Here is a 71072-nt window from a genome sequence, read left to right on the forward strand (position 1 = left end):
TTACAATGCATAGAGTTAGAATCATACAAGGAAAAAGAATCTCTAGATTCTTCTAATTGAACCCTATTACCACTAGGTCAAGTAACCTAGAGTTTGGATTAAACACAAATAGAGATATCCTTAAACACTCCCCCTGTGTTGTCCAAAAGCGGTGCTTCTCTCGTTGCCTCGTTAAAAACCTTGCCGAGTAACAAAAACCCAGTGGGACAAAAATAACTTCGGTTGAAGGGGAAAAAGAGCACAACACACCCTTCACGATTCGAGACGAACATGTAGACATCTCCCCCTGATGTTTGTGCCTCCCCCTGATGACTACGATCATGGGAGTTCAAATAATTTCCGCAAGCCAATTCTTGCCACATGTTTCTCGAATGTGGATTTGGGCAATGACTTAGTAAACAAGTCTGCCGCATTGTCCTCAGATCTAACCTGGTTTACTTTGATCTTGAGGTACTTCTGTTGTTGCTGATTGTAGAAGAATTTAGGCGATATATGCTTGGTGTTGTCGCCTTTGATATAGCCTTGCTTCATTTGTTCAATGCAAGAAGCATTATCCTCATAAATGCTCGTTGGCTCATTTATGGTAGACTTCAAACCACAATTGCTTCGAACATCCGTAACTATGGATCGAAGCCATATACATTCACGAACTGCTTCGTGAAGAGCAATAATCTCTGCATGATTCGAAGAGGTAGCGACTAAGGTCTGCTTTGTAGACCTCCAAGATATCGCGGCCTTTCCCATGGTGAAAACATAACCAGTTTGGGAGCGACCTTTGTGTGGGTCAGAGAGATACCCAGCATCAACAAAACCTTCCAAAACACTTATATTGTTCTGGGTTAGGGAGAGGGAACGCAGTCCACCATCTGTAGCGTCCCTGGCACTTGATGGGTCCGAATCCATCATCTCTCTCTATAGGGATAGAACAAGCCCATATCAATCGTACCACTTAGGTATCGAAAGATATCTTTAACACCAGTCTAATGGCGTCGTGTTGGCGCAGAGCTATATCTAGCTAGCAAGTTCACTGCGAATGAGATATCCGGTCTTGTGCATTGTGCTAAGTACAACAATGCGCCTATTGCACTTAGATATGACACTTCTGCCTCTAGCACTTCTTCGTCGTCATCTTTTGGACGGAATGGATCCTTCTTTGGATCAAGACTACGGACGACCATTGGGGTGCTTGAAGGCTTAATCTTATCAGTGTTAAAACGCCTAAGCATCTTTTGGGTATAGGCTGATTGATGAATCATGATACCATCTCTACGGTGCTCGAGTTCTAAACCGAGGCAAAATCGTGTTTTCCCAAGATCTTTCATCTCAAACTCGGATTTCAAGTGTTCAGCGGTTTCCCTTAACTCTTTAAGGGTGCCAATTATGTTCATGTCATCAACATAAACCGCTACTACTGCAAATCCGGAACTTGTCCTTTTTATGAACACACATGAGCATAGTTCATTGTTGACATATCCCTTCCCAATCAAGTAGCCACTTAGACGGTTATACCACATCCGTCCGGATGGTTTCAATCCATATAGTAAGCGTTTCAATCTAATCGCAAACGCGCTCCGTGGTCTAGAGCCACTTGATTTTGGTAACTGAATTCCATCTGGAATCTTCATGTATATTTCCGTATCTAGATCCCCATATAGATACGCAGTAACCACATCCATAAGTTGCATGTTCAGTTTTTCGGCAACTACCAAACTGACAAGGTAGCAGAACGTAATGACGTCCATTACGGGAGAATAGGTCTCCTCGTAGTTGATTCCAGGGCGTTGTGAGAAGCCTTGTGCCACAAGGCGAGCTTTATATCTTACAATCTCGTTTTTCTCATTACGCTTTCTAACGAATACCCATTTGTGACCAACTGGTTTGGTGTTGGGCGGTATTGGTACAATTTTGCCAAATACCTTTCTTTTCACTAGAGAATCAAGTTCTGCCTGGATCACATCTTTCCATTTTGGCCAATCAGCTCTACGTTGGCATTCATCAATGGAGCGTGGTTCGATGTCATCGGTCTCAATAATCTCACTTGCCACTGAATACGCGAATACATCATCAATGATGATGGAGTTTCTTTCCCAAGTCCCATGTACACTAGTGTAATTTACAGAGATCTCTACGTTCTCATGGACAGGTTCTGACATTGAGGCGTCCCCCAATGATGTCTCTTGGACATAACCGTAATCTGGAACATTCTCATGGGAAGGATTTTGAGTATCGATGATCAAAGGATTTATCAGTGCCTCATTCGCTTTCTTTCTAGGGCGAGTATCCTTCGAACCAATTGTTCTACCGCGCTTCCTTGCGGGACCTGCGGCCATAGATGCCACATCATTGTCATGTTGGGCAATGGCGCCATCCCCTGATGTCACAGGAGTGGCGTGATGTCCAGTATTTGGGACATCGATCCTTGCAGGCACGTTTGCAGCAGGTATGTGTGATCTCGTCACTTTGGCAACATCAAAAAACGTATCAGGCAGAGTGTCTGCTACGTTCTGGAGCTCGATTATTCTTCACACTTCAAGTTCGGACTGTGCTGTACGAGGATCGAGATGAGACATAGTGGGGACAGACCACGACAATTCCTGTCATTCCTGTTGAACATCTGTGTTCTTATCTCCCCCTAACGATGGGAAGACTGTCTCATCAAAGTGACAATTCGCAAATCTAGCGGTAAAGAGATCGCCTGTCAAGGGTTCAAGATAGCGGACAATAGTTGGAGATTCAAAGCCAACATAGATGCCCATTCGTTGTAGACCCATCTTAGTACGCTGTGGTGGCGTAATAGGCACATAGATGGCACACCTAAAAATGCGTAAATGCGAGATATCAGGTTCGTATCCAGTCACTAGCTGTAACGCAGAGTAAGATTGGGTTGCAGTGGGTCGTAGACGAATGAGTGTTGCTGCATGCAATATTGCATATCCCCAAGCAGAAACAGGGAGATTGGTGCCCATAACCAATGTCCGCGCTATCATTCGTAGTCGTTTGATAGCGGCTTCTGCGAGACCATTTTGGGTATGAACATGGGGAACTGGATGCTCTACATCAATCCCCAGTGACATGCAATAGTCATCGAACGTTTTCGATGTAAACTCCCCAGCATTATCAAGTCGAATCGACTTAATAAGATGGTCAGGGTAGTGAGCCCGTAGACGGATAATCTGGGCGAGGAGTTTAGCATAAGCAGCATTTCGAGTGGACAATAGCGCGACATGTGACCAGCGTGTCGACGCATCAACCAATACCATAAAGTATTTAAAAGTTCCGCATGATGGTTGAATTGGTCCACAGATATCCCCTTGGATTCTCTGTAAGAACGGAATGAGTATTTTTGGATCCTTTGCGTAGGATGGTCTCGGTCCTAATTTTCCGAAGGAACAGGCTTTGCAAAATGAGCGAGGGGCCTTAGAAGCAACCAATGAGGATTTTGGTTGGGCCTGAGCGTCTGTAGCTGATTACACGCATTTTTATGCATGTAATTGTATCTAAAACACTAGAAATAAGCTAATCCTTGAGCCAATATAATGTAATTAATCTAATTTTATTTATTGTGTAGGAAATAAGCGGAATTGCGGAAATCAAGATAAAGTGATAGAAAATTGAGCAAATTGGAGTTTCCGAGAAAAAAGATGAAATAGTGGTTCCAGTCAACCATGATCAATGTCAGCGAGAGAAGTGAAACCCGACTACTTCCTTGATGGTTGGTGTGGAAATATATTGAGATCGTGGAGAAGAGTATACATATATATTTATATATGTGTATATATTTTGAGAGAGAGAATAAAGAAATAGAAAAAGAAAAAAAAAATGAAATAAAAGAGGAATGAATGCTGCAGCACGGTCTGGCAATTAAGCAAATGGTCCTTAATTATCCTTTCCCCCTCAAGCCAATTGTGTGAAGCCACCTCACCATTTTCTTTTATCCTTTCCTTTCTCTCAAGAAACACGAAGACCCCTTATCTTCTCTCTTGTGGGATATGAACAGCCACACACATTTTTTGACCCAGCCTATATATATAATCCCTTGACTCTAATACTTGAGACGAGACGAACAAAGGCCTCTTCCCCTTCTGCCGCAAAAACCACCAGAAACCCATCACTCTCTCTCTCACCCTACACCCAAAATCACCTCTCCACACCATTTCTTTCTCCTTACCAAGATTCATTCTCCTCCTCACCAAGATCCACTCCACCTCACCAAGATCCATTTTTCTCCTCACTAAGATTTAGATTCCTCCTCACCAAGATTTATTTTCCTCCTCACCAAGATCCACCATCACCTCACCAAAATTCCATCAAATCCTCATCAATTTCTCAAGGGATTTCAAGAGGCATCAAGATTTGAGATTGGGTATAGTGGGAAGCCATAAATCAAGGCTTGTCATAATTACTCCATAGCAATTTGTGACTTGTTCTTATTACTTTTCACTCTTCTTCACCTTTACCTCTTTAATTAATTGATGAATATTGTTGTTGATTTGTGGATGAGTTGTGAGTAGTCTATTTAGGAAGCTAGGGTTTGAGCCCTAGCATGGATTTAATGTAATAAATATGTTTTGATTTAATGGTTTTCAATTTCGTGTTTGGCATATGTTCTATTCTATAATATTTGGCTTAAATGCATGTTTAGGAACTTGATTAACTCTTGAATGTGTAGATGAGCATGTCTAGAACAAATTAGGGGACCTAATCACTTCTCTAATTTATAGCTAGGACACTTGTTTAGAACATGGTTAGCTACAATACCAATTTCGATTGCCGTATTGGCTAGCTTGGGAACCTTGATTCTAGGACTCTTCGCCTTTTGGTGCAACTAGAGGCCCTAACAAGGCTCTAGATTGTCCCAATTGAGTTTCTACGACCCTTGATCCCGAGTAGGAATACCCTTTAAGGAATCTAATGACCCATGAGCCTTGAAAATCCTTGGGTATGGTTCTTGATGCCATTATGAATTGAATGACCATTGTCAGAGCATATTTATGCATTAGATTTGGCTAGGAGGATACCCTAGTGACCTAATTTCCATTTCTTTATAAGTTTCTATCATCTTTATTTTTAGTTACAATTTTAATTTTCAATTGTCAATTTTATTTTTTGCAATCAAAATCAAATTTCACAAACTACTTTCATTGTCCATACCATTTGGTTGTGAGCTTCCGCATTTATTTGTGATTCTCTTGACCCATTTTAGGCTTGGTTGTTTCGAGTCGGGCATGTAAATAGCTTGGTGCTATTTTTCTAGGTTTTGTTTGTTAAATTGTTGGTGACTTAGTAATCGGCATAACCAAGGATTAAAGTTAGCTTTTCAATCCCCGTGGTACGATAATTTCGGGTTCAAATATTTCCCACTTCTTTGATGACCGTGCTCTTATTGCGCGTAAGTTGCATTTAAGCACTCAAATCAGTAGCGCTATTAGAAGCAAAGTGTGTGACTACGTCTCCCATTATGGCGTTAGAGCCATGGAAATTGGTTTGTGTGGCGTCATTCGCATGGTTGGCGCCACTTATGGCGTCATCACTAGGGACAGGGGCGGCCTTTCGGCAGCCCAAGACAGCAGCAGCGCCAGAAGCTGCAATTTTCGCGGTCTTGCTAAGTCCTGGAATCAATTTTTGATTCTTGCTTCTTCTCACTCTGAAAAAGGGATGCCCGTGTGAAGTCTTAAGTATACAGAGCATCATATCACAACCAGGATGTCCTAGTCGATCATGCCAAAGCCAATATGTGTCTGAATCCATGAGATCTTCTCTTATGACATTATTGGATTCAATTGGTCGAATTGTAGTGACATAAAGTCCACTAGATTGACACATAAGCTTCTCTAAGATCTGCTTCCGTCCGCAATCATTAGAGGTAATGCAAAGGAATTCTATTCCGTTCTCATTATGTATTTCCGCATGGAATCCGTTGGCTCTAATATCTTTAAAGCTTAATAAGGTTCGATTTGCCTTAGGAGCATAGAGAGCTTCAGTGACTTTAATCAAGGTGTCATTGGGCAAAAGGAATTGGGCCATTCCATGACCTTGAACTAAACTTGATGGCCCAGCCATCGTAGTCACAGATGAATATGTAGGCAACATCTCTAAGAATAATTTCCTATGTTGTAGAATGGTGTGCGTAGTCGCACTATCCGCAAGACATTGAAGTTCATCCATTCCTAAAAGAAAAGCTCGTAATTAAAAAAAGGAGTCATAAAGAAAAGAACTCAACTTTTATTAATAAGCCAAACGGAATTACATCATCGTTTCTCTTAACCAAAGAAAATCTAATCCAATAAACTAGTTAATGCAAAACAATGGTAGTCGCCTAACTTCTTTCGGTAATTCCAATGTAAATGTGACCAGTTAAGTAGAGAGATGTCGGTGGAGCAAAGGTCGCTTAAGTACCACTTATCTCAAAACCTTTCTAGACATCACTTTTACATTAAGTACGCCTACTTTGAAGAAAGACTAATATCATTGGCATCTACTACAAAAGTAATATGGCAATTGCCTACATCTCTTGGAAAATAAAAAGACTTAATCAAAATCGCCAGTTTCTGGGTCTTGATCCTTGTAGTCTTCCACCCTTAGATCGAGATCTCCATCTTGATCTTCTTGTTCCATGTAATTTGCCTCCCTTGCTTCACGATACATCTTGTATGCGTTGGCAACGTTCTGGGATGCAGTACACCTCCTTGCCCAATGTCCACTTGATCCACATCAAAGACAAACATCTTTATGGTCAGGCTCCCTTGATCGAGATGCTTTTGGTGCATGTGTTGGACGACTATTATTCTTGGTGGCGTCACCACCATAGCCGGAGGCTCCGCCTCTCTCTGTCTTCACATGTTGACCTCCACGATTCCGTGCACGCCTCTCTTGGCGATTTCCTTCCTCTTTAGGGCGAGAATATGGACCAGAGCGTCCAGAATTGTCCCTACTCTTAGGGTTTCGCTCCTTGCGTCCTCCCTTGGGGGTGCGACTATAGTTAGACTCCGGAATAGACTTAGTTCCCACGGGTTTAGCATTATAGTTCTTCACGAGTATGTTGTCGTGCTTTTCAGCTACGTTCATGGCGCCAATAAGCTCATGAAACCTCGTGATACGTCCTGCTTTCACATCAATCCGATAATTCTTTGAAATCATCAGGGCAGAGACGGGGAAGGTAGAGAGAGTCTTCTCGATCAACATCGTATCGGTTATGGTTTGGCCACAAAACTCCATTAAGGACTTGATACGAAGAGCTTCCGAGTTATAATCAAGCACAGACTTGAAATCACAGAAGCGGAGGCTATGCCATCGCACTTCTAAATCAGGAAGCAGGGAGTCACGAACATTGCCAAATCACTGCTCAAGTTCAACCCATAGCTTTCTTGGGTCTTCCTCATTGAGGTATTCACTTTGGAGCGCTTCATTCATGTGCCTTGTCATGAGAATGATGACTTTAGCTTGATTTGCTTCAAAAGCAGTAGCTTGCTCAATGGAGAGCACGTTCTGACTAGGCTCTTGGATGACTTCCAGAAGTCCATCAGCCTTAAGATGTTGGCGCACATCTCGGACCCACCTATGGTATCCCACGCCAGTTGTCTCTAGTGGAACAAAGTTCAACTTGTTCAGGTAACTCATCCTAAAAAACAATACAAGATTAGGGTTAGTTTCGGAGCAAAAAAGGCTACCACGAAAAACTATTAAATTTCTGAGCGTAGTCGCTTCCAAGAAATTAGGGATTTTTCTGAGCGTAGTCGTTTCCAAGAAAATCTGATTCCAAGAGGGGTTTTGGATTAGATCGAAACAATGATGTATGTGGTCGATCGTTTTCTTCTCAACAAACTCTAAGTTTGGAGGACTACTCTACAAGCTCCAAGCTTGGAGTGAGCACGAACCTCCACAGTTAGGCTTTTTTGGTTTCCCCTATAAAGAAGAAAGGGGGGGTAGAAGAAGGGATGTTGGAAGTCCCCGAGAAAAGAAGAAGAAATTAAAAAAAAACTTAAAAAACGGGAACTTTTAGAAAAAAAATTACCTTAAAAAGTGGCTGGAAAACTTGACCGAAAAGTTGGCCGGAAAAATGTCACCGGAAAAGTCGATGGAAAAGTGGCAGGAAAAGTGTTGACTGGCGTTGACTGACCGTTGACCGGGGGTGCTAACGTAGTGGCAGCTGCTGACATGGCAGTCCCGATGATGACGTGGCAGCTGACTGGACGCCTGCGTTTATGCTGACTTCACAGGGGATTCGGCGGCTTGGCGGCTCGGCTGATTCACTTGGGCTTCGCTGGGGCCTGCTGCACTTGGGCTCGACTGTGGGCTTCTGCAGTTGGGCTTGGGCTGCACAGTTTTCCTTTTTTTTTTTTTTTTTCTCTTTCTGCCGGTTCAGGTTAGGTTGACGCCGGTGGTCGGTTCGTTGAATTTTGGCCAGTTCCGTTGGTGAAATTTCAGATTCCGGATTCTGGGGACGAGGTGCAGCTACTGACAAAATTTGGCCTTGAAGAGTGGACGGGAAGATGGCGAACCGCACAGGAGATCTTTGGATTTTTCTTGGGAGGCCGGTTTGAAAACTTCCGATGGCCGGTTCAGGTTGATTCCGGCCGGTTTTGGGTCTAGTGCCGCCGGTTCTGGGTTCCTGGGATTGAGAGCTTCAAGGTGGGCGGCGGATGTTTATGGGGTTTGAAGGCTACGAATTTAGGGTTTCAGGGTTAGAATTTCGTGCTGATAACGTGTTTTAGGGAATCAGAAATTGAGAGAAATTTGTTGTGTATTCTCATTGATAATAGGGGCCTCTTTTACTCTTTATATAGAGGATTACAATGCATAGAGTTAGAATCATACAAGGAAAGAGAATCTCTAGATTCTTCTAATTGAACCCTATTACCACTAGGTCAAGTAACCTAGAGTTTGGATCACTACAACAAATTTGGGTATTAATGACCACCACATTGGTCACTGAAACTAACAAATTTGGTCACTAAATATGGTTAGTGACCAAATTTAGGTGGTCACTATAGGTCCCTCACTGATTCTATTTAGTGACCAACAAATGTAAGTTGGTCACTAATTCAAAATGTCTTTAGTGACCATGGTCTTATGGTCACAAATAATAATGGCATTAGTGACCTACAAATTCATCACTAAAGGTGTTACCAATGGTCACTGAATTGCAAAATTTGGTCATTAAAAACCATTCACTGACATGCTTTTAGTGACCATATTGCTAGATCATTGGTACTTTGGTAACTAAATTTTGGCAATTTTTCCTGGTTGTTAAAACAAACCTGATCATTTACTGCATCAATACAAATCAAAGTAGCCTTCAATACTCCAACACCACAAAACGAAATGTACTCAAATACCAGTTATCAATATTAAACTACTCAATTCCAATACAATATAAGACATGTATCTCTATCCTGACATACTAATTAAATTTGCAAATCCAAAATATACAAATGTCAATCCATCCTTAACAGCAATTTCAAAATAAATGGAAATACATACAAGTCTTTCTAGAAGTTCAATAAGGCGGCCTTCAATGATAGTTTGCAAGATGTACTTTTTTTAAGCTTAGACCAATCTGCAATATAACAAAACATATACAAGTTATAATCTTCATCCTAATGTAGGTAAGAGCTGCACCTAAGAAAGGCCTAGTATTCACTATATACACTAATTATATTTCCTTGATATAATATAATTGCAATAGCACAAATGAATCATGCATGCATACCATCAGTTTTGGGAGGATAACGGCACCATCAATTTAAGTAAAAGTATGTCGGTATGATTTTGTCTTGCCTTTAGTGCCTCCAACTCTTCATTTTGTGCAGCGGCTCTAGCCTTCACTGCCTCTAACTCTTCATTTTGCTGAGCTGCACCAGCTTTGACTATCTCTAACTCCTCATTGCTGAGCTCCAGTAGACTTCGCAGCCATCAACTCACTCTGCAAGTTGCATTGCTTGTGTTTCTGCTTGATCTGCCTCCCTCACTTGAGCATGATTTGCTGTATATGTAAAATGAATCAGATAAAAAGTAATCAGACATTATATGAACTTGCACACAAAAAACAGTGGGAAAAAAGGTATCATAATAACTATAGAAGACCATGGGTTAAGATCACTAATTCATAAATCTGAATAGGATAATAATTTTTTTGGTTAAGGAAATATGATACTTAAATTTAAAATCTTATATAGGGCAGGGAAATTAGTCACAGCTCTAGCAGCCTTATGTATAAGGGGGAAATACACAATGACATCTCCAAACAATAACTTAGCTCACAAACTTGAAAGACAAAATAAAATCTTCATCTAAGCCAAGGAGGATAAGCAAATTCAGATATGTCAAATGCTACTCCTATAAGCAAGGAGGATAAGCAAATTCAGTCAACTATTGTTTGGTTTTGACACATATAAGAAATACTGAAATTAATTAAGAAAATAGGAAGAGAACTTTTACCTGGTTAGAGGAACAAATCAACTTCATCACCTTGCCTGTAAAACTGCACAAAGAGAGATCCTTGATTAGTTTAACCCAATCATATCTACAATTGTTATATATATTTAAATCTATGAAGCCAATCTGGCATTCTTTTTGGAAAGAGTTTATTTACACCGTAGTGCCCAATAAGAAAAAGTAAGACATTAAAAACAAACAAGATGCTAGGACTAAGACTTTCTGGAAAAGAAATGTCAGACTAGACTACATCTGAGTGAAGAACGAAAAATATATCATGATTTTTCAAGAAAATGAAAAACTAAAGGATGTCCACATCTTCTACCTGAGAAATTACCCAATTTGATAACACTCTGATGTCTAAACCTGGGTAAATTGATAGAGGGCCTTTTAAGAACTAGAAACACCGGTCAAATGTTCACATCCTAACATGGTTTTAAACAATCAGAGTCTTTAGATAGTCCTACACACATAAAGAGAAATAAAAGACACTAAACATGATTATAAACTTTGAGGCTTAATCAGCATTAACATAATTGATCCAATCCTAAATTTTGTAATCTTCCATTTCTAATAAATTCAAATTTTAATGTCAAATAATGAGGGCAGTAAGTCTAACCAGTGGTTGTGGTCTAAATCTACAATGTATAAATCACTGATAAGGCTTGTAAGAAGTAAGTGAAACACTACCGTCTTCGCATTCATTTCCATCGGCATCCACCGCAGCCGCTTTTAAAATATCCATCGAATTCGCAACCAGATCATCAACACGAGATGTTGAGCATTCTCATGTGACTATTCTTGTCCTCCACTCGGCACATAAAGCTTCTTCCTCACCTGCACATCACCATCTTCACACAACACAAGAAACATTACCAACCCAGAACTAAACTCTCAACCCACATCAAGGCACCATATCAAGCTAAAGATAAAACCCATATTATGCTGTACAACTTCTATCACAAAGGGTCAGTTTTATAAAAAAACAAATATCCAAAGGAAAGATAGTACTTGTTATATTATGTAGTATTGATCTTCATCAATATATATGGTTCACTGCACAGCAACAAAACATTCTCAAGAGTCCAACCAATGCGATGTTCAGTTCAGAAATGAATGAGCTTATATTTAACATAACAATAAACCTCAGCAGTGTTGTGCCAATGCAAAGTAATCTAACCAACAATGATAAAAGAACATTATCATACTAAACAAGTGCGCACTAACCAAATATCATAGAAGCAAGCAAGCATATATGCTTACCTTCTCACGACTCTGAAAACACAGAAATTGGGACGAAGTCCCTGGACATATCGCAAAATCAACTTCTAAATTTCCTAAAATCCACAATATATAGAAGTGATAATACAAAAGAACACAAACATAGAAAGTCAAGTTATATGGGAAAAAAAAAATCGAACTACTGGCAACTTCTTACCAATCCAGAAATACGAAAAGCCAATCGTTTATTTGTCAATCCTTCTTCGTCTTCTCCAGCCAATCCTTGAACTAGATATATGAAAAGTAGCAACCTGATCAATAAAAATTAGAAATAAGGAAATCAAACCAAATCAAAACCCAAACATTCATAACCCTAAAATTAACTCTCAAGTACCAAATTGCTTCATGAAACCTCTCAATTCAAACCCCAAAGTCAATTTGATTGCCAAAAAAACAAAACCCATTGTCAATAGCTCAACCATGGAGTGGAATCAGTTTTCGACAAGCCTCGTGAAAGAAATACTTACAATAGGAGCAGTGGAGAAGGCAATAGGAGCAGAGGAGAAGATCTGAGTCGGAGTCAGAGTCGATGGGTACGAGTCGGAGAAGATTTGAGTCGGAGATCAAAAATCCTCACCGACCCGTCGGCGGAGACGGAGGCGAAAACCCTAGCTTCGCCCCACGCAATGTCGTAAACCTCCTTATCGTGAGCGATCAGCTACGTCTCGACGACTCCCTTCTCGATGTCCCAAATCGTACAGGTGGTGTCGAAGCTGGAGGTTCCGATTCGCCGAGGCTCGATCTCGTTCCAGTCGAATGACGTAAGCGGCGCACAGAACTCGCTGGTCTTGGAGTTGTTGAGGACGGAGATGGGCTCGAGGCGGTCAACGGAGGAGTCTTTGACCTCCCAGAGGCGGAGGTAGTCGCCGGAGGAGGCGAGGATGTCGTTGGACTTGTGGAGGGAGTCGGAGTGAGAGAAGAACAAGACCCAATCACATCTTTCATTCACAATTTGGGAATTGGAAGCGCGCCTATAACCTTTTGGAGACCGCGAAATTTTTCGACCATGAAAACTTGCCGCTTGAAAATTCACCAAGAAAAATGTAAAATAGTTGGTCACTAACTCCAAAACGACAACGTTCTGTCATTAAATTTGTAGTGGCCAAACATTAGCTGGTCACTATTAATTATAGATTTGGTCATTGAGATAAAAAAAAATTACGCGGGAGTTTAGAAAAAATTTCGCGCTGATATTTTAGTGACCAATGGGTGATGTTGGTCATTAATTCAATTCTATTAATGACCAATTATAGGTTGGTTACTATGATTTGGTCACTGATGTCCATATTTGTTGTAGTGGATTAAACACAAATAGAGATATCCTTAAACAGATAGAGATTTATTCAAAAAAAAAAAAAATAGAGATAGAGATATGCCTCGGTTGGTGATGTAGTTGAGGCTTCAAAGTCGATAGACAAACTAAAACGTTTTGGATCATAACGTTCAATCCTGCGAAAGAGATCCCAACTGCCTTCAAGAAACCTAGCTAGTGAGAGTGAAGTGATAAGTTGTATTGTTCATTTGTTCTTAAATTGAGATGTTCTTATTACAAGGATATGATATCAAGTGTTATGGCTAGCTAAGATTGATGGGAAGAACGTAAAATGGTTTTGGTAAAAAGAAAGCAGAGTCCTCCAAACCCGAGGTCAATGTTTTTAGGTCAAGATGCCATAGGACCCATGAGCACCAATAATTTCCCCAAGCTTTACCTTTTGTGGGGTCCATAGACTTGCCATAGGAGAAATTATTAGCTCTCTCACCTATCTGGTTGGTTCCAGTGAATTGAGTAGGAAAAGTTGCTGTAACTCTCAAGTCTTGATGGGTACATGTCGGTGGGAATTTTCTGAAATTAAAAGCAAATAATTCTTTGTCAAAAAAAAAAAGGGCAAATAATTCATGTGTAATTCTGTATAATTATAATATAAACACAGCCATGTCTTCAGCCGAATGCCAAAATGTGATTAACTAACGAAAAACCAGACATTCTCACAGGCAATGGTACGAACTATTTGACGATGAAAAATTAACTTTTTTATTTCGGGTCATAAAAAGAGTAGAAAGTAGAGCCTGGTCCCAAGTCCCAACTCCCAAATAAGTAGAGAAAATTTAGACACGCTCTCAGTCTCTCTTTTCTCCGTTCAAACTCTCTCTCTGTCTTCCATTTAATCGATTTTTTTTGGTATCAGGCTCTCGTGTTTGATCACAAGGCTTACAGATATTTGTTCACTATTGTCTCCTCTCCAAGCCTAGCTCTCTTGTGGATTTGTAATACCTGAAGCTAATGGAGTTCTTCGAGGTCAGAAACATAGATATTTCATAAGTTGTATCCTCCAATATTTGTTTATCTTTTTTGTTTGTTGGTTTTTACTCCTTTTTGTTCTTCTTCTCTGTTTTTGCATATTACAAAAAGATATCGGTGGCGATTATCGTGGTAATTGTGACATGGAGTTGCAAGGCCATTATTAAGTGGATATGGACTCTAGTGAAGCGTTGGTTCAGTTATATGGTCGGATGGTCGGAGGATAATCAAATATTGGTTGACATGGATGCCTCTGCATCTCTTTCTTCTTCATCAACGGATCGTCGGTGTAAGCATCATGTGTTTTTGAGTTTCAGGGGTCCTGACGCTCGCAAGGGTATCGCATTTGAAGTATACAATCGACTGCAGGGGAGGGGAATTAAAACATTCAAGGATGATCGAGATCTTGAAGTAGGGGATGCTATTTCTTCCACTCTAATAGCAGCAATTGAAGAATCAAGGTTTGCAATTGTTGTTCTCTCGCGAGACTACGCTTCTTCTACTTGGTGTTTGGAGGAACTTGCAAAGATCTGTGAGTGCATGAAAGACCAGAACAGAATTCTTCCACTTTTCTATAATGTGGAACCCTCTGATGTACGATTTCAGAAGAAGAGTTTCAAAGAAGCTTTTGATAAGCATGTAACCTCTGGGCGACACAGATCGGAGAAGGTGAAGCAATGGAGAGATGCTTTAAACAAAGTGGCCGGTTTCTCTGGCTGGAATATGCAGGATTATAAGTAAGCATCATGATGAGACTATCTATTTCATTTATCAAGCATAGCTTTTCGATTTATATTATCAATTTTCCGGAAGGGATGATTATTTGACTCTTGATTTTTCCTTCCTTGTAGTTCTGAGAGAGAACTTGTGGACGCAATTGTGTATTTTGTGTACAGTAAAATTGAGTCCACATTGTCCACCGGAGATTTTGAAGCATTTGAAGCAACAAAAAAAGCCATGGATGAGGTTATGGAGGGGCTACAAGATGACGAGGTCACCGCAACGGCGGTCTACGGAATGGGCGGCGTTGGCAAGACAACCATGGTGAAAGAAGTCGGTGCACAATTCAGAAAAAGTGGGGTGTTTCATCGTGTCATTATGGGTGTCGTTTCAAAAAATCCTGATTCCAAAAACCTTCAGGACACATTGGCAGAGCAGTTGGGCTTCAAATTGTGGCAGGAGACAGAAATTGGAAGAGCTGCTTGGTTGCATGAAGAGATAATGAGAAGAGAAAAACTCCTTATAATCTTGGACGATGTTTGGGAGAGAACAGACTTGTCAAAGATAGGGATTCCCAGCTACAAGGAGCTTCAAAAGTGCAAATCCAAAGTCATACTCACCACAAGGATATCGAATGTCTGTCATACCATGGAGTGCCAAAGAAAGATCACCCTCAATATCTTATCAGAACAAGATTCTTGGAAATTGTTTATGTCAAAAGCAAGACAGTCTTTTGAATCGACCGAATTCAAAGATATAGCAAGGAAGGTAGCTGGAGAATGTAAGGGTCTTCCAGTTGCATTGATAGCAGTTGCAAGGGCACTAGGAGATAAAGACCTAGCAGAATGGGAAAAAGCAGCTCAACGGCTACAGAAGTCACAACGTGCCAACCCTGACGATAAGGGAGATGTGTTCGAATGTATAAAATTAAGCTATGATCACTTGAAAGATGAGGACCACAAGTCATGCTTCTTGCTCTGTTGCCTATACCCAGAAGACCATGACATCCGACTAGGAAACTTATTCAAGTATGCAATCGGGACAGGATTGTTTCGACGAGATGCCGTTACAATCGAAGAAGCCAGAGGAATAGCAGATTCAGCGGTCAAGTACCTGAAAGCTTCAAGCTTGCTTTTGGATAGCGAGAAAAATGGATGTGTAAAGATGCATGATGTCATCCGGGATACAGCCCTGAATATTGCAAAATCTAAAGATGGGCACGAGTTTCTGGTAAAAGCTGGCTATGGATTAAAGCATTGGCCATGTGGATCACATCAAGGCTACTCTGCAATCTCACTAATGAGGAACGAAATTCACAAGCTGCCCGAAGAAGAGTTGGTATGTCCAAATCTCCAGATTTTATTACTAAAACATAACCATTATTTAACCGAGATCCCAGAAAAGTTTTTTGGTCAAAATCTGAATGAATTAAGGCTCTTGGATCTTAGCAGAACTAGAATTTCCTCTCTACCCAAATCATTCAGCCTCCTTACCAACCTCCAAGCTTTGTATTTAGATGTTTGCGAGAAATTAATTGACATTTCTATAGTGGGAAAACTGAAGAAGCTTGAAATTCTTAGTATGAGGGAATATCATGGGAGGGAATTGTCGAGAGAAATAGGACATTTGACCAATCTAAGGATTTTGGATGTCAATGGCTTTTGGGGTAGCGGTATGGTCACAATTCCATCTAAAGTGATATCAAAGTTGCATAAATTAGAAGAATTGTACATGGTGTACTGTGGATTTGATAACTGGGGGTGTGAAACTGAGGGACAAGGAGAAGAAACCAATATTGGGTTTGATGAGTTAGCTGGTTTATCAAATTTGAAAATATTGCAGGTTGGAATATCTGATGCAAAATACATCCCTAAAACTGTTGAGGCCAAACCAGATTGGGATTACTTCCATATAAGTATCATCGGCAGACACGCCTCCATTAAACACACAGGAAGAAACCATAATTCAAGATCTTTGTTTCTTAATGGAGCAACCATGAGTACCTTGCCTGATTGGTTTATCAACGCGGTGACAAAGAAAACAGAGAAGCTAGAGTACATGAGCTGCAAAGGGATGAGTGACATTCTTATGGAACATGACCATGGAAGGTTACATAAACTCAAGCATCTCAAAGTATGGGATTATTTTCTTGATTCCTCTGTGTGCTTGAAAGAGTTGATGAACACAACAAGACGAGTTCAAAAAGGACCAGTGTTTGAGAAGTTGGAAGAGTTGCATCTGATACATCTGATCCACCTTGAGGAGTTGTGTGTTGGCGAGTTACCACCTGGGTCTCTCTCGAATCTGAAGGAATTGCATATTTTTTTTTGTAATATCTTGAAGAATGTATCAAAATTGGTACAGAGACTACCAAATCTGGAGAAACTAGATTTAAATTGTTTGTATAATTTGGAATATGTCTTTGTATCGGAAGGGTTTGAGCCGAAAGAATCAAAAATGAGAGAGATATATTTGTCGGGTCCATGTTCAGTGAAGAGCATTTGTAGTGGTCCTGCCCCACGCGTAATGTTCGAGAGTCTTAAACTTTTGACCTTTTACCGTTGCGAGTTGCTGCAAAGTCTCTTCGCATCTGATGTAGCTAAGTGTCTTGATCAATTGGAAGACCTTTTTGTAGAGCAGTGCCCTTTGTTGGAAAGAGTAATTGAAGCAGCGAACAACAAGAAGACGGTTTTTCCAAAAATGAAGAACTTGGTTTTGAAGAATCTTCCTCTGTTGTATGGTGCAAGTGCTACTGTTGATATTGAGTGTCCTTCATTGGAACTCTTGACTGTGGTGGATTGCGCCCAGATTTCATTTTCAACCACTTCCTCTCTCTTCCACTCCTTCGAAAGCAGGAACCAGTTTTCATTTTCAACCTCTGCTTCTAACTACTTTGGCAGCACGACCCCAGTCCAACTCAATGATCCACAACTGTACCAATTTGTACATGACAGGTATGTCTCTGTGTGAAATATTTACCTAATTTGTCTTTTCTCCTATATTTTGTAGAGTAGCAATTGGGAATCGATGGTTTGATCATTTAATATCTGTGATTTATTTTTTATTCTTCCCAATCTCTTAATACAAATGAGTTCCGCACGACAGAACACCAAGCAAATTTAACACAGCCTTTTTATTTTCATTCTTATTTTTCTTTGTTATCATTCATAATGTGAACCAAAAAAAAAAAAAAACAGGTTAAAATTATACAGAAATACAGAATACTTCACATCGATGATGATTATTTTGTTTTCTTTATCTAGTAATGCAAATTACATACAATGTTATAGACACTCTCAGAATGTTGTTTTTATGTTAAAATTTATAATATTTAATATATATATATATATATATTTTTTTTTTTTCCAAGTAGATGCAGGAGTATATCTGGTTTCCAATCGTGAAGTCTCCCAGAGTAGACAGGAGTCATAGGACCATATAATGGTCCCGCTGACTTGCAATGGTCCCTCAGCTTCTGACTTCCAGAGCAGGCAGTAACCAAGTTCAACTCTATTTCTTTGTCCAGGTATGAATGTATGATGCTGTGTCATCAACTGAATTCTTTTCTTTTCTATTTTCTTTTCATTGAATGGAGATTTCTTGCGATGCCATAAAAACTAAATATGTTACTTTTCCTAAAAAAAAAATATGGTAATATATATGGAGTTCTCACTATTCATTTGCTTTCCCAATGTTCTGTGTATCAGTACAGCAAGCAAATTTTAACTGCAATTTTCTTTTTTGCTCTTATTCTTATTTTTCTTTGTTATCATTCGTCATTATCAATAAATTTTTTTTTTAATTTGATGATTAATTAATGGAAGATAATAAATGTGTGAAAACAAAAACAATATCACACAGAAAACTTTGTGTCCCTCAGGATTCTTTTCACTACTTACCGATACAAATTACTGATTTACTGGTATATGAAAATGTATAGTTTGAAATAAATTTGAATCAGGATTATTGCATATATCATGTATTTAATCATTTCAGTTAGTCTTGATTTATTTGAGAGATTGTGACTTATTTGGAGTCAGGGTTGTAAGTGGAAGTCTACCCTGCATACGAAGCAGAAATTTGTAACCTATGAAGTATGAATGGGTACTATTAGTACACATACATACAAAAAAAAAAAAAAAATTATCTCTGTAGAAAATAGTCTTTGTATGGCAAGTGTTATTCATCAATGTAATTGCAGGTAGCCATGGTAATGAAGAGAAATTGTGTTAGCATTTTGAAATTAGTCCTTCGAGTGATGATTCTATAGTTATCAATAAATGTGTTTACAACTAGCATGGGGATGATCGAAGAGAAGTAGTGTTAGCATTTTGAATTAAATTCTTAACAACTTATGTCATCTGCATCAAGATCCTTTTCCAAAGTTTGGAGTTTGGAGTTTGGAGTCATACTACCACAATGCACAGCTAATTGCCCATCCCCGTACACCAAATTAAGCTCTTTTTTTAATATTAATTATGTGGGAATGTGGGGTGCAGATTGATGAACTTACAGGGTGAATTCTCAGTCAATACACTAGAAGAGTTGGTGATTTTCACTTAAAAACAGAATATACAAAGATTTCTCATAGTCATTTTAACTCATTCAAGAGAAGCAGTCAGTTAATTGTAACTGCAAGAAGTAGTGTTTTGCTATTTAAAAGAAAGAATTTTCTCAAAGTAGTTTTCATTATGTTCAGGGTTGGTCATCTAGCTGAGGCTGCAAATCCAATTGATGCACAAGAAGCTTTGCTGGATCGTGACTTTCAAAACAGCCAAAGGGATTGTAACAGCCATTCTGGGAAACCTTGGAGAGTGAAGAGATACCAGTTGACATGCTCGATCAGGATGACATTTGATTCTTGCCACTGGTATTTGTAAATAAAATTGTTTATAAATTCAAGAATAATGTAATATATATCTATGCTGAAATTGTAGCAGCACCAGTCAAGTGATTTATGGTCTCATTATGCTCGTATTATGGTAGTTGTTCTACAGCTTTTCTGAGTTTCCATTCAAAGGCCAGACTAATGTACTTGAAGGTGTTTCTTATATCTTACCCAATAGCAGTACCGGTACTGATAAAAGTTCTATGTATTATCTTAGATGGTTTGGGTCTAGTGCTTCCCTATTAATACGCCTGCATTATTCATGCAAGTATCGCTCAAAATATGTTGTCTGTCTGTTTTATATTAGCTTAAGCTATCTTTCATTCTGTGACATGTGGTCCTCCAAAATACTTACTAAAATGTGATTACGTTCAACGATCAAGAACTTGGTAACAATATATAGTGTTCATTGGCAAAAACTTCCTCATAGCCTGTATCTACAGCTTATGATCGATTGGGTTTTTACTCATTATTGGCAGCGTTCATCTATTTTATTTTTCTGCTTTGATGCTTAGAAAGTTGAGGAAAATGATACATGTATAGGAAACTGTTGGTGTTGCATGTGTTTGTTTCCTAGCTGAATGCTTTCCTTTGCACTTTTGTTTATTCCAAAAGAGGAAAATTTGTTAAATTTAAACGTGACCACTATGGAAACTGTAGTAAGAACATCAAGTGTTAAAAGTTTCTGATACCATCTTCCGCGTTGAGCTGCAGGTTTGAATTTTTACTAGCATAGGTGATGTTATGCTATATTGCGATAAAATTATACTATAATCTAAAGCCGAATGTCCTTGACTGTTCATCCCTGTTCATTCAACTGTTCACAAATAATCTAAAGCCGAATGTCCTTGACTGTTCATCCCTGTTCATTCAACTGTTCACAAGGGTTCGAAATGACGGTATTGCCCTAGGTTTTTTCTGAATTACCATGCTGCCATTTCCCCACAATATATAAGCAAAATCCTAATGCTTTGTGTCTTCGGGAAGACTCTATCAAGATCGGCATTCACTGTTTCGCAACATCAATCCGAATTTGTCGCAGAAGAGGTATAGAGAGGGAGAGAGAGAGAGAGAGACTGTGAGAGGAAAGAAGAAGTGATCGATCTGGATTTATTGCAGAAGAGGTGTAGAGAGAGAGAGGTATCTGCGTCTGGAATAGTTGCAGGTCTAGATTTTTTTTATTATTGTTATCAATCGTTTTTTTTTTTTTTTTTATCTCTCATCGCTGTTGTTGGGTTCTGAATGATGATAGGCGTTTATCAATCTTGCTTTTTTGAATTCAATTTTCAAATCAGTGTTGTAATTCTTCAATTTTCTGCTTTATTTTCTTAGATATGATCTTTGGTTGATTGTACTTTCGATTGGGTGATTTCAAAACTTCGGCTTTCAATTGATATGGGTTTCGATTTTTTGGGTGTTTTCTTTGTGCTGGAGTAGTGATGGTTGTTTTGTTTTGATTCTGTAGGTTGTATGCAAAAGGCAATTTCAAGCTTATCCATCACAGTCAGTCTCAGCAAAAGCTTGGTAAATTTTGCACTTTTATATTATTCAGTTTTATCTTTGTACATCAATTACTCAATTTTTCGATTTGTATTATCCATATCTGTAATTGTGTTCTCAATCATAATACATACATGTTTTTGTTTTTCAACAGCTCCGAAGTTCAGGCTCTGTTACTAATCTGGTAAAACAAGGAATAGAACAAATTTTATTTCTAATGAAAGTTTGCTTCTCCTACTGTTCACTCGATTTTTATATACCATAACTTCTATTAAATCATTTGCTGTATAATCAATTCCAACAGCTTCGATTTATGCCTTTTTTCTTTCACAGTTTTAAATTTTAGATTAATTTCTATAAGTGGTGGAGTTTAATGCTTCTTTGTCAAGTGGTAGTGTTCTTTTTGGTATTTGGTCCAATCATTTGTTGATCGTTGGGTACTATTGAGACTGAGTTTTGACACTGCATAACAATCAACAAAACTTTGAGTTACTTCTCACTGAGTTTGAATTTTGATGAACAGTGTCTTGCTGAACCCTAAAGGCTCTCATGCGTGTTATTGGAACCTCATCTCAGGTTAGCCTCCTCAAAATTCATTTGGGGTTAACTGAAATTATGGGTATTTCAGTTTCATTTATTATTTGGAACTGAATATTATCTTCAAATTTTGCAGGTATGACAAATCAGCAACTTATTGATCACGGACACCAAATAAGGGATGAGACTGATCAAGCCATTGATAGAGCACAAAGGTTGGTTCATCTTCAATATCTGATTTCATCACTAGACAAACATTTGTTCCTGCTCTGAGGCGTTGTTATAATTTTAATTATTTTTTAAGTTGAACTTTTCTTTGTCTTTATAATTGGTTCTTCATCAGACTATCATCTGGGGACTATGACAATGCTTTTGGGGTTCTCTGCAGTATATGCAGGTTTGAGGGTTCTCTGCAATGTTGTTGCAATTGCATAACTTACTATTCTTGAGCTGAACATCACTCAAAATTTCCACTCATTCTCAATGTATATATATAGGTATCAGTTCCAACCAACTATGCCTCATTATTATGTTAATGAAAGCCTATGAGCATGTTACAATCAAAGAATCCACAGATCTTTTATTCTATGGTAAAGAGATCCAAACCTGTTTGTTGCATATAAGGTCTGTAGTTTTAGTGAGGATATGGTTATGTAAAGCTTAATCCATTTTATTTTTTGTTGGTTTTGGGATTAGGTTTGTTCATACTTAAGAAGATAAACAAACTGTAGTGAACTATTTCTAGATTATTTGTATATTTCCTTCTCTTTTTTATTTTACATTTGTTGCATCTTCTGCATGATCAAGTGAATTGGGATTTGTATGTACAGTCCATGGATCTGCAGATGAGTTTACTTCAGTTGAAGATGCATTTGAGTCTGCCAATGAATTAGATCAGTGCTAAACCCCCATTGTAGAAACTTGATACCAGCTTGGTTAAAATACCAGGTGTTAGCTGAATCTTTCTCTTTATGATTGAAATACCAGTTTTTGTAGTATCTAAAATTATAAATGTATTATGTTATGTACATCAAGATTTGAGGAAAAAAAAAAAAGATTTATACCCGCAGCATCGCGCGGGAGAATTTTCTAGTATTATACATACATCTAAAGCTGAAACACTGTTCCTCGCACTGTTGATTCAACTGTTCATTTAACAGTAAAATGGCGTTTTTGCCCTTAATTTCTGTTTACAAGCTGAAACACTGTTCCTAGCACTGTTGATTCAACTGTTCATTTAACAGTAAAATGGCGTTTTTGCCCTTAATTTCTGTTTACATTTACGATCCTGCCATGAGCCCTCAATAAACAGAAGGCCTAATCTGGAGTTTCTTCGGGAAGCCTCTATTGACATCCAGTTCTACTGTTTCGCAGCATCAAGCTCTTAGATAGAATTTTAGTTTCTTGGGGAATCTCTGTCGATATCCCTCTTGGCTGTTTTGCAGTATTAAACGCAGCCATCAAACTCTTCGATAGAAAGGTTGGGCTCAAAACAAATAGGAGAGGTTTGGTTTTCAAATCTCATCTCTTATATTTGATATAAAATTTGGGATTTTGATTCTTTGATTTGATGAAAGATTTCTGATTTTGGTCATAGGCCACCGGAGTAGAAAGGAGAAGAGGAGAAATCCAAGATTTTGGTTGACTTTGAGAGGGAGGGAGGTTTGGGTTTTTTTTGGAAGAAGTGCATGCCAAGATTTTGATCGAGTTTAGGAGAGAGCTTTCAGCAAAAGAAGAGGTGTGTGTTTGGTTGGTTTTTCAGTTGTATGAAATAAAAATTGAGTTTCTTTCCTAGCTAAAATTGAGTTTTTTTTTTTTTTTTTGGGTAAAGAAGCTGTGTCGGTTTTGGAGGAGGAGAAGATATGCTGCCAAACAGTTAGAATCAAGACAAAACGAAGGTTTGTGATGGTTCCAGACTTGCCAAACAGTGTTCAAAAGGGATTTACTCAAGGATTACAATTTTACCCTGAATCCTTGACTATATAAGCAAGATCTTCACTCCTTTTTCGTTTCCAGGATCCTCTATCAATATCAGCACTTCTGTTCGCCGACGTCAGAAACATCCATCGACATCAATACCTATCACGGCCTGGTAAGATTCTTAATTCCATACAATCAGGACAACATAAATAAAGATTACTCTTTTTGTTAAATACCTATAATGATTTAGTTCATTGATTTGTATTTGTATTTTTGTTATTTGAACAGCTCCCAAATTGAAATTCCACTGATAGTCTGAGAGAGGAAGATTTGACTAAAATCAAATAGAAAAGGTTTCATCTGTGAACATACTTCTTTTTTTTTTTTTTTTTTCTTTCTTTAGCTATCCTTTGATTTTAATGAAATTTACTCTTACTGATACGGCGAAGCACAAGAGAATGGCTTTGAGTCTGAGTTTATTTGAGGGTCTTTACTTACAGAGGTTGCTCTCTAGGTTAGTCAAGTAATTAAATCTATGTTTTAGTTGAATTTGTGATTTTCTTTCTGAGTTCGAATAAATTTCCTTTCTAACATTCAATCATTTTCAGAGACAAAAGTTTTTCTTTTCTTTGTTTCTGGTATCTCTAAATGAATACTTTCTAATATTTTGCATGAACTTGCATATACGATTATTTGAAGAAAAAAATAAGAAGAACAAAAAGAACAAGATGACAAAGTATGTTGTAGTAGGTGATTTAAGTCTTTGTTTTGATTCTATTATTTTTATTAATTTGATAGTTTGATTTGTTATTATATGGTCCGATTCATAATTTGGGACTTTGTTTACTAATAAATCTTTCATTCAATTTGGTTTTCTCTTATTAGATTTTTGATTTTCTGTTTTTTTTTATCTTATTAGTTAGTTGATTTTCTGTATTTCATGGGAGCCAAATAGAAAATGCATCAAAAATCCATGACTAATAAGTATAGAAATTGATTACTGTTCTTGCGGTTTTCACAATTGGCAATAGTATCATTTTTTTATATAATCTGGTTTTTCAATAGTTCTAACTAAAATAACTGTACAGATATTTCTAATACATAACTTACTTTATATATGCTCTTAAATGTTTGCAATCAAAAACAGCATCTTACATTGTTTAGTTTTTATTGTGTGTATTGATTTATTTCTTGCTGAGTTCTTTGGTTTGGCATGTGGAAATTTTCCTTTGGTTTCTGATTAGATTAACCTTTGTGTTTTATGCAGTAGAAGGGACTGTGGTGTTCTGATTTCTGCTTTTGATGGATTTGGCGAGAGTGAGGGTCGCAGGTTTGGCCATTTTGTTGTACTTTTTTTTTGTTAGCTTAGTTTTTAGTCGTTGTTGTGTCCTCATGAATTGCATGCAGTTTCTTAGCTTAAAGTCTAGACGGGCTTGAAGTTGAACAAGACAATATAACCAAAAATATCCATGTTGTTTATTGTAATATTCAGAAAAATGTAAACAACACTTACTGCATAACCACACATTGCTTTATTGGATACAGAGTATTTTCAAAAGATTTCTTCTGCTTTAAGTACTCAACAAATAATTGAAGAATGTAATTTTCTTTTCTGCACCTTCAAAAATACTCTGTTAATCTATTGATGAAAGTATTTGCTCTTGATTAATCAACAGAAGTTCACTATTGTGTGTGAGAGTTTTTCTGGGTGTATCCCATCTGCTGTTAATCTATTGAATTGTTTGGAAAGAACCTTTCTTATTGGAAAATCTGTTTTGGGATTGTAGTAGATTGTGATTAGCTCCAACTTGCAGGGATAAAGTGTGAAAGAGATGATCTTTTGTTATGTTTCCCATTTGTGTTATTTGTATTCTTGCTTAGATTACGACCATTAGGTGTCATGAGTTCTTTCTGCCATTTCTTTATCTCAGTAATATGTAGCTGTAAATCAGAGAGAATCGTTTTTTTTAAAAGCTTTACATGTTGCTGACGGGCAAGAACAATACTTAATGTAGCTGTAAATCAGAGAGAACCGTTTTTTTTAAAAGCCTTCCATGTTGCTGACGAGCAAGAACAATACTTAATAAGTCAGTAACTGGGAGTGTAGTTGCAGATGGGTGTGCAAGTCACCTTCTAAAGAGTAAGAATTCTGCTAATTATGTAGTGCAAGGTTTCGTTTATATAGGTAGGGCCGTAGGGGGTGGCACCTTTAACTTGATTGTGCCGTTACTATGTTCTACTTTATTTCAACATTACAACATTTGTTGACTTTTGATCTGATTACCAACATCATCTTTTGCAGGAAATTGAAGCAAATGAGAAGCATTGATATCAACTCCAACTTGAGGAGGCTATTAGTAACATAGGTGCATTTTCTCCCCCAGTATTTGGTTGATGTTACTAGGCATTTCTTTTCCTTTTCGTACTCATCAATTGTTCTATAGCTGGACCAGAACTTTCTGTTTTTGTCAAACTATCAGTCTATTACGTATAAATTTCATGAAAAAAGAACCAAACCCTTCCGCAGCAACGCGCGGACACTTTTTCTAGTATATTTACTATATACTAAAGCGCCTGCACTATTCATTTTACTGTTCATCTTGGGGGTGGGAAATGACGCTTTTGCCCTCTGTTTTTCCTCAACTTACGTCTCTGCCATTGTCCTACTAATATTTGTCGCCAATTGTTCGGGAAGCCTCTATTACACCGACTTCAACCTTCGGCTGCATCTCTTTCTTCGGGAAGCCTCTGTTTACACTGACCTCTACTGTTACACCCAAATACCCAAATCGTTGATCCCAATAGTGCCACCATCTCCTACAGCCGTATAAGCGAGATTGAGAGAGTTCAGTTCGTTGCTTTTGATCTGTTGATTTGGAATTCCTTTCTTTGTTTCTGCTCATTATCTCCTCTAATTTCAGGTACCCAATACAATTTCTTTAGGAATTCACTCTTTGTGGTCCTATATTATCAGTTTTGAACAAGCAAATTCATGTCTGGGTTTGTTTTGGATTGTTGATCAGCTTATTCAGTGGATTGTTTTTTCAATCGGTGGGTTTGATTTGTTCATGCTTCAATTGCTCTGATTTGTTCATGTGATTTGTTCATATTCCAGTTTATTGCTTTTATAATTCATGTTTTGTCGTCTTTCACCGGTTATGGATTTGTTGCGTGGCTTCTAGAGAACTGATTGTGGAAGAGAGAGAGAGAGAGAGAGAGAGCGAGAGAGAGAGGAAGAAGACCTGCGTTTTGGAGGAAGACCTCCATCCATCTGGGTTTGTTTTGAGATCGATCTCAATTATTTAGGGATTGCTGATAGGTTTTCCATTCGATCGAGAGCGCCTGGTACTCTTTCTTCAATCTTTGATCCTCCAAAATTTTAATTTGTTTTAGAATAGAAATCAATCTCTATTTGATGTTTGCTTTGATGTTTGATTCTGGGTTCAATTATTTGGGATCGATCCTTCTTTTCTTTTGGGTTCAATTGATGTGATCGCTTTCCTTAAAAAGATTGTGGGAATTGATCCTGGGCAATTGCGCAAATAACATGGCAGAGCTAATAGTTTTGTTGGTTTGACAGTTATCATGCTCTGAACCATTTTTAGCAGAGGATTCTGAGTAAGTGGGAGATATTCTAGCTAAAAATGGGTGGCAAAGCGGAAAAAAAATAAAATCGTGAAAAATTGTTGTTTAGTTTGTTCCCCATTAAATCATGGCATAGAAATATTGAATTATTTTGTGTTCGTGATTGATCTGGTTACTATTGTATTCAGCTAATTTTAACTATAAAGTTTTATCAGAGTGTTTGTTTATTGACTTTATGGTATCTACAACTTCAACTGTTGTTATTTTATGTTTGCAGATTTTGGAACCAGTTTGCAGTCAGATTCCTTGAATCTTTTGGATCCAGGTATAGGTTCTTTGAAAACTATGAACCATCTATGAATTCCTTTGTTTTATTTACATTTCTGCATTTGGAATTTATCCATGATCAATATTTTGTAACTGCTTATTATTAATTTGACATTCACACACTAAAAGATAGCTAGCTTATATCGTTGACGCTGCAATTGCTTAATGATGTATGAGCTACAATAGATCAATCAATTTTATCTACTTCGATTAATACTGTTTGTATAGGTGCTGTTTGTGAAATATTTTCATCCCAATCTTGCATATGTGGTTGGTGAATGAAAGTTTGCAGATACACTGATGATATATAGTGAATTATACCTGATGAATGATCATTTTAAAATTTAGTGATGGCTTCAAGCATCGCAAAAACAAAAGGCAAAAGATATTTTCAAGTTGACCATACGGAAGATCATAATAATCAAGAAATGGGTCGTCGCATCAAATGCGTCGAATTCTTATTCTATTCACCAACAAGGTAATGTTCTTCTTGCTTTACTCAATTCTGTAATGAGATGGGGTTTTTTGTTGTGGTTGGTTTTGAATGGATATGGGTTTTGATGTTTTAGGGGTATATAATTGTGCTGCAGTTCACGTCTTTGTTTCTTTGCTATGCAGAAACAGGTAGATCTGGAACTGGTAATAGTCTTCTGTTTGAAATTGAATTCTCTCCACTGATTTTGCTGGTTTTCTGTTAAGGGAAAGAGATACGTTGAGTCTGCAACTCTGATCGTGACTCTTTGATAGCCCGCCAGCTTTGTCTTCGTCGATACTGTGAAGGTGAAATTTCAATTTCGGTATCATATAAATCTAGCATCTTCTACTTTCAGTGTATGTTTGGAATGAATTGAAATTTGTGTTGAATTGAAATCGGAGTATACGTTTGATGTGTTATATATTTTGGATTTTGTTGAGTTTGGTCAGTTTAAATAAGCCCAATTTAATTCCCTTTTTGTGACTTCATCAGGAACATGATTCATAGACAGATAATTATCGTTAGAGTTTTGTGTAGGTTTGAGGGTTCTCTTATATTGTTCAGCTTTGGATAAATTAAGTGCATTTGAAATTTATTGCATATTTTTACTGTTAGATTAAAGGGTTTTTTAGTTATGGTTTCTATTGTTTATTACTTGCATTTATGTTTTTTATTTTCTTATTTTTTATTTAATTTTGATTCATTTATAGACACATCTTTTTGTGATTGTGGATGTTGGTCATTATGTTGCCCGATTCTTATCGGCATTTCTATTTGTTTTGTTGTAGTTTTCAGAACTGGAAGGGATACTTAATCTGTTTTCAACGTGCTAGCAACAGTGGCTCGGTTTTACTAGTAGTTGATCATTTGGCAGTAAACAGGTCTTTTTCAGCTTTCTCTCATTTGTGATTGCCTTCTTATTCTCTGAGAAGCCTTCACAAGTACAGACTTCCTTCTGCTTATATTCTTATGCAAATGGAAGCTTAATGTTGAAAGCACCTTAACTGCCTGAGTTTATGATATTTGGATTGTTGCCTTTTGCTTTCTTTGTGAGTATTCTACATTTAGGCTTGAAAACAAAACGATGAAATTGAAATGTGTTATTGGTTTAATTGTATGTGTGATTATGATCTGTTTCTCTAATGCATTAATTAATTTGTTATCTTCATTTTAGTGATTAGTTCTGCACCTACTTGGGATTTAATTGGAGAAACAGAGCAGGGACTGTGTTATAGTCACTGAGTTCGCGAAGCCCCTGATTGCCTACTGCATGTAAGATTAGCCCAATTTAATTATTTTAGTTCAATTTTGTGATTGTTTACTTCTGCACAGATCAAACTTTTGGAGAAAGGATAATCTGTGTGATTGAATTGTGATGCTAACAATGAAAACTGATTAGACATGACTAAAAATGGGTGAAGGTCATATTTTCAAGCTTTCCTTGGCTTTTCAGTTCAGAATAATATTCTTCTGCTTTGACTGTGATCAGCCATTACTATTTTGTTTTTTTTTTCAAAACTTCATTTGCTTTTGTGTTGTGATTAGTTACTTTGAAGGAGATGTGTTTCTACAGATTTATTAATGTAATATTTGACTATTAACAAATTAGATAATGGTGATTAATGAAAAGAAGTCAGTTTCTAATGTTAATGTTATTAAGGGTTTCTCGCATAATGGTGATTGATGACAAAAATTGAATTCGTTCTTACCCTCTGATTTCTTCATGCATTGTTTGAATTCGCATAACTATTAGATGTAGGAGGAATGTGTTTGACACGAAAATCCGGTAAGGGGTGCAAACTGTCTCTTTTGAGCGTGTGATTGCGCAGGCGTGCCAGCACCGCGGGGTGCAGTCGTCGGGGTAGTCCCTTGACCTGACTTCTTCTTCAAGCGTTGTGGACAAGGAGAGCACCAACCTCGCCACAGGGTTCTTCTCTAGCCTTTCGGGAAAGGACTTTTGCCTTACGGATAAGGACTTTGGGTGTGGTCTCTTCGCGTTCACCATGTCGATACTTAGTATTGTAGACTAAGCAGAGCAATCACTGGGAAGTTGTGAGAAAGCACAGGGTTTGCTTCAGCGTGACTTTAGCTTTGCTGGTAGTATCGGTGGCAGTAGCACTGGCAGTCGGCTCGCGAGGAGACTAGGACTGGAAGCGCGGTCCCGAGGTTTCAACAAGGTTGAAGGTTTGCTCCGAGGAGGCTTTGTAATCGCTGGGATTAGTTGATTGAGAGAGAGGTCCTTAGCTTTGCCGCTTAACCCTGTATTTATACACCTAAGGTTTCGACTGCTCCTTGCTTAGAAGGATTATTAATTGAAGTTTCCTATTCAATCTTTGCTACTCGATCCCAATAAGGTTTCGTTTTCCTTATGGACTACGGAATGGGCGAAGCTATATCCCAAACCCGAGTAGGCTTATTTTTGGGCAGCAGGTATCGGCCCGCTGGCTCAAACCCACCCAAGGATCTTGCCAAAAAATGCTTTTGGGCTCAAACATTGCCCCCAGGCCCCGAAATCAGGCCCGTGAAGATGTAACTGATTGAAGGGGACAAAAACGACGCATCGGTCGCTTGAAACGATGTCATTAATGAAGGTCGCGTCCCTTCGTTTGCAAAACGCCTTTCTGTCGTATCGTTTCCTTCACAAAATTCCTTACTTAAACCCACGACCGCAAGACCTGTCACATCAGAAACCCTTCCAGTCTCTTAAACCCAGAAAAACCCATTTCTTCCGATATCTCCTTCGCAGAAATCTAGAAACGGCTCCCCCGAAGAAAATAGTCATCGATCAAGAGGAAGAGTTAAACAAAAAAGTCGCCCATACTTGGGGGACCAACATCGGTGCCCGCATTCATCTCCAAACATCTATCCATCGACCCCTGCTCCTTCGATTCTCCGACCACCAAACCGGACTGGGGCCAACCCCACAAGATGCTATTCCAGCCGATGCTATCGCTCTCTACGGCCTACCCGTCCGGCGGCCTATTCCAGTCCTTCGAAGGACTCCTGGAGATTTCAGTAGCTGGGTCGCCCAAAACCATCGAGCCAAAATAGGGCATTGGCCGTCCTCCATTAGTTCAGCGGAGACCTCTTGGTATCGCGAAACGCGGGCGCGGGATCTGGCTTGCTGGAATGCAGCAGGTATCACACACACCATCGATCTATGTTTCCATCTTCCACGCGGTGGCAATCGTTCGCTGCTCGCTGCCTTTCTTTGTTTCTGGAACACCGCCACCAACACTTATGACTTTAGATTCGGTCAAATGAGTATCACCTTGCTGGATATTCTTGCCATCACTGGCTTGCCCATCGATGGCGAGCCCTATTTGCATGGTCAATTTGATTCTGTGAACTTCACCTCGACCATGACCCAACACGGTCGCAGCGCCCATAGTGGGTCCTACCCACGATGGTTGGCGTATTACAGCAGGGAGCACAATGCGACCGGTGGAATCGCTTTTCTGGAGTACTGGCTTTGCAAATTTATCTTCTGCACCTCCTCCTGCAAGCCTACTGGTACTTGGACTCTTCTGGCGACGGCCCTCTACAACGGCTGCAACGTCGGGCTCGGGCAACCGGTACTAGGAGCCCTCTACCGCATGTTATATCAAGCCACGATGCATCCATTTGAGACTAGCATGTCTGGCCCCTTTTGGGTCTTGGACTTCTGGATCCAAACTTACTTTCCATTCTTCCGTCGTGATGACATCCCGCTACTTCCGCCGGCCGACCAACTCCTGGGTCAGTGGTTCAGTCGCGAGGGAAGGTACTCATCCCCTCCTTACACAGAGTGTTTTTCTTACCTGTACCTCCTGGATGAGATGCCATACTGCGATATAATTTTGGATAGAAGATTCCCACCTTTACTTGAATATGGCTTCCTTCCCGGCGATCCTCGCTACAGTGATCGCATGCGCTTGGTCTTTCGCCGCGCGATCTCCTGCTCAGATATCAGGATCGCTGCTGAAGAACTTAGTTATGAGCTTTACGCTCCTAACCATTTCACTCGCCAATTCGGCCTCGTCCAATTGGTGCTATTTCCTCTGTACGATGCTTGGAACTACAACACTTCTTGGCATAGATTCGGGCCCCCTACCGGGCCTGTACCAGCACAAAGCATGCTCGCACTGGTTGATCTTCCTGACTGGGCTCAGGTTATTGACGCCGTGGACAGGACTGAGGAAGGATATGAAGCATGGTGGGAAGAGGTCTCCGTTAATTGCTGGACTCAGCGGGATGATGAACTCTTTGCGGCCATCTTCGGAGAACTGCAAAACCCTTATCCTGCCGATGTTGAAATGCTCGCTCGCTTTTCTGAGGACGCTACACGATTCCAGCCTCTTCCGGCAACACAACCGGCGCGAGCCCCTCGCCCAGCCCAGGGTGGTATCGTAATCCGCGAACCCCCTCTGGAGGTAAGTATCTTAGTTCTATCTTATGTATCTTTCTTCATTACTTTCTTTTCACTCACCCTTCATTGGATAAGGGAAGCGCGCCACGTTCTGGCAGCCGCACAATCCGCGCTTCCCCGGCCGTTGACCAGCCTGGAAAGCAGAAAGCGGTGATCGCGGAGCCTGAAGTTGAAGATTCCTCCTCTGACGATGATAATCCGCAGACCGTAAGAACCCTCTATTCTTAGGATCATGCCCTCTCCATGAGCTAAGTCTAACCCTTCGATTCTGGCAGGTTGCCGCTGCTTTGGCTCGCAAGCGCAGCCGGTCGGACCCTGGCACTGACCCATGGGAAGAGGATGAACCAATCGCTAATCGACTGGTAAGAGATGGGAAACCCACGTTAGAATTTACTCATCCTCTGTTTCAATTCCTATAACTGTCTTTGCTCGCAGGTTCGTCGTCGGTCCTCTGGACAAACTGGGGAAGGCTCTTTGGTTACTGGTGAGGGGACATCTGCCTCGCAGGCCCAAGCACCCACGGATTCGAGTAATCTTCCACCTCCTGCCAGCGCCGTGAGCGTCGCGCAATTGGCCTCAATTCCAGTGCAGGTCATAGACGACAGTTCGCCCGAATTGGAAGAAGGAATAGCCCCTTTAGACGCGCCGCCTGAGGAACCGATCGCCGCACAACCCTTAACGCAAATAGTGCTTAATCCCTTTCCTGATGAAGCAGCTCAAGAGCCTGCACCGATAGCAATCCTGCACGAGCCTTCGGCTGCAGAGGTACACTCTCCCCTGAGCATAATGCCTTAGTCCTTATTTTATTCTCTGTGCACTCTAATAATTCTTCCTTAACCACAGAGTCCTAATCCTGTCGGGGAAACAGCTATTGATGTGGAGGTACCTGTCGCTGATCCAGCAGACCCAATCGGTGAAGATATGGTGATCCAGGAGCCTGCTCCCCATGTTCCTGAAGTGGGAGAAGGAGCGAATGCCGAACCAGAGCCAGAAGCGGTCCCTGTTATAGAGCCTCAAGAGGCCCACGCTGCTGCTGCTCCTTTACCTGAGCCTCCTTCCAGATTGGAAAGGCTTGTTCGCGTACTCGAAGTAGCCCCTCCCGGAGTTATAGATGAAGCGAAGGATGGGCTACAGCGACTTCTGAGCCCTGACATCCTACTGCCGGGCGCGTCCACCAGAGCTCAGGAGTACTTGATGGTTCTTCGCCGCGAGCGAACAATCACTGGGGCCGAGTTCACCGAGATATATAAGCTGTTACAAAACCTTCCTGAGCGGATCAATGAAAGAACGACCTCGACCGCACAAGCTAGGCAAGCTCAGGCCCACTATCGGGGCCTTGCACAACAGACAGAGACATCTCGCGACTTCTTGGGCGATAGAGCTATCCTCGTCAGAGATTTGTGGATCACACAGAATCATCTTCGGACCCAAATCCAAGAACTTCAAGCCCAATTGACTGCGGTGACGGCCCGGCTTGAGCATGAGGAACCTCTGCTAGAACAACCCCTAGCGGCTTTCGAAGCGATGTCTCAAAACTTAGCTCAGGCTCGCGAAGCAGCCCGATAAGCGGAGCGAGCTACTGCCGACGCTAGTTTTCGTCTGGATGAACACTTCGCTTGACCCATGCGGGCCGAAAACTTTAGGCCTCCTATGTTTAGGCCATTTTTGTTTTGTATGAACAATATTATAATTAATATTTAATATTTGGCCCACTTTGCTTGGCCCAAATATTACTTTAAATTCTCGTAGTTTATCGCCTCTTTATTAACATCGAAACTGTTGAAAAGATAATCCCAAATTGGGCGGTTACCTTCTTGAAAACTGCCCTGCTTCCCACGCGTTTTCAATTTCCCTCATTTCCGAGATTCTAGCATTCAATTCCATTGATACTCTCATTGATGGCGTTGAAAGTACTTCAACTGCCCATCACGCGGTTGAAATCATTGCGACTGGGACTATAAATACCTGTACTTAGGGAGAATAGGAAACCAAGTAATCATGTCTTTTCCAGAGATAACCTCGCAAGCCTTGCTGCTCTTCCTTCAATTTCTAAAATCTTCTTCCCGAGCTCTCACCCTTAGCCACAAATCCATAGGCTTCATGGCTTAATCTCAAAACCTGGGTAGGCCTCATGGCCTAATCTCAGGTCCAATGGCATGTCTTTGGTTTCTGGGACTCTAGACGAACTTGCCAGTCTCAGTTAAACCGAAGAACACGCCACGCTCCTAAAGCGGCAGAACCAGATTTTGAGGGGTTCGTCCCCTTCGATTGTCCGCATGGAGCAGGGGGCGGAGAGGTGGAAGGTCACTTTGAGGTCGACTGTTCTTCTTCCACGGTCTACCTCAGGGGGCCCGACTACGAGGCTTCTGTTTTTCCCTTAGAGGTAGATGTGGTTGTGAGTCGCGCTCGCTTTGGATACCAACTCCATCCCGGAGGATATTCAACTAGAAGGGTTGGGATGGATTATTTCCTTCCCTCTTCCTCCGGTACCGACGATAGCAGAGGCGACTCAGATCGGAGGAAGATCTGGGTGAAGAGAGGAAGAGTGCCAGCGGTACTGCCCAAATCCTTCTTACTGCAACCAGATCCAGCCACTTTTAAACTTCATGTTTCTCGCGATCTTCAAAGCCACATTTGGCCTTATAATTGCAAGTGTAACTGTATTGATCTGTTTTGTTGTATGCCTTTGTCGCAAAGCCACTTTATGAATGAAATTTCCTCTGAGCAAAAATTTGCAAAGAAATTTCCTTTGAGCAAAAATTTGCAAAAATATTTCCAAGCAAGCAACAAATTGCAAGAGATTGTTAACCTGATTAATAAAACCTCCTGTATAGGCCCTCATGCATTTTCTTAACACAATTTGTCAAGGATAGACAAGTATGAATATAGACTTAAAATCTAGATACATTAACAAAGCCTCATGTATAGGCTAATACGTACATATGGCCTCAACTAAGGCCTGAATAGATACAGAGTTTCCCCCCAATGTTCGTCGGTGGAGCGAATACACAAGTCGAAGGCCACAAGAAAAAGGCCTGAATAGTAGAGAGAGTTGATGCCACAAGAAAAAGGCCTGAATAGTGGATCCTCGAACTCCCAAACACTAGGATAGTATTTCTTCAAGAATCGCCCATTGATGGGGTTGCGATGGATCTCACCATTGATGTCTTTGAGGTGAAAGGCCCCGCGCTCCAAGATGCGATGAACGACAAAGGGTCCCTCCCATCACTGAGTCCACTTACCGCGGCCGGTTAACTTCTCACCAAGGGGTAAAACGGCCTTCCAAACGAGTTGGCCCTCTTTGTAACTACGGCCACGTGTCCTCTTATCATAGGCGCGGGCGATACGCTGTTTCTCCATCACCAAATTGTCCAAAGCCGCTAAGTGCTGCTCACTTAAATCTTCGTGTTCTTGCCACATCGCTTGAACGTAATCTTCACTGATCAAATGATGCTGCTCTTGTACGCGTAGGGAATGAACATTGATTTCCAAGGGTAGCACAGCGTCATGACCAAACATTAGAGCATATGGTGTCGTAGCGGTGGGATTCCGCTTGGACGTACGATAAGCCCAGAGTGTCTCATACAAAGTATCGTGCCACTGTCGGGGGTTTTCCACCAGCATCTTCTTTAACAGGGTGATAATAATCTTGTTGCTGGCTTCTGCCTAACCATTGGACTGAGCATAATATGGAGTGCTGTGGACGAATTGGATGCCGAAGTCGTTGACAAGCTGTTCGACGGGACCTCCCATGAACGCTACCCCCCGGTCTGAAACGAGCATCTCGGGGATCCCAAACCTGCAGAGAATGTTACGAAAGATGAACTGGTGAATGGTGGCGCCGGAGGCCTCCTTCAAAGGTTCTGCTTCGACCCACTTGGTGAAGAAGTCAGTGGCCACGATGATGAACTTATGTTGGAAAGAAGAGTGGGGATGAATCATCCCAATCAAGTCCAATGCCCAACCACGCGCAGGCCAGGGCTTAATTATAGGTTGCATGGGAATGTTGGGGATATGCTGGACCGGACCATGCGATTGACAGTCTTCACATCCCTTGGCGAAGGCAATGTAATCCTTTAAAATGCTGGGCCAATAATAGCCGTGTCTCCTAATGAGCCATCGCATCTTAGGTCCCGCCTAATGAGCTCCACATATCCCTGTGTGCACTTCACGCATTAGTCGTTTTGCTTCGTGGCCATAGAGACAACGAAAATCTATGCCATCTTCCCCACGTCGTCGCAGCTCATCACCCCTAAGGAAGTAATTTAAAGCGAGAAAGCGAATCTTCCTGTCGGCTGTGAGGTCTGGTCGCTTGAGGTAATCGATCAGCGGGATGCGCCAATCCACATCAATAGGTTCTAGCACCGCAACCATTGGATCATCAGGAGGATCGGGCCGGACGAGCCATGAAGGTAGCGTGCGGCGTTCAACTTTCAGAATGCGCTCGCGAACCCCATATTTCAATGTAATGCCTGTAGCCAACTGGGCGAGTTCATTGGCCGCGAAGTTGCGCTCGCGACGGATGTACTCCAAGCCCACGTCATCAAACTGATCCAACAACTCAATAGCTCGATTCAAATAGGGGACGAGCATGCAGCTTGCACATCTGTATTTTTCTTGAAGCTGATTTATCACAAGTAGGGAATCGCCGCGGACCTGAACATCTCTTACGCCTAGTTCCAGTAAGACTTCTAGGCCAATAATTAAGGCCTCGTATTCAGCTTGGTTGTTTGTACACTCAAACTCCAACTGGAAAGAGTAAGAGAAACGATCGCCTGCTGGGTTATACAAGACAATCCCTGCTCCTGCTAATGTTTCAGTTCTTGAACCGTCAAAAAACAACACCCAGGGCTGTAAGGAGACCGTGGCTTGATACCACATAGTGTACTCTGGAATGTGAGCCAAATCTGGTCGGGTGGCAGTTAGGGTCGCTATCTCTAACTCTCGCACTGTCGGAATATCCAAGGTAGGGTGATGTGCCAGAAAGTCTGCGATGGCCTGTCCTTTCACTGCTTTCTGGGGAACGTATTGTAGCGAGAACTCGGACAAGGCTAATACCCATTTGCCAATGCGGCCTCTCAGGATAGGTCGCGATAGCATGTACTTGACAGGTCGGTCTGAGCGATGATGCAAGTAGTAAAAGATAACATGTAGTGCCGCAACTTGCATGCGGAGAAGTACAATGTAAGACATAGCTTTTCCATTGGGGTATACCGGGTCTCGCAGTCTATAAGTGTCCTGCTGAGGTAGAACATAATGTGCTCAACGCCTTCCTAGTCATCCTGGGCAAGCAGGCTGCCAATGGAAGCCTCCGCTGCCGAGATATATAACTTCAATGGGAATCCAGTCCTCAGAGGAACCAGCACTGGCGGACTCGCGAGGTAGGCCTTGATCCTGTCAAAAGCCTTTTGATGTTTAGGCTCCCATACGAACTCAGCCTGACCTTGCAGCTTCAGCAATGGAGAGAAGGGCTGGACTTTGCCTGCAGAGTTAGAGATAAAATGTCTCAGAAAGTGGATCTTACCCAACAAACGCTGTAAGTCCTTTTTTGTTCGCGGGGGAGACGCGTTGATGACTGCGTTCGCCTTATCTTCAGGGACCTCAATCCCTCTCTGATGAACAATGAATCCCAGAAAATCACCCGCTTGAACCCCAAACACGCATTTAGCGGAATTCATCTTGAGCCTGTGTTGCCGCATGCGCTCGAATACCTTTCTGAGATCAGTGATGTGGTCACCTTTCTTCTGAGACTTTACCACTACGTCATCGATGTAAACCTCTAAAATCTTCCCCAATATGTCGTGGAAGATCAGGTTCATGGCTCTCTAATATGTTGCTCCGGCATTTTTCAGTCCAAAAGGCATAACAACATATTCAAAAACACCCTTGAATCCAGGACAGTGGAACGCGGTTTTATGTCTATCTTCCTCGGTGACTGGAATCTGGTGATACCCTGCGGTGCCGTCCATGAAGGACAACAATTGATGTCCTGCAACAGCGTCTACTAACATATCCGCGACCGGCATGGGGTAGACGTCTTTAGGTGTAGCGACATTAAGGTCTCTGTAGTCAATGCAGACCCTCATCTTGTCATTCTTCTTGCAAACAGGCACTATATTAGATAACCACTTATTGTACTTGGCTACTCTGATAATGCCTGTCTTATGCATTTTTTCAACCTCCTCTTTGACGAGGACTTGGGTTCCTGAGTTCATCCTTCGCGGCTCTTGTTTCACAGGCCTCTTGTCAGGGAGAGTTGGCAGTTGATGACAAACCAAGTCCGGTGACAGGCCCGGCATGTCTTCATACTTCTCCGCAAAGCAATCCTTAAACTCCAGTAACAAATCAGTGAGCCTCTGCTTCTGGCTAGGCTCTAGGTAAGCACTGATAGCCACTTCCATAGGTTCATCAGCTGTTCCAAGATTGATCTTTTCAGTAGGGTCTCTGACTTTAGGAGGTGTATCATCCAATGCTGCCGGGGCAAGCTGAATATCGACCTCCTCCTCCTGTTCTTGATCATAGAGCTCTTCGTGGACGACCTCTAAGGTCGCGATCCGCTCGTAGGCCTCTTTTTCCACTAAGTATGACGATAACCTTTCATATAGCGAGTGGAAGGCCTCTAATCCTTCCTCTGGAAGGTTGTAATCCATTAATCGTTTAAGGGTTTGGGCACAGCGTGGCCAGGCCTTTCTAAGCCTTCTTTTGCTAGCGTGAGCCCCCACTGTGCCAATTCAGAGGCCGTCACCCCTGTGGGGCGGCCCTTGTCATCGATGCCACTGACCTGTAATGGAGTGATAGGCTCCAAATAGTACCTGGCATCTACATAATTCGCGGAAACGGGGAATGGACGAGGATCTGCTTTAATCACCTCCGCCTTCTCTGTCTTCCTGTTCCACATAACGAGCTCTTGATGAAGAGTCGACGGAACACAATAACTCCTATGGATCCAGTCTCGGCCCAGGATAGCACTGTAGGCCGCATAGCAATCGGTCACAAAGAAAGCATAAACCCCCTCAGCAGGGCCAACCTTGATGCGCAAGAAAAGCAATCCCAAGGTCTTTGTCACAGTCCCTGCGAAGTTCTTGAGCGTAAGGGATGTGGACTGGATCTTCTCCTTCTTGATCCCGAGCAAGTGCATGGTCCTGGTAGTGACAACATTAACAGCCGCTCCTGTATCAACCATGATCTTGCTAACTTTGGTGCCGCTCACTTTTGCTGTAATATACAGAGGTCTCATGTGTTGGACCATAGCAGGTGTTGGTCTGGTGAAGCTCATAAAGAACTCTTTGCTGTTAGCATCCTCGGTTTCAAGAGACACAGCTTCTTCCAACGCTGTCGTGACTGCCGACGTGATCTGCAATGGCTGCGAACTACTTTCTTCAGTATCAACGCAGTCCTGCGCTGCGACCGGCAGGGCATACCCCGCGGGGAGTACGTAAACCATATTGCAAGAAACGTCAGTCGTCTCCATCTCCTCCATGTCATCTTCCAAGTTAAGCTTAGGTTCCTCGACTGGGATATCGGCTTCGAACTGCTTAGCCAAACAATCTACCAGCGATCCCTCTGTGAGGCCCTTTACCTCGCATCGTTCAAGCTCTTGTACCACGGAAGCTGGCTTAGGGGTTTCCGGTTTCATGCGTTCATCTGAGGCAGCGACAACTATACTCTGGAATTTCTTGGGTGTCCACTGTAAAGTGTCAGTAATCCTGTCCTTGCCCCCCAGTCTCTCGAAGACTGAAGTTTTGGCCTCTGGCTCCTCGCGAAATAACCTTCGCCTGACATGTGGTCGCCGAGTCGACGAGCTCTCCCTTCGCGCAATTGGAGGTGTCCGTTCCTCAGTAATCCTGCAAAAAACACTGGGCTTAGACGCCCCTGTTACTTGTTTCTGAAGGCTGCGGGGAGCCACTAATGGCTTTGCGGCCAACGCCTCCATTTGCTTCTGATACTGCTCAGGTGACTTGACCAGCTGTGAAGGTTTAATCAGGCCCTGGTCCAGAGCCTCCAGAGCAGGCTTAGATTCCCCAAACCTGCGCTGCAACTTCCTCTTTTTAGAGGTGCTTATTTCCACAGCCTTTCCCTTTTCTCTGGTATACCACTTACCTTCCTTGATAGTAGCGGTTGGCGCCGGTGGGATATAAGGCATGGTCAGCACGTCCTTGCCCTTGTTAGTGATCTTCTCTTCATGCTTCTGATCAACCGCCGCCGCTCTCAACTTCCTGAACAAATTGGAATCCTTTGGGGATGGTGGTGACTCCATTTTCTCTCTTTCTCTCGGGCTAGAAGGCTGATAGTGCCGCGATAACGAAGCCCATTTGATGGGTGGTAGAGAGCCATAGCGAAATGTTTGCTCGACTTCTTCATGCCGTATTTGGATGCCGCACTCCTCTTTGCATCGCGAACATAGCACCACGGGTGTGGCTTTTCCAACTGGCTTAGCTGCCTGCTTAATAGGGTTTTCATCCCCGACTGCCCTTCCTTCTTGCCCCTTTGCACCCAGATCCAAGGTTGGCTTCTTCTGGTTCTGCTTGGTCCAGTTCACATCGACCATATTGATCTCGGTGTCGGGGAAGGGGTTCGAGTCTACGAGCGTTGCCGCCGTTACTGGGGTTTCCACCTACAAGCTGCCATTATTAAGCCATACCTGAATCTAGTCTTTGAGCTTCACACAGTCTGCGGTATTATGATTTCACAGGTTGTGGAATTTGCAATACTTCTTCCCTTTCAGCTGTTCTGGTCGAGGAAAAGGTCCAAAATCAGTTTTCACCATCTTTGCAGCGATCATTTCGTCGAGAATCTCATGGGCCTTGTTGGCATCATATGTATATGTCGCGAACTCAGGTTTGGTGAAGGCCACCGATTTGAGCTTAACAGGGTCCTTGGAAATTTTCAGCTGTTTCAAGGATGGATTTTTTTCCCGGTCAGCTCGTAGGCAGCTATATCATTCTCTTCTTCCTCGTCGTCATCCTGGACCACCTCTTCATTGTTATGATGGTAGTAAGGGTCATAGGTAGCCGGCTGGTAACTCAAAGCTGCTACGGTACGATGTTTTCCAGGCACATATGTTCCCCTGGAAGCATTCTTCCTTGCATCTGTTTCTCTAAGGAGATGCTCGAAGCTGCCTACTTCTGTGATGAGTTCTCCCATCGACTTAATCATGCTGCCATGCTGCTTCTTTCGTTGACGTGGTTCCAAACCCTTGACCGCCAACTTGACTAACTCTTTCTCGGGCAGGATGATATTTAGCTTGGCTTTCTGGATTTGAAAGCGCTGAAGGTAGGCCACCGCGGATTCTGTGGACTGCTGGGCCATCTGGGTGAGAGAAGCCAAATCTACTTCGAGCTCGATCGTTCCGAAAGTTTCTCAGAAAAGCAGCTCCATTGCAGGCCAATCCGCCACTGTTCCTGGTCGAAGCTTAGAAAACCATCTGAAAGCAGCTCCTAAAAGAGAAGTACCAAAGATCCTGCATTTGAGGATATCATCATTCTGGTACTGGCCACATTGTACCCTAAACCTGGCCAGATGTGTTGCTGCATCCTCAGTGTCTTCCCCTGAAGAAGTAGAAAATATGATATTCTTATAACCTCTGGGAAAAGGTGCGAGCATGATATGTGGTGGAAAAGGTCCCTCATAGACCCCATCCGGCTGGGCCCTAGGGTTGGCTAGACTGATCATCTCCTCCACCTCATCACGTCTTACATATTCTGGCCCTAGAGGAGGAGGTGGTGTCGCCACAATCTGGCGAGCAGCTTGCACAGGTATTGCCTGGTTCACAGTTGCCGGCCCCTCTCCGACGTGTACAACGCGGGTAGTAGCCTGTTGCTGAAGAGTCATCGCCGGTGTAATCTCTTCCTTTGACAAGGCTGTTATCTTGATCGGGGTGCCGGCATGGTCGATCCTGTAATAACTTCCTGGCAGTTCCTGATACACAATTTCTGCCCCATCGCTGTCGTATTGAACAAACGTAGCGGAATTGGATGAAGTTCCCGCAACTTTTGAGGCCTGATGCTTCTGTCTGGTGACCTGTCCGCTTGACGAGGCAGTCTTTTCCTTGCTACCGCCAATAACCAACGCTTGCTCTTTGCTTTTCAGCAGTGTAGTAGCAACAGGAGCTGAGGGAGAAACAGCATTGCTACTAGTCCTCTCACGCTGATTTGGCGGCACGTACTTGCTTGTACCGGATGGTTGGCCAAGAGAGGCAAGGATAGCGTTAGGATCCCCTAAAGCTTTGTTCAACACTTCCCTCACTTGGTTCAATTCTACTCTCTGCATGGCTACCTCGGTTGCCAAGTTAGCACCATCCTTGCGAAGACTTGCCATGTCTGATGCGGTCTGCTTGGTTTGGCTCGTGATCGCCTCCATGATTTCTTTTGACACTGATTCTGCTCGCTAACAATACTCGCGGCATGGGCTCTTACTGCACTTTCTGATTGTGCGATCTGCTGTCTGGTATCCTCTGCATGTAGGGTAATGCGTTGATCAAGTTCGAGTATGAGCTTATCTGTTTTTGCAGTCTCTCTTTCGAAATCAGCCGCTATCTTCTTGCGATGATTTTCAATATTCTCCATGATGATTGCGAACCTTACCTCGAAGGTCGCTCCTTCTGGAATAGGCTTCGGAACGAAAGCCTCTCTTTCTCCACTCACCACGGTAGTAGTGACAGTGGTAGGGATGACAAGCTCGCTGGTCTGAGTGTTGACACTCGGACCCTCAGTAACGGTCGGGTGATTCTCTTCTCGTCCAGTTGACATGTTGGGCGACTAGGACTGATGAGAGAATCGTTGCGTCACTTGTTCTTCAGAAAGATCACGACAGACCGCGTGAGAATGCGGTCTGTAACTGGAGGTCTTATGTTTTGAGCAGTTAGCGTAAACCTTTTGGTAAGGGTTTTCGCTAGACTTCCCAATGGCTGCGTTCACGAAAAGACACTACTGCAGGTCCCACTGGGCGTGCCAAAATGTTTGGCACGAAAATCCGGTAGGGGTGCAAACTGTCTCTTTTGAGCGTGTGATTGCGCAGGGGTGCCAGCACCGCGGGGTGCAGTCGTCGGGGTAGTCCCTTGACCTGACTTCTTCTTTAAGCGTTGTGGACGAGGAGAGCACCAACCTCGCCACAGGGTTCTTCTCTAGCTTTTCGGGAAAGGACTTTTGCCTTACGGATAAGGACTTTGGGTGTGGTCTCTTCGCGTTCACTGTGTCGATACTTAGTATTGTAGACTAAGCAGAGCAATCACTGGGAACTTGTGAGAAAGCACAGGGTTTGCTAAAGCGTGACTTTAGCTTTTCTGGTAGTATCGGTGGTAGTAGCACTGGCAGTCGGCTCGCGGGAAGACTAGGACTGGAAGCGCGGTCGCCGGGTTTCAACAAGGTTGAAGGTTTGCTCTGGGGAGGCTTTGTAATCACTCGGATTAGTTGATTGAGAGAGAGGTCCTTATCTTTGCCGCTTGACCCTGTATTTATACACCTAGGGTTTCGACTGCTCCTTACCTTAGAAGGATTATTAATTGAAGTTTCCTATTCAATCTCTGCTACTCGATCCCAATAAGGTTTCGTTTTCCTTATGGACTACGGAATGGGCGAAGCTATATCCCAAACCCGAGTAGGCTTATTTTTGGGTCGCAGGTATCGGCCCGCTGGCTCAAACCCACCAAAGGATTTTGCCAAAAAACACTTTTGGGCTCAAACAGAATGTGTGAAGAAGAAACAGAGAAGAAATATTGGATTCCTGAACGGAGTTGTAATCCTTAACAATAATGTGTAGCTTGAGATTGTAATTCTGCATAAGTAAGAATTGTTTTTGTTTATTTTTGTCGGTCAAGATGTATATCAAGGCGTTAGACATGCGTTTAAATAGTATGTAACTCTTTGCAGTAAGCATTTCTGCTTCAGAGAAAGTTGGATCTGAACAAGAAGATTTGTGAACTGATATAAGAACTTTTTTTTTTTTTTTGAAAAATGAAGGCAGTAGCCAATATATTGATCAAAAGCCAAAATGACCCTTACATACCCTTCCGCTGCCATCTAGACAGACAAGAAGATGTGTTAATACCCACAGTGGTACATAGAACTAGGTCACTCATTTGACATTGAATACAATGTAGACATAGCGGGATCCCCCTTTGGTACTACGCCGAAGGCGCTAGAAGAACTAAATAAAATAGAAGGATCCGGCCCTCCCAACCTAACTCTGAAATAGTGAATCTAGTTGCCTAGAGACCTCAATTGATCTACAACCAGAGACACTGAGACTTAAGTCGACAAGACCAAAACCAAATGCTAAAACTAGATGCACAAAGGTGCCTAGACTGTCCTTGAAAATAGGGAATTATTGAAAACAAAAGTAAAGTAAACTAAATAACAAGGCAGGGCCCAAAAAGGAACCCCAACCCAAGCTTTAGCCCAAAAAAGGCTCACAACCAGTGCCCAAGCCCAGAAGGTCAAACCAGAAGGTGGGTCATACCCAGCCCTCCCGGCCCAGGTCATAGACTGCCTCACCGCGCCTCCACCTCCACCTCTCAACCTGCAATGGCGTCGGACCAATAACGCAACCCATCGCCACCCGACCAACGATGAGTGACTGCAATCCCGATCCCATACCAAACTGCCTCTGCCTGAAGATCTGAACCCAACATCTGATCACCGTCGTTAGCCAACCAACCAACATTCATAATCCAACGAACACAGCCCGTCGATCGCCGATCACCACCTGAAGTCAATCTGCCCCGGCGAGGTCTCATGCCCACTCCGATCCCATCCCACCGCCACGACACATCCACTACCTTCAACCGGGAGAGAGGCGGTAGAACACCCACCGATCTCATCCTCCAAGCCTGAAGCACGCCTCCTAACTAAACTACCCGTCTGGCCATACCCAACGTTCACCAGCTAGGCCAAAGGCCGTCGCCAATGCTGGAGAGTAGTCGAACAGGTACCTGCGCAGCCAACGGTGTTCTAGAGAGAGAGAGAGGTTTCTCACCCTAGATAGATTTTTAGATAGTTGTGACAAAAACCAAACATCAATAAGAACTTAGAGCTACTTCTTGTGGGTTTACAAATGAGAAACTTGAAATTGATTTCGATCCTCGTGATAAACATACAAAAGCTCATTACAGGCTAGGCCCAATCACATGGTTCGAGTCATTAGGAAGCCGACCGATCCAATACATTCCCGCTAGCTCAACTCATTTCCGCGCATGGAGATCACCGCTTCTTGATGACGCCTTGTCATGTCTGCGACCCAAAAGTCAGGACTTGCCTGCTTATCAAGGCCCCTTGTGTTCCCCGACCGCTGATGCTTCTCCGTTTTGTTTTAAACAGGATTTGAAACTTTGATTAAACCTGCTTCCTCTTGCTTGTTAGGTTCTTACTAATTTAGAAGAGTTGAACAATATATGGTTGTTCTTCAATTTCTTCAATGGAGGGTGGGTACATGGGATTCAGCTTGGGGATAAATTTGATTTCATTAGTTGATCACAGGTAGGGTTAACAAAGTGCCGAAAGTGAAATTACTTCTCATAAGTATTAATATATGTGGTTGATTATGTAATTCAATAATGTCTTTCTAATTCAATAATGCGAATATCTAGGGTGTACCAAAACAACCGGGTGGCGTTGAATGTGGTTATTATGTGATGCGGTACATGAAAGATATTATAAATAATGACACTCTTTCTTTTCCAACCAAGGTATATGCATATATTTTAGTTTGACAAGCTACCTGTATGTTTGATTTACAAAATAAAATGATTATCACTTATGTTGTGCTATACATTTCTAGTGGGCAGTGTACTTACATAGGCATTTGCAGGCATAATTAGCTTAATGAGCCATGCCCATGCTACCGCCAACGGTATCAACTCCCGCCAAAGGAGCAACCTACTGGAACACAGCCAAGCAGGCTACCGCCTAAGCCACGCGCCGTGCCAAAACAGCATCAAAAGCTCCACAAGCTGGGGACTGAAGCATATCAGTCCCACATCGAAAATGTGGAGAAGCTCAACTCCCTCCTCACCTATAAAAGGTTCTATCATCTCTCCTCATTAATTACACATTCAATACTTACCTACTGTTACTTTGTTAGCCTAAATACATTAGGCATCGAAGAAGAGAAGACCGCCCAATGTGGTCTCCCTCTGTATTTCACTTGACATGTAGCGGAAGCTTTGAGAACATCACAAGTAGCAATCCGCCCATCGGATCAGCGTTAAACAAGATTTAGCTACCACTAAGTCTTAAGCATTAACATTGGCGCCGTCTGTGGGAACCCTTGAACAAAGGCCATCCCACCACATCCACCATGACTAACGGTAGCGGGGCAAACGTTGGGAAACAGGCCGATCAATCCACCAACCCCCATCCCACCAACCCAGAGACCAGCGTTAACCCAGCGGTTAACGTTAACCGTGCACTATTCAGCACACCGGTCAACCCCTGCGAGGAACCCCAGGTTACTCCCTAGGTCCCGCCAACCCAAACTACAGCAGAGGCTCAGCCGAGAGGTAGCCGCCCACCGGTGCAGGACCTCGCTGCTATGTATGAACTAACACTGGTGGACCTTCACAAAGCAAATAGAGAGCTCGAGTAGGAGCGCAGAGAAAAGGCCGAGCCCAAAAGCAGGTGGCCACGCTGATGTCAAAATTTAACGAGCTGAAGAAGGCGCTGGAGGCATACGCCAACTCAACGCAAAGCGAACAATCGCGGAGCACCAAACGCAGTTAACCCAACACCAGCGGACTGGCACTAGGACCAATCATACTGATGCAGGTACCGCTGAACCCACCTGAGCTACTGGGAATGGGACCACCTCCTCCGCCCCGACTAATGTTGGAGCAGGAGGCGGAGTCATAACCGCACAGCAACCGCTCGACAATCAGGGCTAGAACCAAGGGTAATATACCTGTCTCCAGGCGGGAGCTGGTTCAGCGGAACATCCAGGCGGGACCCAATGGAGACACAACCGCCCTAATTCTAGAGCGAATGCAACAACTAGAGCAAAGGCTAATCCGGGCAGAGGCAGGCGCCCCAGCGCCAATACCAAATCCACTCTTTGTGTCCAGGCCAGAACCATTCACCGCCAAGATCATGCATGCCATTCGCCCGACGCACGCAAAGACACCAAAGATGTCACATTACCGCGGCATGACTGATCCCTTTGTCCATACGGACACCTTCAAAAAAGTCACCAATAACAAAGGGTTCGATGACGCCACCCTCTGCCACTTGTTCAGCGAAACGCTAGATAGTGAGGCGATGAGTTGGTTTTTTGAGTGCCCGCCGGGATCAATTGACTCATTCCAAGCCCTATCAAATGCTTTCCTCTCTCGGTTCATCCTATTGGCTGCCGGACACCACAATACAACTCAGCTATTCAACCTCAGGTAGGGAACAGAGGAAACATTAAAGGCGTTTGTCACCAGGTGGCGAGCGGCAACGTCCCAGTGTCGTGATCTTGATAAGACAATGGCGCTGGCATCTTTCAAGCAGGGACTCCTTAAGGGGCCATTTCTCTATCACCTCAATTACAATCATCCAAATGCCGCTTATGACCATGTGATGAGCGAGGCTGTCATCCATGCACAGGCGGAATTCATCACATATGGAGAAACCCCCCCCCCCCCCCACCACCACTAACACCTGTAAAGTCCACCCAACCCTCCGCCAGCCATCAGGAAACCGCTAACAAAACCTCTGCTGTACCGCCAACTGATAAGAGAGAGTGGCAACCAGGCAACCACTAGAGCAAGCGGTAGAAGGACGAAATGTTGATGCGCGAACATCGTTAGTTCTTGTCGGATAAAGTTCTAATCTATTCAAGGGCACTTTCTTTTGCTGACTTAGCTTCTTCTAGAGCAATTCTCAGCTTCTTCTCTACCTCTTTTACAACACTTTTGGTAGTTTCAGCTTCCTTTTTCATTTCCTCCGCTTTAATCTTCATCTCTTCTGCATCCCGTCGAGCATTTTCAATTTCCAACGACTACTGGTTTAGTGTTGCTATCATTTCATTGGAAGCACCTCTGGCTTTAGATTCTTCGACTAGGCATGCTTTAAGCTCAATCTTAGTCTTCTGCAGTTTGACATGTAAGTTCCCAGCAATAGATTCTGTTTCTGCTTCCTTTTCTTTGAGCTCAACATGCTCTTTCTTCACATTCTCAATTTCCACCTTAAGTGCTTCAACTAAACTTTTGAGGCTGTTTTCTTCTTCACCTACTTTATGTAGTGATTCCTCAGCATCATCCAGCTCCGAAGTGACCGTTCTTACAGAATCTAAATCTGAAGCCTTTTCATTCTCCATTTGCTTTTGCAGAGCTCCAATTTCATTTAATGTATCAGCAAGTTGTGCTTCAAGATTTCTGGAAATTTTTTGATCAAACTGTTTTTGTAGAGAGAGCAATTTTTTTTGCAGACTCTTCTGCCGTAGCCTTATATGCTATGACAGCAAATCCATCAAGAAAATGGGCCCAGAAATACTCCCTAACTCGCCGCTTTAATAATGAAAACTCCTGCACTCATAGAATTCAATTCCAAAAACACTAAAATAAGAAAGTGCCTAAATTATCAAAAACTCAGATTTCTTACTACTCACAACAACAGTGAATCAGACTTATAATGCAATCAGTCAGTGCCATCAAAATAAAGCCCAAAAAGGTAAAAACTTGAAAAGTGAATCAGAACCAAGAAAAGAAGGGTAACAATTTCTTACCGAGAAACCCTAATCAAAGACACAAAATTTACACACACCGCAAACCCTAGAAATCACCAAAAACTCGAAACCGAAGCTCCAGCCCAAAAAGAAGAGTGATCATCTTCACCGATCCTCTTGTTCTCACAAACTGACACAGACCCTTAGAAACTCTCGACCCGAAAACCAAAACCCACCGATCAAAGCCCTGAATCACCAAGAAAGACCCGAGCTTTCTCAGCACAGATTGCGTTTTGGTGCAAAAATTCAAAAGAGAAAGAACAGAAAAGAAGCAATATTCTTTGAGGGCTATGGAATTAGAAATGGGTCTTTGCTTGGACAATAGAAGCGGTTAGAGAAAGTCTACAGTGTTTTAGAGAAAGAGAGAGAGAGAGAGAGGTTTGAAAATTCGAAAGCTGGTTGGAGACAAATTTTATATCAGACTGACTTTTGCTGAGAAAGGATAGAAAGAGAGAGAGAGAGAGAGATGGGAACAGAATGCCAGAATCCTGTGGAATATTTGTGGAGAAATTCTTAGGTAGGGGTTTCCCTTTTCCCCACCACGTGGCTTTATGGCCAGCCAATCAGAACAAAGGAAATTTTTCACCTTTTTCAAAACTGTCTCTGCTTCTTAAAGTGAAATATCCAAAACACCCCCTGCTGGGCAGTGATTGGTCCTCCCCACCACGTGTCCTTACGGGTGCCCTATGCAAGATTCTCTCTTACTTGTGCATATACTAATTGTACATTGTAGCCCATTTTGCCCCTCGTGTCCAAAAGTGTAAATGACACTTGGGAGCGAGGCTTGTAAAACTGAAAATCAAAAAATATTGAGCCCAAAACCGAACCAAATCACAATGAAACTCGACAGGTTTTGATTTGTCCAAATTGAACTGAGTCGATTTGAATTGAATTTGTCCATAACATATTGTTTTTGGTTATATGTCATGATCGCCTTAAATTCAATTATATATCTACAAACTCAGAAAAAGAGTTGGGAGTAGAATTTTGTGAAAATATCTTGTTATCATGCATATACATGTCATACATGGTTGGCTATTTTACCCCACACATTCAAAGTACAAGGGCTCGAAGCAACTAGTGACACAATAGAGAAACTCACAAAATTGAGAATCGAAAAAACAATTGAGCGCAAAACCAAATCAAACAAAAAAAAATAACCAAACCGAAGCTCAAAACATTGAACTAAACTCTAAAACGACATTTTGGGATATATGTCACAGTCGCCCTAAAGAAATTTCCTTTTCCATTTTATACCGACAAGTTCAGAAAGAGAGATGGGAGGAGAATTTGATAGAATAACTCTCCCTTTAGTTTAATTTTATTGTGCATATATTCCTATTGTACTTTGTAGACCATTTTGCCCCTCGTGTACAAAGTGCCGTGGTTTGAAGCAACAAGTGATGGGAGCTTTTTGCATTGTACAAGTGGCACCATCCAAAAGAGAAAGAGACGGCTTTAGTTGGCTTGTGAAAATGGATTGGATAGGCTTTTTGCCTTTTAGTTGTTTTTCTAGTTCATCTGATAAAATGTCACACTAATAGTTAGTAGTGCTTCATTTTCCTTTTATTTATCTTCTCATATGATGTGGACGTGGGGTTTTGGATAATATCATATTTGTGGTTGACCTGAAAATTGACTAGTATCTGAATGGGCAAATTCAAGGTTTTATTCATCTAAATAATTCTAGATTTCCCCATTAATAATAGTTTGGAATTTACCCAAATTGTTCTTTTCCTTCTTAATTGTATATATCTTATTTATAACCAAATTAAAATCAAACATAAAAAAGAATAATCAAATTGCTCCAGACAGATGTAACTGTCCAAAAATCAGAAATATTTCAAAAAAAAATAGTCCAGACATGAAATAAATTCCAAGAGAAAAATTCCAACATATCCAAAATATTAGTTGGGCTGTTGGGACAGCTACTAAAGGTAACCGAAAGAAGAACAATTTTAATTGGGCCAACAACCACGGGCATCATGAACCCATTAATATATGAGGGATAGAGTTGTACCTATAAGCAAGATGATGTTAGCAATGGGAAGAAGGGAAAAGTCAGCGGCAAATAGTCTTATGACTGTATTAATATTTAGAATACAGAAAGGCTGAAGATACAACACACTGAAACCAGAAACTAAAAACAAACACAGGCCCAACACATAGAGGCCCTTAATTCTTCCAAACATAGAAGGGAAACAGATCAGCCGAGCCTTATTCAAGGAGGCGCACTCGGTTTGGCAGGTAGGTATGTATGGGTCTAAAGTCTTAGAGTTCATCATGATCTTGGTTACGGCCAACATCATCAACACCAAGGCTAGAGTGATTGTGAACGTCAAGTCCATAGTTTTTGCTAGGCAAGATGGGTTGCAGAGATGGCCAATTGGGAAGGATCTTCTTGACGCCACCGATAATGTAGTCATTAGTGTTCCCAAGAGAAAAGTTGATGAGTGCGTAGGAATCTCTTTTGAATAGGTATGCCTCATTAGTCCTGCGCGAAGCAAACGCTGCCTCGATTCCACTTGCAAAGATGGTGTTTCTCAAACCATGAAAGCTGTCAATGATGAGCTGGAGGTGGATGAGGCAGGCACTACCAGAACCGTAGTTTATAAGAGCATATTGGTTGTCCTTGAAGAGGTAAGCTTCATATTTTGTTGCTGCCTCAAACGCAGCATCTATGTCGGTTGAAAACACAGTCGATTTGAAGAAGGGGAACATGGCACTGATGGTCATGGGGCCTTTGATTAACTTGTCATTTGTGGTGTCTGGTGCGAAGTTAATGTGTGCACAGAGATTCGCAGAGAAGATAAAGGCTTCATCCCAATCATGAGACCCGAAAGCACAGTCTATTCCATGTTCTGCAAAGGCAGTGCCTAAGAGGGATGGAAACCTATTGCAGATAAGAAGCGGTCCGTTCAATGCCTTGTCGTTTGAGTAGAAAATAAGAATTCGATGTGTTTGTTATGTTTCAATACAATACAATTCATCTCCAAAATAGGAGGATTATAAAGAGATACAAGAGAAACCCTAATAGGAAAATATCTTCTATAACTATACATAAAACGTAATCTATACCTACAAGGAAAGTAAATATTTACAAAATATTCTACACTCCCCCTCAAGTTGGTGCATAAATGTCGATCATGCCCAACTTGTCAATTGAGTTGTCAAACACTTTTCTTGACACTCTTTTCGTAAGAACATCTGCTAATTGATCTTCTGTATGCACAAAAGGGAAACAGATAATCTTCAGTCCAGGTTTTCCTTAATGAAATGTTGATCTACTTCCACATGCTTAGTCCGATCATGTTGAACAAGATTACGAGCAATTTCAATAGCAGACGTGCTATCACAATGCAAGTCCATAGGTTTCTGGAGTTTAAAACTCAAATAGCTTTCAACACGTTACGAATCCACAACATCTCACAAACTCCATGTGTCATACCTCGAAACTCAGCTCCAGCACTTGACCTAGCGACAACCTTCTGTTTCTTGCTGTGCCAAGTCACAAGGTTTCCTCCAACAAATGTAAAATATCCAGATGTGGATCGTCTTTCTGTCTTATCACCAGCCCAGTTTGCATCCGTGTACCCCACAACTTCCAACTCATCCTTTTTTTTTTTTTTGCAAACAACAAACCTCTTCTAGGTGCCATCTTAAGATATCACAAAATACGATACACTGCATCCATATGCTCTTCACTGGGACAATGCATAAACTGACTAACCACACTCACAGCATAAAAAATATTAGGCCTAGTGTAAGAAAGATAAATAAGCCTCCCTACTAGACGTTGATACCTTCCTTTATCAGTTGGAACCTGATCTAGATAGATGGCAAGGTTGTGGTTCATCTCGATCGGTGTCTCAATAGGGTTGCAGTCCAGCATCCCGGTCTCAGCTAACAAGTCAAGTACATACTTACATTGAGACAAAGAAATTCCCTTCTTAGATCTTACGACTTCAATTCCAAGAAAGTACTTCAATTGGCCAAGGTCCTTCATCTCAAATTCCTTAGAAAGATACTTTTGTAGGGCCTCCATCTCTTTTAGATCATCCCCTGTGACAATCATATCATCAACATATACTATCAAAGCGGTAATCTTACCCTGACTACGCTTGATGAACAAGGTATGATCCGATTTGCTTTTTCTATATCCGAACATCCTCATAGACTTGGAGAATCTTCCAAACCAAGCTCTAGGAGACTCTTTCAAACCATACAGAGATTTCTTCAACTTACAAACCTTGCCAATATTGCAAGGCATATTTTTGACTCCTGGCGGCATGTCCATATACACTTCTTCCTCCAAATTTCCATTGAGGAAAGCATTCTTCACATCAAATTGATGTAGAGGCCAATCTTTAGTCGCTTCAAGTGAAATCAATATTCGAATAGTATTGTTCTTTGCTACAGGGGAAAATGTCTCTTCATAATCAATTCCATAGCGTTGAGTGTATCCTTTGGCAACTAATCTGGCTTTGCACCTGTCAATGCTCCCATCAGCTTTCAGTTTTACTGTAAACACCCATCGACATCCAACAGTCTTCTTTCTAGCAAGCATAGTCACAATATACCAAGTCAAGTTTTTCTGCAACGCCTCTAGTTCTTCATTCATTTCTTGAGTCCATTTAGGATCCGCCAAGCCTCCTGTACACTACTAGGAATAGATGCAGTGGATAATTGATCAACAACAAGTGTATGTGACCCAAACAACCTATGGTTAGACATGTAATTAGCTATAGGATACTTGACTTTAGTTTTGATGTCTAGTTCATATTGTTTCTTAGGAATACCCTTGGTAGCCCTCTATGACTTCCTAGACTCAATACCTACCCCATATGATTTATTCGAAATTAAATGTACCTGTGGAGGAGCATTCGCAGCAGATTCTTCAGTTGACGATGTAGAGAAGGGGAAGAACTCTGATAGATGAGAACTCTGAGTTATAATTTCTTCATTAGGTGTATCACGGCTGGGCTGTTCAATGGGTAACTCGGCAGTTTGTGATGTTTCATATATTCCCAGACCCATTGAGGCGTCGTTGTCAATCTCAAGAGGAGTGCCAATTTCCTGGTGTGTAGCACGTTCTTGGTTCAATAGGTGGAGGTCACTTTGGGAATGCATATTAACGTCTTGGGGTGCTACGTCAGTTTCGTCTTGGTATGCTACGTCAGTATCTTTTGACAATTGGCTAGTCACATCAATGCTAGTCAGTTGGTAAGGTTGTCGGCTGGACCCCACTATTTTGCTGCAACTTCTGTCCTCATTGACCGAGCCAACATGGATGGGGCCCCCACCAACCGGGCCGACACCAGCTCTGTCTTTGCAGGTTGCGGACCCCACTGGTCCACCGACCGGGCCAATTAGTCCACCTTCGCCAGATTTCTTTTCTTTTCCTACTGCCCCATCTTTTTCCTTTTCTTTTCCTACTGCCCCATCTTTTGTGGCTTCTTTTTCTGGTATTTGAGAATTCCCAATGCCAAATCTTGATTCCAAAGCTTCTAATTTTTTGAATTCTTCAAATGCAAATAAATCCCGAGGATTTCCTTCACAGTTTCTCTCCCTCTGAAGGGAAGACTTGGAAACTCTCCCTGAATAATAAGGCTTAGATTCGCGAAACACAACATCAAGAGAAACATACATAGTACCAGTAAGAGGATCATAACATCGATAACCCTTTTTGAATTCTGCATAACCAACAAATAGACACTTAAGGGCACAGGGATCAAGCTTGCTGCGTTGAGGCTTGGGAATATGAACATAGGCTACACATCCAAACACGCGAGGTTCAAGATTTGGTAGCGACGGAAGTGACAGAAGTTTTTGAAGTTTCTGCTGAGGATTTTGAAATTCAATTACCTGAGAAGGAGTACAATTAATGAGGTAAGCAGTGGACTTCACAGCTTCTCCCCAATATTCACGAGGTACATGCATGCCAAATAAAGAGGCACAGACAACTTCAAGTAACTATCGATTCTTCCTTTCTGCCAATCCATTCTGTTGAGGAGTATATGAGGTAGAAGTCTGATGTCGAATTCCATGAGATTACATAAACTCCTGCATAGGACCATTAATATATTCTCCGCCATTGTCAGATTGGAAAACTCGAATATCATGTTGGTATTGTGTAGACACCATCTTGTGAAACTCTCTGAACATGGAACACACATCACTCTTGTTCTTCAGTAAAGATACCCAAGTCATACTAGTACAATCATCAATAAAAGTCACATAATATCGAGCTCCAGAGAAAGAAGGGATCTTGGCAGGACCCTAAACATCAAAATGAATTTTCATAAACGGAATGGGACTTCTATTGAGACTAGGTGAATATGAAATTCGATGACTTTTAGCCAGTTCACATACATCACAATGAAAATCTGAATCACTAACAACCGAAAATAAATGAGGTTGTAGTTTCTTAAGATAACCAAAAGACAGATGACCCAAACGATGATGCCACAGCCACACTATTTCCTTAGCATTCTCTACTCCATTGACCTGATTCACTTGTCCTAACAGCTGTTGCTCTCCACTTGCTGTCAGATCCAAGTAGTAGAGTTTCCCCCTTCTAACACCATAACCAAGAATCCGCCGAGTCAGAATGTCCTGAAACACACAGAAAGAGGGATAAAATGTCACAATACATGCTAGTGCTAGGATAATCTGGTTATTAGATAGGAGATTATATGCTAATGAAGGGACAACAAATACAGAGTCAAGGGTTAACGTGTCAGATAGGACAATAGAGCCTTCTTCGGTTACCAAAGTTGGAGTACCATCAGCAGTAGAAATAATATTTTGAGAGGAAGGTTTCATCTTTTTCAAGAGCCTAGGATCATTAGTCATATGGTCAGATGCACCTGTATAAATTATCCAAGAACTATTCACAGATACCTTACTCCTCATACCTGACTGTGCTACATTAGCAGAGGCATTAGATGGTTACTCTCCCTCTGCAATAGCCACGGTAGCTTTTCCAAGGCTCATTCGCGGTTTCTTGGTGAAATCCCACCAATCAGGATAGCCAATTACTTCATACCACCGTTGCTTGCTATGACCCAAATTTCCACAAAGCGGACACTTTGTATTTGCATATGGATTCGTTTTACCTAGAGGGCGGCGTGGTGGAGGAGTTCAGAAGCCTGAGGGAGGACCCTGTTTGATGATTGTAGGCATGTTGTGGAGTGCAAGGGTGGCAGCGTCGTCTTCTATGAGGTAGAAAGCGAAGGCCTGCACGTGACCAATAAAGAGTGCAACAGGTCTTGTCGGCTAGAGTAGTGTAGCAGAGGAAGACAAGTGCAGTAGAGGAAGGCAAGTGATGTTAATTAAACGTGCAGCAGAGGTCTTGTCAGCTAGAGTTAATTAAACAAAATTGCAACAAGCCTTGTGATGATAATTAAACAATGCAGCAGCAGGACACGTAGGCCAATACTTCAACCAAACTAATGCCTTGTGATGATAATTAAACAATGCGGGAATAAAATAATTTTCAAGGATTGTTTCAGACTTCGAGATTTCGGTATTTGGGAATAGCTTGATTTCAATGGTTTGTGATGTTTGACTGGATTCGGGTTTTTAGGTTCAAAAGAGTACAGTGCAGGTTCAAAGGACTGAACCAGTTCAGGTTCAAAAGACTGAACCCGTTCAGGTTCAAAGGACTGAACCCATTTAGGTTCAAAGGACTGAATCCGTTCTGATACCAAGTAGAAAATAAGAATTCGATGTGTTTGTTATGTTTCAATACAATACAATTCATCTCCAAAATAGGAGGATTATAAAGAGATACAAGAGAAATCCTAATAGGAAAATATCTCCTATAACTATACATAAAACGTAGTCTATACCTATAAGGAAATTATTGAAATGAAGATTTATAGAGTAATTATTGAAATGACTAAGGGGGGTGTATTGTAGTTGGATTTTAGTGGATTTTTTTTAAGTGATAGATTTCAATAGATTTTATGAGTTTATTGATTTGTAAAGACTTTTCAATAGATTTGTAAAAATTTTCAGGATTTTATATAAATAGATTCTTATAGACTTTTTCTGATTTGTATAAACTTTTTGCTGGAATTTATGGATTTTGATGGAGTGTTTTTGTTGGCCCAAGACCAAAAGAGTGAGAAAAAAAAAACAAAAAGAAACAAAAAAGGAAATCGAGACGAGATGGAGAGCAGAGAGTGGGTATGGTTTATCAAATTTTCTGATGGTTTATCAAAAGCTTCTTTTTTCTTCATCTTCTTTTGAGTAGACCATCATGTATTCCCTATATTTTTTAATTCTGCTAGTCAATATGAACAAATTCAAAGAACCAAGAATGGTTTATATTATGCCTGCATTATGTTGAAAAATACCAAAACATAAAAGAAAAGAAAAAATTGTACTAATACCATTGTAAAACAAGCGTATACACTAGAAAACAAAAAAACAAAAAACAAAACAAAACTTGGAAATCCTGCATCTTCAAACAATCATAATTGTTCTGCTGCATTATTGCCTTCAACAACGGGTGGAGGATTGGGTTCAGGATCAGGTGCAGGTCTTGCATCTCTCCACATATGATTAGCTATCTCCATTCTCCAATCATTAGCTTCCTCTCTTTGTTGGTCTTGGGTTTGGAATTCATCTTCCGGATCTTCTTCATGTTCATAATCTTCTTCATCCTCCGGTTCAACAGGAAATAAATCAGAACGACATTCCTTACGAAGAAAGTTGTGAAGTCCTGCACAAGCCAACACTAGCTCCGCTTGTGTCTTAAATGGGAATGGAGGTGCAGTCTTGAATATTGTGAAACGGGATTTAAGTACTCCAAATATTCTCTCAACTACGTTTCTCAAGGAAGCATGACGAAGATTGAATAACTCACGCGCATTTTAAGGGTGGCGACCCTGACCACTGAACTCTTTGAGATGATAGCGGACGCCTCTAATAGGTGCTAAGAAACCATGTCTATTTGCAAATCCAGCATCCACCAATAAAAATATACCTAGTTAGACATGAGGTTAGAATTAGGAGACTACGTTGAATTAAAAAAAAAAAAAACTTATGAGCTAATAAAATTTAGGGATAGGGTATAGTACCTGGAGGTAACTTAAGCCTATTTCTCCTTGTCAATGCATCATTTAGTACTCTTGAATCATGAGCTGAACCTTCCCACCCACTGAGCACATAAATGAATTCCAAGTCAAAGTTAGTAGCAGCCAATACATTTTGTGATGTTTTTCCATATCTGTTTCGGTATGCGCTTATCTCAGGTCCCTTCACCATTGCTGGAATATGTGTCCCATCAATTGCTCCTATACAGTCCTAAAATTCAAAAAAAACAAAAAAAGTAATTAGCTTACACAAATGATTATATACTAAAATTAATAAAACTTGCACTATTTACCTTAAAGTAAGGATAAAACCTTGTACTTTCTCTTATTTTAGCTTGCACAGACACAGGTTTGACCATTAGCTCTGGAGCTAACGTATTCAATGCTTTAAGAACTTTATTGAAGCTTCTGCTACAAGTGTAATGAGAGCGACGAAATGTCAAGATAGCCTGCGAATATCGATTATTTTGCCCAATAGTGAGTAGAAAAATTGCAAGCATTTCTTCGATGCAAATATGTCTTGTGTCTCGAAGAAGTGTTTTCTGTCTGATAATACTGCATAGTTTTCGAAACACATCAGGAAACATTCTGTACACACGTCTAAACACTCTAGGGTCTTCATCTAAAATCTTGTTTATATATAGGGGCCGTGACCACTTACCCAATTTCAGCATGAACATTGCCCACTTACTCCACTAAGAGTTTGCTTTCATCTTATTGCCATCAACAAAATTTTTGCAGTACAATTTTGCTCTAAGGTACGCAGCTGTACCAATACTAAAACCCAGAAATTTTGTTCTTTTGCAATCAGTATTATATATGTTTGGATATTGAATTGGGTTTGCTGATAGCCTTGTTGAGGCCTATATATGTGATTGCACTAGATGGTTGATTGATTTTGTGTTTTGATTGAGTATATGTTTTCTTGTTGCTGTGTTGTTTGTGTAACGTCCCAAACCTAAATTTATCAGTTTACTAGTCATTCGGACAGTAAACGATAATTTGTTTTACTTTTACTCTTTTTCGGTAACTTTAGTGACCCTAAAAGTCGACTTTTTGTTCGGATCAGAATTTGAGAAAGTTTTCTTCACGGAAGTTGTAGATGACGTTAAACCAAGCGCGTGCATATGTGGTACGTAAAAATCGGAGCTCGTATACGAAAGTTATAAGCAAAAATGTGAATGTTACTGTTCATGATAACTTTCTATATATATAGAAAGTTACTGTGGTAGATTTCCATTTCCGAAAATCTACCTTCTCTCTCCTCTCCCCTGAACTCTCTTCTTTCCCTTTCGGGTCCTTCTTCCTCCCTTCGATTCCGCGCATTCCGACTACCAACCGGCGTGCAGCCGACCACCACAAGAGCTCCTCCCTCCCCTCTGCACCCTAGTAGCCTTAGGTTGTGGCGATTTGGCCAAGAAACCTTGAATCGAAGCAAAGTTCCTCATAGGTGCAGTTTGGCTTTTTCCGGCAAATCTTCCATTTCCGGCCGTTTCCGACCACCAAATTGGGACCGTAGGAGCGCCTTGAGCCGGCGAACGTTTCCCCTAAGGCCTCTTGCTCCGATTTGCATCGTGGAGGTCGAATCGACGAAGAACATCCTAGGGTCCGAAGCTTGATTTTTGGGTTTTCTTCATCGGCATAATCCGAGCTCTTAAAGGTAAAATTGGGACTTGTTGCAGTTGAGAAATTTGTTGGGTTTGTTGTTTTGCAGCTACTGTCAATTTTTGGTGGACATCGGAGGTGGTGGCCGCCGGCGCGTGGGTCCCACACGCCGCCACTGTGGGTGGCGTGTGGAGGCGTGTTGGGCTGTGTTTTAATTCCAGTTTTTAGCCCATTAAATCCTATAAATATTGTAGAGCTTGTATACGAAATTTGGTGAATTTTGGAGAAGTTTGGAATTAATTATGAATTTTTGAAGTTTAGGGTTTCGATTATCGAATTACGAGAATTCGGCCGTCAGATATCTCTCGGTTCTGCCTTGGAACCTTTAAATAAACGAATTGGTATTAGTGGTATAATTTGGGTTGCATCCAAGGAGAAGTGGCGATGTAATTATGAGGAATTGATTTAGGAATCGTATTAATTTGTTGAATAACTATTCACGGAATATAATTGTGTACAGGGCGATGTACCGAGCTATTGCTCGACGAAGGAACTCGTATGCGTGATCGCCTGAATAGTACTGTGAGTGGACTTTTGTTCTTAAATAATGATGCATGCATTTAATTCTTGAATTAGTGCTCTATTTAATTATCATATTATCTTCTGAGCATAGGATTGTTTAAAATTTTGATTTATCTCGTGGAATTACTTTCATTGACGATTTTCATGAAGTGATTATGAATTATTCCGGTTGTGATTTTCGGACATTAATTTTGTTATGCTCGGATTTGAAATTATGATTTATGTTGTTTTTCAATAAAGTATTTTACAGGGTATTTTCCAAAATGGAATATTAGTTCATTATTGAACTTCCTTGCTTATTCATTATTGACCCGAGAATATTTTGGCGTGTGGGACATGCCGTTGATTTATTGATCTTTCCTATTTATTTATCGACTTTCGATTTTGGCATTGGGAATGCCTTGATGATGATTTTAGAATTGGTTTTGTTTCGGTTTACGGGGATTACGATTTATTACTATTTCTCGCCTTTTTGCTATTGATTTGGAGATACTTTTGGCGTGTGGGACACGTCGTTGGAAATTCTTTTACGAGAGATGGGGGAAGCCTTATGTATTTTGGATTTACTGGATTTTCGTTTATGTTTCCCTGTGCCATACTGAAGGGTGATTTTATCATGCTAGCATTGATTTTTCCGCCTTTGTGGTGCGGTGATGGGATCACCGTAGCCCTCCGCCTTTGTGGCACAGGTTACTGTCTCTGTGACAGTAATTCTGTAGCCCGGTATCCTATCGCTACACTTAGTGGCGTAAGGGTATATTACGGGAGTAATGGGAGTACTTTAGCCTGGGAGGCTATCACCCGAGCCTGAGAGGCTCATTCGTATGGCTATCATCTTCCCCTACTTATACTATTTTTGACTAGCGGGGACTAGTCTGAGTTTTCTTAACCAGCGGGGTTGGTCTTATATTTTCGAGTATTGAAATTTCAATCTTTTACTCTGTTGTTGTGGCTAGCAGGGCTAGTCGGTTTTCTGAAGTTCAACGTTTTTCGGATTATTTTCTTTAGTGTTTTATAAATGTTGCATGCATCCGGATTTTATATATATATCGAAAAATGTGGGAAAGTATGAAGTTTTATTTTGTTTTATTCATATTAAATTATTTATTTTTATCCACTCACGCTAACGTGTTTTTCAATTACTTTCCCCTGGGCCCTTCGGTTTCAAATGCCCAGTTTGCAGGCGAAATTAGTTGAGGTCGAGCGTACATTGGAGTTGAGGCATAGACAACAGTGTGGCTTCCGCGTTTTTATTTGATTTAGGTTTTCCTTGATCACCCTTGCTATTAGATTTGCTCTGATTACCTGAGGAAATTAATGTTATTTAAGTTGTGTTTTGTGTCATATGATTTTGGTTGATGTTGTTTGGGGGAGCAGGGTGGCTCCAGGAGAATAAGGATGGGTGATTTAGAAGTGTAAATTTTCTTTCTACAGGTTTTGGGTTGTCCACTTTAGGGGAAGTTCTGCCAAATTTTTGGCAAAATTTCTTCTAAGGTGGGCCCCGCAGGTCCACTTCGGATTTCAGGGTGAAATCCAGGGCGGGTCCTGTCAGTTTGCCTTTAGAAAAATCTAAGTCTCCTGATTCTTTGTAAAGCTAAACAGTAAGCCTTCATTCATGAAACTCGAAACACTTAAAATTTTCTTGATCCAGTTTAGTTAATTTTTTTTTTCTTTTCTTTTTCTTACATATAGTATTGTCAATAGCAATCCCATGTTAAAAACTTTAATTAAACCTGAGTATTGGATCAACATCTTGTGACATTAATCTCAGAAGCTGGGATCCTTGCTCCCCACAGGAGGTTTAAATGATTATGGTTCCTGAGATAAATGTCAGCATATAACAGGCTTTAAAACTTGCCTCCAGAAGGTGATGTGAACTGTCTTCTTGCCACTCTAGGTGTTGATATGTTCTAAACTACCTATTGTTGAGTTTTAGATTTTGGGTATATGATTAAGTAAAAGTGTCAAAAGTCTTTTTGCCACCCAAGGTAAAGCATGACACATTCATAAAACATTCATTCAGGCACTGCATTTTTTGCCTCTTCAGCTAAATTATATATTGCTTACTGATAGGAACTTTTAAATCTTAATTTCAGTTATGATTATGCCTTTTAATTTCAACCAAATTGAAACCCTTAATGGTTCAAACTTCAAAAGATGGAAACAAGACCTAGAACTGTGTCTAGGATACTGTGATTATGAGCATGTCCTCAATGAAGATCCACCAGCTGAATTGTCACCCACTAGCACTAGGGAGATGAAAGATAAGTATGCTCTTTGGCACAAGCACAATAGGATGGCCCTGGTTATTATGAAGAAATCTATGTCAGAAGCAGTTAAGGGTGGTATTCCTGAAGCAAAACTAGCAAAAGTGTATTACAAGAACATTGAGGAGAAATACCAGGTATCCGATAAAGCTGAAACTGGGGCACTTATGAATGCTCTTACTGGTATGAAATTTGATGGGGTTGGTAGTATCCGAGAATACATATTAAAGGGAACAGAAATTGCTGCAAAGTTGAAGGCCTTAGGAATCAATATTGATGACCCTTTTCTAGTTCACCTCATCTTGAATTCACTGCCCCCTCAGTATAGTCAGCTAGAGTGTAACTACAATACTCAGAAGGAGAAGTGGAGTGTGAATGAACTGATATCTATATGTGTTCAGGAAGAGGACAGGATTAAGAAAAGAAAAGGAGTGGTGGTTAATTTGGTTAACAAGCCTCAGTTTAAGAGAAAAGCCTATAAACCTCACTATTCAGCACCATCCACCTCAAAAGCCACAACAGGAGCTTCTCAGGGATCTAGCATTTCTAAGAACCAAAAATCTAGCTTTGTTAAGTGCTTTTTCTGCCGCAAGCCAGGACACGTTAAGAAAGAGTGCAAAGGTTTTAAAGAATGGCTGAATAAAAAAGGTAATAAATCAATTTTTCATTTAGAAATTAACCTTGTCAATGTGTCTTCTAGCTCTTGGTGGTTTGATACCGCGTCGCCAATTCATGTAATAACTTCTACGCAGGGTTTTCTAAGAAAGAGGATTCCAAGCAAGGATGAGGCTAGGATTAGCTCGAGGAACGGGAACAGAGTAGCTGTGAAAGCCATAGGAGTTGTCAGACTTATTTTTTCTAGTGGTTTTACCTTATATTTAGAAGATGTGTTTTGTATTCCTTCTATGCAAAGAAACTTGATTTCAGGATCTCTTTTAGTCAAAAATCATGGCTGTACTTTTGTTGGCAATAATAAAAGTCTGGATTTCTTTAAAAATTCTGAGTTTATTGGTGATGCTTCACTACTTGATGGTTATTGGCATATGAATTGTAGAAATTCTGTTGAAGTATTTTTGACTGAAAAAACTATTGGTTTTAAAGGACCTAGACTAAATGAAAAATCTGCTTTTCTTTGGCATAAACGTTTAGGACACATTTCAGAAGAAAGGTTAAAAATTTTAATAAAACAAAATGTTTTGCCATCTTTAGATTTTTCTGATTTTGGTGTCTGCATAGAGTGTCTTAAGGGTAAAACCACTAACCTGAGAAAGAAAGGATCTATTAGAAGCCAAGAACTATTAGAGCTTATACACACTGACATTTGTGGCCCTTTTCCTCATAACACTATCTGTGGGAACCAATACTTCATTACTTTTATCGATGATTTTTCAAGGTATTGTCAAGTTTTTCTTATTTCTGAAAAATCAAAGGCTTTGGAAGTTTTTAAAATCTTTAAGGCAGAGGCAGAAAAGCAGCTTGATAAGGTTATCAAGGTTGTTAGATCAGATAGAGGTGGTGAGTTTTATGGTAGGTATACAGAATCAGGGCAAAACAAAGGACCTTTTGCTCTTTATCTTCAGGATTGTGGAATTAAGGCTCAATATACTACACCAGGAACCCCACAGCAGAATGGAGTTGCAGAGAGAAGGAACAGGACTTTGATAAATATGGTGCGAAGTATGATCTGTAAGTCTGGATTACCGAGATATTTATGGGGGGAAGCACTGAAGACTGCTAACTATATCTGTAATAGAACCCCTAGCAAATCAGTGGAAAACAAAACCCCTTTTGAATTATGGTTCAAAAAGAAACCAAGTCTGCATCATTTTCATGTGTGGGGTTGCAAGGCTGAAGCAAGGATTTATAGCCCTCAAGCGCAGAAATTAGATTCTAGAACCTCAAGTGTTTATTTCATTGGTTATTTGAACAAATCTAAGGGATTCAGGTTTTACAGTCCACACAGTCAAACGAGGATTCTTGAAACTAATAGAGCAATTTTTGTTGGAGAATTAGATAGCTCAGATAGCATGGACAATGGTGAGCTCGAGTCTGAAAATGCAGAAACTGATTTGAATAGTGCATTTGAATGGTTAGTATACAATAATGATGAAATTGCTAATGCAGATATGAACAGTGAAGGAGTATTACCAGTTGTATATAATATGTTACCTCCAGCAGTAGTAACTGCAGAAAATATTAATGGTTTTCAGCATCAAAATGTTATCGATCAGCAAAATGATGAATTACAGCAACATGAGCCTCATATAGAGCCACAGCAACATGAAGAAGTAACACAACAAGAACCAGTAAATGAAGCACAGCAGCAGCAGGGAGAAGTTCAATTAAGAAGGTCACAAAGAGCAAGAAGGCCAGCCATTCCAGATTATTATGAAACTGCATTTTTGACTGAAGCATATTTTGATTTAGGGGAGGAAGAAGATCCAGTTTGTTACTCTCAAGCAATGGAATCATTACATGCTGATAAGTGGCTTGAAGCTATGGAATCTGAGTTACAATCCATGAATGTTAATGGTGTTTGGGAATTAGTTGACAAGCCAGAAGGTTATAAGGAAATAGGCTGCAAATGGGTATTTAAAACTAAGAAAGATTCAAAGGGAAATATAGAGAGATATAAATCGAGATTGGTTGCTAAGGGTTTCACGCAAAAGGAGGGCATCGATTACACAGAAACGTTCTCACCAGTGTCAACAAAGGATGCTTTCAGAATTTTAATGGCCTTGGTAGCCCACTTTGAACTTGAGCTACATCAGATGGATGTTAAGACTGCGTTCCTAATGGGGATTTAAATGAAGAAATTTACATGATGCAACCAGAAGGTTTTGTTAGTAAGGGTAATGAAGAGAAAGTATGCAGACTCAAGAAATCGATTTATGGTTTAAAACAAGCCTCCAGACAGTGGTACATCAAGTTTGATTCAGTGATCACGTCATTTGGTTTTCTGGAAAATAGACTAGATGAGTGCATTTATATGAAGATCAGTGGGAGCAAGTTTATTTTCTTGATTTTATATGTTGACGACATTTTATTGGCAAGTAGTGATCAGATTTTGCTGAAGGAAACTAAGAGTTTTCTATTGAAAAATTTCGATATGAAAGACATGGGGGAGGCTGCATTTGTTCTTGGTATAGAGATTAAGAGAGACAGAGAAAGAAAGCTGCTGGGTTTGTCTCAAAGAAACTATATTGATAGAGTGCTCAAGCAATTTTCAATGGAAACATGTAAAGCAAGCGAGTCACCAATGTCAAAAGGTGACAAGTTACATACAGGACAATGTCCTAGAAATTCACTAGAAAGAAAAGAGATGGAAAAGAGACCGTATGCGAGATTGGTAGGAAGTTTAATGTATGCTCAAGTTTGCACGCGGCCTGATATTGCATTTTCAGTCGGTGTACTTTCTAGATATCATTCTAATCCCGGGAATGATCATTGGGTTGCAGGCAAGAAAGTGTTGAGATATCTACAGAAAACTAAGGACTACATGTTGGTTTATAAAAGAACGGAAGACACAGAGCTAGAAGTGTTAGGTTACACAGATTCAGATTATAGAGGTTGTGCTGACGATTTGAAATAGACTTCTGGTTATATTTTCATGTTAGCAGGAGGTGCAATTTCCTGGAGAAGTGTGAAGCAATCTCTGACAGCTACTTCAACTATGCAGGCTGAATATGTAGCTATTCATGAGGCCACTGGTCAAGCTCTATAGCTTAGGAACTTCATTACTGAAGTAAAAATAGTTGACTCAATTGAGAGACCTTTGAAGCTTTTCTGTGACAACGCAGCTGCAGTTTTCTTTGCTAAAAACAATAGAAGATCAACAGCTTCAAGGAATATAGATGTGAAATACTTTGCTGTTAGGGAGAGTATTAGGAATGAGGAGATAGAGATCATTAAGATAGGAACTCTAGCTCAACTAGCAGACCCACTTACAAAAGCAATTGCAGTAGCACCCTATCAAGCACATGTTAAGAGGATGGGGGTTTTGGCAGACTTTGATTCTGCTAACTAGTGGGAGTCTCTTAAAGGTTCTGTTTTTCTTTTTGGTTGATCTTATTAACTACATACTTACTCAAGTTTAATTTGACAATTAGTATTAATTAAAGTTCTTCTCAGTATTCATTTATTCAAGTTCCTGATGTCATGTTGTCTGCACCTTCAATATGCTAGCTTGAATCACTACTACACAAACCTTGATTCGGGACACCCACTTAATTTTTACGATGACACATAATTTAAAAACTGTCTTTATTTATCTACTATGACATGATAGGCTGTTTGTCTTTTAATTGAAGCAAAGGCCCCTACTCCTTGAACCAAAATCAACGTCCTTATACATGTACAAGGACAAAGCAGTGATAGAGTCTTGAAACATTTAAAACGAGCAGAACACGCTGACATTAAACTAGTCTTGAGGACTAGAGTTTGATTCCCTACATATCCAAAAGAACTGGGAAATTTGAAGACTTTTTTACTTTTATCCCCAAATCACTCACCGATTGAAGAAACAAAAACTTCTGTCAGCGCCAAACTGCCAAATCCTCCCTGTTCATGTAAAGTTTCCCTCTACAATTTTTGAGTATCCCTAAAATTTCCCTCTACAATTTTTGAGTATCCCCAAATCTTCTCTCTGCAACAGTCGAGATTTATACCGATATGGCAATATACCAAATTCACATTCCCTCTAATCCTATTCACTCCATCAAACCTAATATTCGTATTAGTAGGCAGAAAGGAAAAAAACCTGTGTTCCTCTCTAATCATACGAACACCCATTGTCCATCCATCACTGATATCTTCATCTTTTCCATAGTCTTCTTCCGCTGCTCTTTAGTGGTTCTGTTATTGCCAAGCCTCCGAGTTACTGCCGCTTTGAGTATGCAAAGTTCTCGTAAGGTACCGAGTTCCCAATTCTCTATTGTTTAAGTAATTGCTTTGAATCTCTTTCTGGGTTGTTTATCTCTTTATTCATGATTTGGATTGGGTATTTTGATTTCGTGTTTACTTTTCTCCATCTTTGTTTTAGGTTTTGTTATATTTCATTACTATTCTTTTTGTTTGGGAATTGATATTGACTTTACAATTAATATCTAGAGATGACTTGATTGTTGAGAACTGGTGACTAAGCTTGGAAAGATGAAGTAGTTTGTGAGATCAATTTTGAACTTGCATCTTGGTAAGTCTTCTCTTCTCATGGATATATGGTAGCTAAAGACATGTTCTTTTCTTCTTCTGTTCTGAGATGATCCATTTAGAAAATTTATAATCATGGTGTTAAATTTCACAGCTTCTGGGCAACATTTCAGTTTCAATGTCAGTTATAAGATAGCAATCTTATGGAATAGAGTTTAGGGATTTGTTATTTTGTGCAGTCCTAATGTGGTTCCTTGATTTAAAGTATACATATTTAGCATGGAGTTTTGTGTAAGGTTTCAATTTTGTTATATAGTTTCCTTTCATGGAATTTAATTGAGATCTAAAATCAGACTACGCCCAGAGACAATACGGACATTCTATAGCGATTTCATGAAAATGAATTATTGATCAGAAACAAACTACAAAAAGTCATGCATGCTCATTTACTTTTTGGGATTGATGAATCCCACATCTCATCAACAAACTTGTCAGAGACCCACTGAAATAACCATCTCTTCTTTTGACGGAAATACCAGTTCAGCTAAAAGGCTTTTGAATGTTTCAGTGGTAGTCAATCTTTTTTTTTTTTGAAATGCATGCAGTGGTAGTCAATCTTTATCAGCAATAGGTTTGGTTCACTTCTTAACATAAACCAAATAGAAATATATATGCATTCCAACTCCATCAATAGGATGCCAAATCAATTTCAACAGTAGCTAAATATTAATCCAAAATTTTGTAAAGTCCACACAGACAGAAACAGAACCCAAATGTATATTAGCATTAGGCTATTATTGTCTCTCTATATCTCTTTACTAAGGTAAATATGTTGATAGATTGACTAATGCATTAGAAACTCTTTAGATCAAATTTCAGAGCAAAGCTGCATTGTATAAGGCATTGATCCTAGGTACGAACGTTTAGTTATCAGAGAAGGTATTCTGCATTAACCATAAATTATTATGGTGGTTCTAAGTTGCATGTGTCGTTATGATACTGATATTAGGAACTGAGGGTTCCATATTAACTATGAAACATGGGGTTTAGGCATAATCGACACGTGGGCAGGCAACATACCTTGTGTGCAGACTAGTAGTAATTCTCATGCTTGTTCAATTGTCCTGGTCTGCAAATTCATAAAAAAATAGTACCATTAACATAGCCTATAGTCTATGAAACCAGCATATATAACAGAAAAAAAAAATTAAGAATTCAATGTGAAATATTGACGAGTATAATTCGATAGTATTGAGTTCTACTCATGAGTTGTTAATGAACATTATGACGGAAGCCCCAACATCAAATAAAAAAATAAAAAAAAATTCACATAATAAGTCTTGGCTGGCGATGTTATTCCAAAACTTTCTTGTACTTCCATGCAGATCATCAATATGTGCCCCCTGAGAGATTGCTTAAGACAAGGAACAGAAGTTCAAGAAAGCCTGTGGAAAAGCATGACCTGAACAAGAGTGAGGGGTAAACCGAATTTCTAATTGCAAGTAAGTCAAGAACCAACTGAGCTAGCTCTATTATATCTAGAAATATCATTAAGAGGCATTGGTTTATAGATAGGGTCTTTTATTAAGTGTACTAGACCACAATAGTATATATGTACTGTACATGTTTCTTAATCAAGGGTAAGAAAAAAAATTTATTTAGCATATTCGTGGTGTGAGTTTCCATAAAGGGCAGATGTGCAGGTAGGTGAACGAGAACTATGTATGACAACTAACAATGCATGAGTAACTAACTTTCATACTGTATTCTGCATCAATCGGAGAAAAGGATAATCAATGCTAAGTTAGTTAATCAAAAGGATTTTGAGTGAAAATGTAATGAAATTAGAACAACAATTATTCTTGTGTTGAGAGAGATAATTTCTTTTTTTTCTTTGTCAAAAAAGGATATATAGTTTGTTTTGGTTAATGAGAAATTTAACAAAGCACCCAATTCTTCTTTGTAATTGATAGTTTAGCTATTAGCTGATTGTTTATTTTGATTCTTATATTCTTTACCAGATCAAATTCCTCACTAGCTGTCTAATTAGTTCATAACAGCTGCGTATATAATGATCTTTCTAGAAACCATAATATGCAAGCAGTGAGCAGATGTAACAAGTTTGTCATGAACTCATAACAATCAAAGTTTTGCAATTAGATTTGTAGGGCTTTATCCGAAAGGGAGCGTGCCCTTCCAAATTCTCAAGGGTACTAGGCTTAAAGCCGAGGCAGTTGAGGGGTACGGTAACCAGCAATGGACGCACCTCGATTAGAACCTCATTATTACTTAGCTAGCTGTCATTTTCCCTAAGCAAAAGACAACTATATGAAGCCTTGGAGCATGATAAACATAGCCAACCAACTGTACTGCGGATACATACTTAGAAAGTAGCTAAATTTTATATACTGTGCATATCCTGTGAGACGGCTCAAATAGTATGTTGGCAGAGATAGGAATGTTTTCTTCATGCTTTTCTTTTTATTGTTGTAAGCTTGGCTAAGCTGTTGGCTCTTATATTTCTTATGGAGTATGGGATTTGTTAGTATCTGTTTTCTCTATGAATGCCCCAACTAGTTCGTTGTATATGAGTACAGAAGTAGGGTTCATGAAAATATGGGAAATAAGAATGCACTCTCAGGCCTTGTTGTGTTTTTAAGTCAAAATTTCATGCTAGGATACTGAAAATTTGAGCTGGCTTTTGGCCAAAAATAAAGAAGAGAGGAAGCAAGTCTTTTGTCAATTAATTGCAACATGTAACTACCCTTGAATCATCAAGTATCTAGAACACAGGACATTATAGAGAAGGTTTTGAGTTTCTTTTGCCCAAAAAAGAAAGTAACTATTTTTGAAGATAAATTCTTGTAACTTTCCTCCATACATGTAAATTTTACAGTTATTTTTGTAAATAGGTAAGTTCTGCACACTTTTTTATGGCCTTATTGTTCTTGAATGCCATATAGTAAGATTATGATTAGTATTGCTGCTTATGCTAACAGGTCGGTGGCATTGAGAGACGCTTGATTTAGATTACGTGAATCTTTCCATAAATTTTTCTGGAGCAAACTTTGATTGGATTGGAAAGGTATGCTAATACACCTCTCTCTCTCTCTCTCTCTCTCTCTCTCTCTCTCTCTTCAAGTGCTTGTTCCTTTCAGTTTTAGATGTGTTGTTATAGCATCTGACTGTTGAATCTATTATTGTTATTGTTATAGCAAATGCAAATGTGATCAGATGGATAATAAATGCCAAAATATGCAAGGACCATGTTATATAATTGATTTATATAGTTTGTTG

The 71072-nt window shown here is 40.7% G+C and overlaps 3 protein-coding genes and 1 long non-coding RNA gene across 56 annotated transcripts; 2 read left to right on the forward strand and 2 right to left on the reverse strand.

Annotated features, from left to right (window-relative positions):
* Positions 1-9314: 9314 nt before the first annotated feature.
* Positions 9315-12743, reverse strand: LOC112165954. Of its 3 annotated transcripts, XR_005810911.1 has the most exons (7): positions 12183-12743; positions 11873-11966; positions 11698-11771; positions 11125-11285; positions 10438-10480; positions 9710-9982; positions 9315-9556 (listed from the first exon to the last, which is right to left on the reverse strand). It is a non-coding gene; the product is annotated as an uncharacterized LOC112165954 (long non-coding RNA). The 3 variants fall into 3 exon arrangements; XR_002923072.2 differs by lacking the exon at positions 11698-11771 and having other exon boundaries at positions 11873-11943; positions 12183-12737; XR_002923071.2 differs by lacking the exon at positions 11698-11771 and having other exon boundaries at positions 12183-12737.
* A 1036-nt stretch (positions 12744-13779) lies between these two features.
* LOC112167222 (probable disease resistance protein At4g27220) lies at positions 13780-19753 on the forward strand. 2 transcript variants are annotated; one of them, XM_024304203.2, is made up of 6 exons: positions 13780-14011; positions 14126-14751; positions 14866-16072; positions 16577-17688; positions 18108-18260; positions 19434-19753. In XM_024304203.2, the coding sequence occupies exons 1-5, from the start codon at positions 13997-13999 to the stop codon at positions 18136-18138; spliced, it is 2991 nt and encodes a 996-aa protein (XP_024159971.1). In that variant the 5' UTR covers positions 13780-13996; the 3' UTR covers positions 18139-18260; positions 19434-19753. The 2 variants fall into 2 exon arrangements, with proteins under 2 accessions (XP_024159971.1, XP_024159968.1); XM_024304200.2 differs by having other exon boundaries at positions 13782-14011; positions 14866-17688.
* An 834-nt stretch (positions 19754-20587) lies between these two features.
* Positions 20588-34142, forward strand: LOC112202211. Of its 50 annotated transcripts, none has more exons than XR_005810686.1 (20): positions 20588-20787; positions 21088-21146; positions 21646-21698; positions 21796-21874; positions 22048-22607; positions 23034-23164; positions 23257-23397; positions 23491-23557; positions 23676-23751; positions 23868-23932; positions 24847-24909; positions 25882-25945; positions 27442-27489; positions 27840-27969; positions 28110-28115; positions 28191-28271; positions 28755-29015; positions 29141-29238; positions 32650-32736; positions 32810-32853. XR_005810686.1 is itself a non-coding variant. In XM_040519455.1 (5 exons), the coding sequence occupies exons 1-5, from the start codon at positions 30543-30545 to the stop codon at positions 33938-33940; spliced, it is 3108 nt and encodes a 1035-aa protein (XP_040375389.1). In that variant the 5' UTR covers positions 30418-30542; the 3' UTR covers positions 33941-34142. The 50 variants fall into 50 exon arrangements, 1 of the variants encoding a protein (XP_040375389.1); XR_005810691.1 differs by having other exon boundaries at positions 28755-28847; XR_005810683.1 differs by lacking the exons at positions 32650-32736; positions 32810-32853 and adding exons at positions 26275-26424; positions 26501-26630; positions 26762-26924 and having other exon boundaries at positions 28755-29423.
* A 23407-nt stretch (positions 34143-57549) lies between these two features.
* Positions 57550-58532, reverse strand: LOC112164273. Its single transcript, XM_040506027.1, has 3 exons — positions 58467-58532; positions 58159-58384; positions 57550-57953 (listed from the first exon to the last, which is right to left on the reverse strand). The coding sequence occupies exons 1-3, from the start codon at positions 58530-58532 to the stop codon at positions 57550-57552; spliced, it is 696 nt and encodes a 231-aa protein (XP_040361961.1).
* Between the last annotated feature and the right edge of the window lie 12540 nt (positions 58533-71072).

The sequence above is a fragment of the Rosa chinensis genome, chromosome 5 (genome assembly GCF_002994745.2).
Source record: "Rosa chinensis cultivar Old Blush chromosome 5, RchiOBHm-V2, whole genome shotgun sequence".
NCBI classification, from domain to species: Eukaryota; Viridiplantae; Streptophyta; class Magnoliopsida; order Rosales; family Rosaceae; genus Rosa; species Rosa chinensis.

Excerpts from the sequence above, each read along its gene's own strand:
- LOC112164273 (XM_040506027.1), bottom strand. The coding sequence starts at position 58,532 with ATGGTCAAACCTGTGTCTGTGCAAGCTAAAATAAGAGAAAGTACAAGG. Across the intron at positions 58,385-58,466 it reads GGTTTTATCCTTACTTTAAG|GACTGTATAGGAGCAATTGA; the intron begins GTAAATAGTGCA and ends TTTGAATTTTAG. Across the intron at positions 57,954-58,158 it reads TAGGCTTAAGTTACCTCCAG|AAAATGCGCGTGAGTTATTC; the intron begins GTACTATACCCT and ends GTCGCCACCCTT.
- LOC112202211 (XM_040519455.1), top strand. The coding sequence starts at position 30,543 with ATGTCATTAATGAAGGTCGCGTCCCTTCGTTTGCAAAACGCCTTTCTG. Across the intron at positions 32,582-32,649 it reads ACGATGATAATCCGCAGACC|GTTGCCGCTGCTTTGGCTCG; the intron begins GTAAGAACCCTC and ends CGATTCTGGCAG. Across the intron at positions 33,140-33,217 it reads ACGAGCCTTCGGCTGCAGAG|AGTCCTAATCCTGTCGGGGA; the intron begins GTACACTCTCCC and ends CCTTAACCACAG.
- LOC112167222 (XM_024304200.2), top strand. Across the intron at positions 14,752-14,865 it reads TGGAATATGCAGGATTATAA|TTCTGAGAGAGAACTTGTGG; the intron begins GTAAGCATCATG and ends CCTTCCTTGTAG. Across the intron at positions 17,689-18,107 it reads TACCAATTTGTACATGACAG|ATGCAGGAGTATATCTGGTT; the intron begins GTATGTCTCTGT and ends TTTTCCAAGTAG.